This window comes from Ostrea edulis, chromosome 9 (genome assembly GCF_947568905.1).
Source record: "Ostrea edulis chromosome 9, xbOstEdul1.1, whole genome shotgun sequence".
In the NCBI taxonomy this organism is placed as follows: Eukaryota; Metazoa; Mollusca; class Bivalvia; order Ostreida; family Ostreidae; genus Ostrea; species Ostrea edulis.
The window spans coordinates 52,743,420-52,810,919 of record NC_079172.1 but is presented as its reverse complement, the minus strand read 5'-3'; the positions used below and the strand labels follow the sequence as shown (position 1 = coordinate 52,810,919).

Genomic DNA, 67,500 nt, shown 5'->3' with positions numbered 1-67,500 from the left:
AATATAGATTGACAAACAGATGAATGGTACATGTACATGTGGACACTTTGTGAGATGTCTAATGAATTTTTTTAAAAAGTGAAATTGATAAGAGTTTAGTAAAGTTCAATTTAATCAATAAAAAAATTGTATTTGAGAGAGAGAGAGAGAGAGAGAGAGAGAGAGAGAGAGAGAGAGAGAATACACCCTTTTCTTTATCAAAAGTATTTTTGAAAGAAAAATATAATCAAATTTGATTTTGTTCCAAATTTATTGATTTAAAAACACTTGAAATAATGTTTCAAATGAGAGAGAGAGAGAGAGAGAGTGCACCTTTAATTAAACATGTTAAAGTAATCAAATGTATATCTGAGAGAGAAATATATTCAATCTGATTTAATTGATGTTCACTTTGAAAAAAAATCCTAGGGAAATAGCTGCAAAAGATACTGAAATCAACTCAGATTTACCTGTAAAAGCAATCTACGCTTGAGTAACTTTGTGACCTAAATTCAGACCAAATGTGATTCTTGGCTGACCAAACTGTAAAGTCTATTGATCAATCCAGCAGGCAATTGAAAACTCAACCGGTCTTTTGTAATTCGCTGTAATTAACCCTATAACAGTGAATTACTTGCAGAACTGTCAGAAACCTCTCTTAAAAGTGCAGTTTTAACTTCATGGACAGGAGTAGTTTGTGTATGGCTCATATATCATTTTGTTATTCTGATATGTTACTTGTTTTGTGGGTGTTTGTTTTCCAGGTCTTGAATATGTCCATTGTTTTTTCAAATTTGTTTAGAGTCTTGGTTGCCATGATTTTACTCGCAATGACCAATGTAACATGCATGTATTATGCAACTGAAACTTGGTAGCATTGTTGTTGTTCTAAAACATTATTTGTATAAACTCAACACAATTTCATGTTCAATGATGTTGGTCAAACGATTTCTGATACATTAAATCCGTGCTCCGTGGTACCTCGAATTACCGAAATGCCCATTAGAACTAACGAAATTCCCCTTTGAATCAATTTTTTAAAGTTAAATAATTAAATTGAAAGATTAGGAATTGATTTAATGTGTAAAATACCGTCTCTGAAGAAAAAATAACATAATTTTTTTTAATAAAAAAAGTCTTGTTTTATTAGAATTTGTGTTAATCTAAGGAAGGTAACTCATGTTATTTTTCTTTCATTTAGAAGAATGTCTTCAACCATTATTTCCTAAATAATCATTATATATATACATTGCTTAAGTTGAATTAAGGAAAGTCAGTGGTTTTACATATCCGGTTTTAAATTTTAAACACTGACTAGAAAGTTCCAGTTATAACTTCTTTGTCTGATGTTTGTAGTTTACGAGAACTGTACGAGTCAAATTTAGCATTCAAATGTGAATCTTCAGATATATTTACCATGAATTATCATAGTGTCAAGTCCTCACTAGCTCCAATGGTATAAAGCCATGTAATATCTACATTGATCTCTAAAAGGCTCATAGCTTGCAATCTAAGCTCGAACAAGTTAAAAATCATACATAGGCGTGACCTTCACAGTGGAATTCAAACTGTTTTTAGTGAGTTTGTGTTTGGTTCAAAGAAACCCAGAATTATAAATCCTCAGAAAATCATCAGCAAAGTTGTTGAATATTTGAACTCTTCTTCACAAGTACTTTCAATAAACAAAATTATTTGTACATGAGCTGTAGTTGCTAGAATATACATATATGTTACACTATATTTATTTTTTCTATAAGTATGAGATAGCATGTATGTATTTTTATGTATGATATGATTGATAGCCAAAAAAAGAATAACACACACACACCAAAAAAATTGTAAAAAAAAAAGGAAAGGGTGGGGGTGCCCCACATCACCCCCACCCCCACCACCACCACTCCTCGTGTTCTAATTGTCTGGTAGGACAAAAATTTCAGTATGTTTTACACATATATATATTGTCATATTCTGTTAATCTTGATTTTAAGACTGTATTTGCTGTTACAATTTACTTTTTTCAAAATGTGCAAAGAATAATTGTAAAACTTAAATTTAAAAATGGGGGTTTACGTATTCAAGAGACCATTTTGCAAAATATCTCTGGTCAACTATGGTAAAACATGTTTTTCTGTTAACCTTAGATATAATTCTAAATATTTTTAAAGAAAAACTGGCATGTAAACAATCTAGATTTAGAGAATTTTTCAAAATTGCGATATTCTGTGATTTTTTTCTGAAGGATGTGAGCAGATTAAACAGCAATTGTGTATGTTTTCAATTGAATATCTTTAAAAATTCTCTCAGTAAATGAATAGCTATTGGTTTTTATATATTATAGCTTAATATGATGTGCTTTGGTGCATATTTTAATAAAACATGAGATCATGCATTATTGTGTTAAAATTTGGCTTTTGCATTTGGGGGTATATGTGCTCTGTAGCACATAGTATAAAAATAAACCCACAAAGGTATGCCTAATATGAGTTTTTTAGTTTATGAGTTGTTAAAGTTATTTAAATGAAAAAAAAATTTGATTGACAGAAATTTCTAATAGTATTTACCTACCTTAAATCAACATTCATATATATTTTGCAATTCAAACAAATATTGTATAGGGGAAAAAATCTCATGCTGCCCCTTGAGGGCCCTTGATTGGAAAATAAAAATGTTATATATAAATTTTGCTAGTTATCTTTCTTTGAAACATCGTGAATGCGAGAAATGAACACAAATGAATTCCCTAAATTTACAATCACAAATTTAAAAACGTTTTATCATAAAAGATTAACATATATAAACTTAATATGCATTAATGTATATAATTAGAGGGGAATTTCGATACTTTTAGGTGGTATTTCGAAAACTAATTCCTGGGGGCATTTCGGTAAATTGCGGGCATTTCCAAATATTTGGGGTACCCATTTACATTTTCATCGGACACAGTTGCTGTTTGTGTCCATAATTATCGAATGATGCCTCGTCGGATAGATAAAATTCTACCAGTATGCCATGTGCCGAATCGATCATTTGAGCGCTTAAAATAGTGGCGATTTACAAAACGCCACAAAGAACAAAACTAAAAAAACAAAACACATCTTCACAAGTCAAGGGCTATTGATTAGTTACCTCGTTACAAAATAAAAACAACATGCAATGTTCTTGATGTTAAGAAAAGTACCCCACAAAGACCATTGTTTACTTTCTGCTTTTGCTCTTTCCAAACTTGCATCATAAACGAGGAATCTCATTGAATGATTTAATCTTATCTTATTGCATCATCCCCTGTCCCAAACCTGTGTTTTGAATGGTGACTGATGCGAGCATGGTGCGAGGTAATGAATCAATAACCGTTGACTTGTGAAGATGAACCAAACGCGGATAGGAACTTGAAAGAAAAACAGAAGTCGGAAAATTGAGTGGGAAAAAAGAGCATGGCCGAAATTATGTCATTAAAAACTTTCCAGTCAGGGGGTTAAAAATGGGTCGGTCACGCGATGGCAAACAAACTCCTTTTTAATTCTGGCCCCATGGCAGGATTTTGCACCTTTTATTGCAGAGCTTCTTGGGGCCTAGGCGGACCCCAGACCTATTGGGAGTAATATTTAAATCGGTTTTATTATTCAAAAACAGATCTGAGTATAGTGATAACAATGACTAGAACGTGGGAAACAAGTAGTAAATAACACAAAGCATTTCCATGTATAAACTGTATTAAGATCTCCCTTAGATGTTATGCAAACAAACAAAAGTGTAAATGGGGTGGGAGTGGAGATTGTGAAAAGTACCCAAAATATCGAGTGCTAGTCCCCCCCCCCCCCCCCCAAAAAAAAATCCTGGATCCGCCTATATATGCACAGGCTCAGCGTGATCAAAAATGCAGAGGCGAGTGACAAAAAAGGTTGATCATCTTCACTTTCCCAAGCAACAGTAAAATGAAACTAAGACAGGCAGTACCTGTACTTGTAGGGATGTGATCTCCTGTAGAATAAATAATCTACTTTCACAACCCACCGATGGGCAAAATATCATTCATATGAACACAGGACAGCCCAAATTCTATGTCATACGACTTTACAAATACATGAACCAGAGGAAGAGTTTTGTTTATACCTGACCCTCTTGTCTTTGTTGGAGGTCTTGCGAATTTGACAACACCAAACACGTTGACAATTTTGTTTGCCTGTATTTCATCGAGGTTTGTGTACTTGTATTCTGTTGTCTTGCTCGTTTTATCCACCATCGTTCAGGAACTGTGTCTTCTTGACAAGTAACAGGAACAGTTATTTAGTTTTGTCTGAGCAGGAACTATCCGAAACGTAGATTGTTTATCTGTTGTGCAGACTAATTCTAACTCGCTGAAACTGCTTTAGCTACTTCTATTCTTTTTCAGTTTCTTGATTTGTCAAATGGCGGGTAACAGTTTCATCAACGTCAATTTGACGCTTGGATAGTAATTCGTACCAGAAATATTTCTACTGTGTAGCGGTGCGACAAGCGCCCCACGCGCCACAACGCTCGCCTGATACAAAACTTGGCCCTGTCCTTTAGAAGATCTTTAAAAGATCTTTACCATCTTTAAGGACATTTGCTGAAAAAAATGGATGCATTATATAAAATCTAATTTCTGATTTTAGCTCCACCATAACCACAGGGTCCAAATAAACAGATGTAAACAATAACCATCAGCATATTGATAAGATTTGGAGTGGTTCTGCCACAGGCACTTGTTTCTGTAAATAACTAATATGACCTCTGTATACTAATGATAACTAATGTTATCATTAGTAATTACAGAGGTCATAAGTTATTTACAGAAACAAGTGCCAAGTTGGGCTCTGCGCATTAATCTTATTGATGTGCTGTACAGAGCAATAATCAGTGGCGGATTTAGGGGGGGGGGGGGGGCACAGCCGGCGCGTGCGCCCCCCCCCCCCCCCCTAAAATTTTCAAATTTAGGTAAATCTTGGTATCTTGTTTAGATAAATGTACTAAACGATAAAAGAAGCTATAGTCCACTCCCGGAGAAATAAATGACAAAATCTTCTGATTTCTTAAATGTACTAATTGGGATAACTTAATTTTTTCCAAAAACCCTTAAAATTTGCATCATTTCATTAAATTCGCTTTATCAAAATTGATCAAAAATAGTACAATTAATTACTTAAATAGGAGACATATTCCAAGCCCTATAAAATCTGTAAAATCCAGGAGCTTCGCCCCCTGGGCCTCCACCAAGGCTTCGCCCTGGACCCACTGGGGGCCTCAAGGCGGCCCCCAGTCCCCCTGCCTCATAAAGTGCCCCCCCCCTAACCGCAATTCCTGGATCCGCCCCTAATAATTCAATCATTGCGAACATCAATTCGATTAAGGAAGTTGTAAATAAATAATGATAATTATAATTAATAATTTTAATTTTTAAAGTCGGACTTATACATAATCAACAAATAACATTAGCTATATACTAGTTATTTTACTGACTTGCACGGATGTTTGCGCTACCTAGGGGGCCAGAAGTTATTATAGTTCCTGGGCTTTTGAGTACAACTATGCGGGATGCTTACAACTATTTACTGATTCAATACTGATCCCATTGATGCAAACATATTACACATATATTACTAGACCCTATCCAGTTGAAAAAAAATGTATCAATTCTTCTGAAAGGTTTTTGCAAGGAATATATCTTGTGGCGGAAGGATTGATTAATCAAAAAGTTCTAAATCTGCATGATATTAGTTTCTGTTTCATCCAATATATTTTCTGTTTTTATACTCCTATACATGTATTTCAGTTTTAAAATTTATGACACAAGTAGTTGAGACTTGGAACTAGTTCACAAAACACCGATTCTTTAGAAAGTTTAAACTAATTTACTCAAAATTTTGTACAAAAATTCAGTATTTTCGCTAATAATCTAAAAATTTGGTCTATAACCCCCACTTTAATTTCTAGTTCCATTTTAAATTATAAGACAAAACCTTGAAAATTATGTGAAATTTTAGAAATTGACAATTCTAATATGCCCTTTTAAACTCTCAGATATCATGACTTGAATTTTTTCATATAACAAGTGCAAAAGGTCATCATTTATTTCCATTACTAGTATTAATTTTTCTTTTATCTGTAGTGTTAGAAGACATGATTATGTATCTACCTATTAACATGTTCAATACTAAATAAACAGTATGAAAAACGGTTCATTCCTAGATACTATTGGTATGAAACACGACCCAGTCACAGATTGTATTTGTAAATTACATCATTATAACAACCACATAATTTGTGGAATGCTGACTTTGAACGAGACTGTTAAAACCCCTGTAACATCAACTTATTTTGTCAGTAACCAAATGCCTCAATTTCAAAAACTGATCATACTCGGAACATGACCTTGCATATCGAATCAGTTGAGAGACATAAACACCATATGCAGGTGATAATGGAATATTGTTACATAAATTATATGCTAAGATCATGATGCCTATTTACGTGGGGCAATAATTTGTATATATATGCTTGTCCTGAAAAACCTACAAGTTAGAAAACTTATTCCGATTTTGACAGATTTGGTCAGTTTGCATAGGAAATTTAATCAATTGCTGCATTAAACTATTTGAAGATAGGCTTTCTAAAGTAACTGATTATAAAGACTACCAAAACTGCTGGCTCAGATTTTACCTATGATCACCATTGCACATTTGCATCTTAATATTACCACTTGCTAATTGTATCCAAGTATCTCAAAGTCAATAAAATTTTCCAAATAGATGACAAAAGTACAATTCCTTAAGCACTCTGCTAGAATTGTATGCCCCATTAGCGGCACTTGTTACAAACATGCACCTTTTTAAAAATTAATGAAAATGAAAACCATAAATTCAAGTCCAGAACAATAAGTAATTTGTACAGCGTTACCGGTATATAGAAGGAGGGGGGTTAATATATTCCAACTCTAGAACGTCATACAAAATTTAAGAGTCCCTCATTTTTAAGAATTTTATATCTGTATTTATTACACCCAAACTAAATCCAAAACATATACATGTATATAACAACACATGCATCCCTTTATTTGTATCAATTAAGTATCAAGTGTCTTTAGGCCTTCAACAACATCACTTTCATTTGAATCCAATCTGAATCAGCTTATTAATTCAGCATCTGAATTAATACCAGTATTGCCTTACACATGTAGGTATAATCCTTTCTTTTTCTTAATTTCTCCTGTGCTGACATGTAGTGTTTCAATTCATACTCTCATGTATTTTCAAAAACAAAATTTATTTCTTAAATATTATGAATATAAACAACATATACACATGCATTGTACGCATCTAAGAAAACCCCAGATACTAGTAGTATGTACAGCTATCACACTTTTTGAAATTCATACACAAGTTTCTCATACAAAATCTTATATAAATCTTGTAAAGTAAAATTTCCATCTCCAGGAAATATATGCCCTAACACATAGTACAAATAAGCATCTAATAAAACAATAGTCAACCACCGTCAAAATGCCCTTTTAATGTATTTAGTGTATTAAAAAAATCTCATTTCTGACTTGAGCTCTTTAAGTTTATGGCAGTGGAGTCAGATTAATTAAGCAAACCATCATTTCAGTTTTGTCTACAAGGTTATAATTCTGCAAATTTCTATGTATTGAAAATAATTATTTTCGACAAAGCATAAAAATGTGTCTGGATTAGAATGCATTAGTTAATGTACAGTTATTTGTACAGTAAATTGTACAGTTATTTGATCAAGTGCCATAATAGCGAGCTCTAAATTTAGATTAATAGGACATACTATAAAATTCAAGTCTACATAAATGTCCAATGAATTTTCGCCGTTAAAAATCCTCAAATAATCCTAATGACCGTTCCTTTTGATCACTCAGATGAGATTCTGAATTCTTTTATGTATACCTGTAGGTACCTGTGCTCACCCACACGGTAGCACCATCAACATATCTAGTTATCTAGAATTAAGACATATTTAGCCAAGTACTGAATTCATCCCATTGAGTGCCCCTACCCCTATAAGCACCCCCAGAACTTGTTTTAACTCTCAAAAATTAAGAACCCCCCTCTCCATTTAAATACAGTGTGACTTGCCAGTAATACCTATTATATTTTTGTGAATTTACTACCTTGTTTTGAAAATTTAAAATAATAAATCGATGAATAAGACTTAAGTGTATTAAACTGTCAAATAGAAAAATATAACAATAACTCATTTACAATTTAATATTTATATCAACATTTGTCAAAGACAAAATTTCACTGGAAAGATTGCAACACAATTGACTAAATAAGTGCCCCTCCCCCGTATTCCTAGTGCCCGGGATGCTCAATATGATGAATACAGTATCTATATTAAATCATTAGATGGCTAAATCAAACTCCACGTAAATAAGAGTTCCAGCTCTCAATGCATTAGTCTCTAACTGAGGTGTTTCCTCTTTCTCTCTGCTTCCTTCATTCATCACATCAGTGTAAAATACCTGCAACATACATTATAAACCATTAATCTAATTCATTAATCTAATTCATCTGAAATGACATCAATTACTGCACTAAAAAATTTCAAAGGAAAAAAAAAATTACCTTCTGATTAATAATTTCATTTAAATATCTGTGTAAGCTTTCACAAGTTCTTATACTTATCTGTTGGTCTAACTGATCATAATCCTAATATCCATAAGCATAATCCTGATATTTGTTGATGTAGCCAATCACAACCCTGTTAGCCTTTGGTATAATTCTGATACTTGTTTTCTAGCCAATCATAACACTGGTATTTGTTGGGCTACTCATTTCTTATCTAAATACCTAACAAATTATAATCCTGATATTTGTTGGACTTAAATGAGCCTTTCGTTAATCTAAATATCTGTTGATCTAACTAATCATGATCTTGATATACTAATTATATCTTGCATATATACAAAGCTACATGGATACTTGGCTTAGCTGCAGAGATTTCTATAGCTCTCTGGGAAATATATTGGAACAGGCTTCCCCATTATTTTCCCAGAGAGCTGCAGATCGGCGTTGACATTGCTTTACCAAGATATCTTACTTAGGAACTCTTTTCCTTGACTTCCGTTGCTCTTACCAAACATGTATAATTGTACTGATCTATAAGCTGTACTAATACTGCACATATGACTTTTAGTTGGATATCTGTTAATCTTGTCATTGCTCTTAATTGGTTTCACCACTCTATATACTTACTCCATTCACTCCTTATCTAATTTATATCCGTCATTCCAATCTCTTCTCACCTACATATCAGTCACTATAACACTCACTCCTTACTTAGATATCTGTTAGTTACCGTGATATCTGTTGGTCTATCTATTCCTTACATAGATATCTATTAGATACCTTGATATCTGTTGGTCTATCTACTCCTGTCTTAGATATCTATTAGTTACCTTGATATCTGTTGGTCTATCCACTCCTTACTTAAATATCTGTTATTTACCTTGATCTCTGTTGGTCTATCTAGTACTGTCTTAGATATCTGCTAGTTACCTTGATATCTGTTGGTCTAACCATTCCTTGTGTAATAACGTATCCCTCCATGACGAGGGGATGGCCTCTAATCCAAGCTTACAAGCCAACAGGGCACCCGCTACACAGGCGTTAGTATCTGCATCACCTCCCTTCAAAACCAAGTCCATGATATACATGTAGATCTATACTTCTAACACAGTATAGGTTTTAGGGAAGTGAATTGCTGTGTGTATATTGATCATAACTATTTCCTACAGACAGGAAGATTTAAGTGGAATCAAACCCTTCATTACTACAAACTACCAAATCCATGCATGTACCATTGAATGTTATGATTCAACACGTCTCAGGAAAATTTATCAAAAGACTCCATCAAACTTCATGAATCTTAAGTGTTTAAAATATAAACCAGTTTTAACATTAATTGATAATTATGTCTCCCCTTCCCAGAGGGGGGACATATTGTTTTAGTGTGAATTCTTCTTCTTTCGCTTCTTAAAGTTTGTTCAGGCCATAACTTTTTGTCTTTTTTACATCGGTATTTGATTTTTGGTATGTTGATATACCATGATAAGACAGTGTGTCGCGTGCCATTTTTCATGGCCTTTGGCCTTGATCTTTTTTAGTTTAAGGTCAAATAATAGAATATTTGGGACAGACCACAACTTTTTTGTCTTTTGACATAGGCCTTTGATATTTGGTACGTTGATAAGATTAATTTACTATCATATGTTCACAACACTTACATTCCTTGTTTGAAGGACATATACAATTATACTTATAGGCAAATGTTATGTACCATACATGTAAGTCTTAATTTTCCACTTTAAAGATGATCCCTAAAAATGTTCAGAAAACTATGGAAAATGGAAGGGGAGACAAAAATTTAGTGTGCTGAAACAATTCTTCCAAGTTATTCATATTTTCATGCAAGTGACATTGCAAAGGTATGGCTTACAGAATTCATTTATCATACATGTGAATCACAGTGCCATTACATGAAAAAGGTGACCTCTCTTCATACCTCCATTACAATTTTGGTGATTGCTTTGCGGAAATCATTTTGTTTCAGTGCCCAGAAACCAGAGCCAAGTGATTTGAATGTGTAGCCGATTTTTCCTGCTTCTGCAAGCTTGAGCCATTTGATGTCAGAACACTTCATATAGGTCAGCAGCTCTTGTTTCTACAGAGAAAAACACATTACAAGATGAGTAAAAGAAAGCTATTGCATACACTTTATCATTCATTTCCTCCTGTTCAATGGCTCCAGGTAAAATAAATTATTTCTCTTTTACGAATTGCAGAATGGGGTGTGTGTATATATATATATATATATCATCTTAATTTCAAAATACTTGCAGTATTGTATGAAATTGACCTGAAGTTCTGGAGAAGGTGAAAATGGTATGCAAGACAGATGACAAATTCTCTAAAAAGAAGAGCATACTTGTTCCTCTTTGACGATGTATCTGACAGCAATGTCATAAGCCTCCTGAATTAGAAGGTTGATGTGGTAATGTCCTTTCCGGTCAAGATGTCTCTTATTTCTCTGTAACATCATAGCTATGGTAACAGAAACAGCAACTGCAGAAGCCTGACATCTGAAATGAAACAATAGGTGAATATTGTAATAAATGGATTTATAAATCTTGTATTTTAACATTCTCTGTTATAACATCACATTTGTTTAACAGTCTGGTATTTAAAAAACAATCTACAAAACAAGAAACACCAGCAGACACAGAAACCAAGCAGAAAGGTCAGACAAACCAATAACCTATGATCATGATGTGTTATCCTTGCAATATCAGAAGCGTTTTTGGCCACCTGTTCCAAGTCCTCGAACTGATGTACCCCCACGACGCTGGTTCTCATCACAGCGCCATTCGGTGCTATGTTACACTGACTCTCTCTCCATACGTACTCTGAAGTCTGAAACAGTCATCAAAATTATGTAGCACTTGCAAGGCTGATCAGAAGTGCAGAAAGTAACTAATATTTCCAGAATGAAGTTTAACTTGGGATATTTACATGGAAGACGTGAAGATAATGAACAGTGAATCTAGTTCTTGATATCAATTTATGCCTTAATACTCCTACTGAAAACCCAATCAGCAGCTAAGTCAACTAGAAGCTATGGTAGAGAGTGAAGTTTCCTTAAAATGAAATTTGACATTCATCACTCCTACAAGATCAGAATTAAAACCACATACTCCATGTGGATCCTCCAGGTAATTCTTGTGGTGTAGGACAGTGTGTGTGGTTCGACCGATTCCCAGCCCCCCAGAGTCCCCCAGCTCAGGAATGCCCTCCCTCATCCAATCCTTCAGACGACGAGCAACATCTTTATAAATCACCTGCAAACACAACATTTCTAGATCAAATGGTGACCATAATCATTCTGAGGTTCTGTATACATCTAATGAGGTTCCCAACCCTCTGGAACAAGTCGTAATTATATATATATATATATATATATATATACATGTATATATATTACAAATGAAATGTAAGTATATATATACTAAATAGTATAGTAAAAACTATATAGTAAATATAATTAATGATGATAGAAACAACAGTCAGCTGGATCAGGGACCTATACACTAGTTAGTATACACTAGTTAGTATACACTAGTCAGTATACACTAGTTAGTATACACTAGTATATAGTTAGTATACACTAGTATATAGTTAGTATACACTAGTATATAGTTAGTATACACTAGTATATAGGTCCCTGGTTGGATCAACATTAATCTTGTGGCTTCTGATTCATTATAATACCGACATAAAATCCAGAATTCCAAAACATAAAATCACTCTGTTGTTGTCAGTGATTGAAAAAAAATCCCTGTCATTTGATACTTATACATTCCATCTGATATTTACATTCCATTTGATATTTATATTCCATTTGATATTTATATTACATTTCCTTGATACTTACATTTCATTTCATACTTACATTCTATTTCATACTTACATTCCATTTGATACTTACATTCCATTTGATATTTACATTCCATTTGATATTTATATTACATTTCATTTGATACTTACATTTCATTTGATACTTACATTCTATTTCATACTTACATTCCATTTGATATTTACATTCCATTTGATATTTACATTCCATTTGATATTTATATTACATTTCATTTGATACTTACATTTCATTTGATACTTACATTTCATTTCATACTTACATTCTATTTCATACTTACATTCCATTTGATATTTACATTCCATTTGATATTTACATTCCATTTGATATTTATATTACATTTCATTTGATACTTACATTTCATTTGATACTTACATTTCATTTGATATTTACCTTCCACTGTCAGTGAGTGATCACAAAGAGACAGACATTTGATACGTACCACTCCATTGTTGTCAGTGATTGACAGCAAGATGAGGAGCATTTGGTCTGAATCATCTGTCCAGTCTCCTTCCTTCCACCGATTTCGATGGAGGTCACATACAATGGCTTTGTGTTTGTACTCAAGGGTTTTCTTCACTGTTTTATAGTACTGAAAAACATGTTACAAAATTAAAAGGGAAGCTGTAGGGTCACTTCTCAAATACTCCACATACTTAGTTCGTTAGTTATAGTTATTTTCATTCCTTTGGGTACATAAAAATGAGGCAAGAAAAGTGACACAATATTTCTCAATTCTACCAGTTAAAATGCTGATTTTTGAAAATGTTTTTCTTTTAGAAAATATATTAAAAGCACATCTTTGGACAAACAAATTTTCACCAAAATAGTCATTTTATATAAAAATACAGAAAATCATTTTACAATACCATCGCCCTGAATCTACATCAATTTTAGCAAATTGAGAGCAAAAAATGAGTGTCATTGAAATTTTTGCTTGATCTAATTAAAATCGAATCTTTTCTAATTGCTCTAATATGGAAGCAATTAGAGTTTTTTTTAAAACAATACCAGAAATGTATAAACCTTCATTATGTATATATGTATGTATGTACATATATAAATACTTTACAGTATAGGGCGCTCCTTCAGATGAGACCACAAAATAAAAGGTCCCATGTCGCAGGAGGTGTGGCACGATAAAGATCCCTCCCTGCTCAAAGGCCATAAGCACCAAGCATAGGCCAAATTTGTCCAGCCCGTCACTGGTGACGTCTCCATATGAGTTAAACATTCTCAAGTGGGACATTAAACAATATAAAATCAATCAATTAACCTTTTCAAGCTTTCATTGAATATTAATCAAATAAATAAATTTTAAAAAAAACACCAATCTAAAGATTATTACACATAAATGATTTCTTGTACCTTTCATCCATTACAATTTTTTGAAGCATCCTGATACATAAAATGATGCTGACCAAAGGTCACACTTACTTTTTTAGCCTCTTCTTTGGTCAAGAATTCTGTCAATAGTCCAATGGCATCTCCCACACACTGTCCGTACAGTACAGCCCGAATACGACACTGTGTTTCAGGGCTCAGGGCCTAAAAGTATGCATTGCAGCAACTAACAAATTGAACATTGTGAATGAGGATATACATGTAGGACCACCACCCTTCTCCGCCCAAGATTTCCAACAATTCTAGAGTGGACATAAGGCTATTTTGGCAGGTGTTGATTTTGGCTATAGGTTTCAAATTGCCAAAACAAAAATCACTAAATCAAAGCCCCTTTACATTCATATAGTATCTAACCTACCAAATTTACAACTGTCAAAATTATGGTCATACTTTTTATCCCTTATCGATAAGTTTGCAAAATTTTACACTACCCAAAAAAATCCACTGTATGGTAAAACCCCTGCTTTCCTTTCCCACTATTTACTGTACAATAGAACCCCTACTGTCTTCTCCCACTATCCACTGTATGGTAAAACCTCTACTGTCTTCTCCCACTTTCCACTGTACGGTAAAACCTAACTGTCTTCTCCCACTATCCACTGTACAGTAAAACCCCTACTTTCCTCTCCTACTATCCACTGTACAGTAAAATACCTACTTTCCTCTCCAACTATCCACTGTACAGTAAAACCCCTACTTTCCTCTCCTACTATCCACTGTACAGTAAAATCTCTACTTTCCTCTCCTACTATCCACTGTACAGTAAAATCCCTACTTTCCTCTCCCACTATCCACTGTATGGTAAAACCTCTACTGTCTTCTCCCACTATCCACTGTACAGTAAAACCCCTACTTTCCTCTCCCACTATCCACTGTACAGTAAAACCCCTACTTTCCTCTCCCACTATCCACTGTACAGTAAAACCCCTACTTTCCTCTCCCACTATCCACTGTACAGTAAAACCCCTACTTTCCTCTCCCACTATCCACTGTACAGTAAAATCCCTACTTTCCTCTCCCACTATCCACTGTGCAGTAAGACCCCTGCTTTCCTCTCCCACTATTCACTGTGCAGTAAGACTCCTGCTTTCCTCTCCCACTATCCAGTCAACATAGGACTTCCAATCTTATGCAGAAAGGTGTACAGGACAATTTCGGGCTGATACCAATGTAATCATCACTAATGCTCACTTAGTTGATAGGGGTCTTATAGTGGACAGCAATCATTTTTAATACAAACTTTTAATCTGTTTAATTTGGGGTAAATTTTGCATATCATCATTACACGGTATCTACTTACTTGTATGTATAAATGAACAACTTCACCATGTTTACAATTTAAGTTTGATATCTCTACATCACAAGCTGTAAATATACTTTGGAAGCAAAATTCTATAGGTTGCAGAGATAGGACTGGTAAAAGTAAGAAGAGAGAAAATGCTACGGGATTCGAACCTGGGCCCCCTAATCTCAGTCAGTTGCGATATCACCCAAACGATATCTCGAGCCCGTGCGTTTGTTTTATAGTATGTATGCATATGCCTATAGCTTATCACACGCCCGTACATTGTGTATTCATGCATAAATTTAATCCCTTTAATCTTTATATATCTTGTGCACAGAGAGAGAGGGGAGAGAGAGAGAGAGAGAGAGAGAGAGAGAGAGAGAGACTTACTGTGGAGCGTTCAGCCATTGACATGAGTTTGCACCGGCAGTTTCGGGATAGTGACTGTCTCTCTATATATAATACACATATTTAGCCTACTAGGCTACGAAACTATTTTTATCAATGTTAAAAATAACTATTGCATCACTGATTAATATATTTTTAAAAATCTGTCATCTTACAGTAGATGCATTCTGTACATCTGTTTGCCATAAATTATTAATTTATGAATATCTTAATCCAACAGACTGGTTCTGCCTACGATATATAATTCACGTATATTTTAATCCAGATTCTAACGTTGTTTCGGCCTCCAACCTGTTTAGTCCTTGTCTGAATCTTATTTTTCCAATATCAGATATATGGTGATCAAAAATTAAATGCATGCCACGTCATTTAGGTAATAAATTCAGGGCCGTAAATTACATGGAGGCGAAGGAGGCATCTGCCTCCTCCAACTTTTGAGCCAAAAAAAATTAAAATTTAAAGTTCATTAGAATTTAGGCCTATGTTGTTTCCAATAACTAAGAACATGATACCTCTCTTAAAAAGCATTCCAAATCTTTCTTTTAGAATGAGTTAGTCAAGTAACATCTTAGAAGGCCCTAGAATCAAGGATTTTGCACGAAACGTGTTCAGTGTGCACAAAATGTGCTCAGCGTCTGGGGGCCTGCGCCCAGGCCCCCGCCTAATTTCCTGCCTCCTCCAAATTGAAGGTTAATTTACGGCCCTGAAATTTCATTTTTCAAATACATGAGGTATGAACTGCGACGATCCACACCTGCTTACACCGTGAAGCGTGTTATTTATAAAAATTAGTATGACCGTGAAGAGTGTTATTTATAAAAATTAGTATGACCGTGAAGCGTGTTATTTATAAAAATTAGTATGACCGTGAAGAGTGTTATTTATAAAAATTAGTATGACCGTGAAGAGTGTTATTTATAAAAATTAGTATGACCGTGAAGCGTGTTATTTATAAAAATTAGTATGACCATGAAGCGTGCACTGTGTTATTTATAAAAGTTACACCGGGAAGCGTGTTATTTATAAAAGTTACACGGTGAAGCGTATTATTTATAAAAGTTACACCGTGAAGCTTGTCATTTATAAAAGTTACACCGTGAAGCGTGTTACACCGTTTCAAAGCGTGTTATTTATAAAAGTATGACACCGGCGTGTTCAAGTGTTGCTTTTCATAACATTGTATTTTCAAATTCTACATGAAAGGTGAAGATAACGAGCAGTGATCAATCTTATAAATCCTATAAGCAATACAAAATAAATAGTTGGGCAAACACGGACCCCTGGACACATCGGAGGTGGGATCGGGTGCTGGAGGAGTAATCATCCCCTGTCGACTGGCCACATCCACCGTGAGTTGTATATCCTTTTCAGGTAAACGGATTTATTCGTAGTCAATATCAGTGTGCCAAGAACGGCTTAACAATCGGTATGAAATACGTCAGACATTTGACCCAATGATAGGTTGTATTGACGAACTAGATCGTTCATAACGACCATAGAATTTGCGAAATGCTTACTTCAATCGAGACTGTTGAAACCCCTGTACCATCAACTTGTTTGTCAGTAGCTTGCCTCGATTTAAAAACTGCCCATAAGCAGACCAAGCTCTAGATAGCGTATCGAATCGGCTGAGAAATATAAACACCATATGCAGGTGATAATGGAATATTGCTACATAAATATGGGAAGTTGACGACGGAGAAGCTGGAATCATCCCGTTTGTCATACAGTTGAGTTGTCAGTTTGACTTTAGTGTCTAATTTCAATAAAATATCTAAGTATGAAGCAGAAGTGGACGACTCTGTGGTGTCTTTTATTTCTAGCCCACAAGGATATATCGAATCGACATATGAATGAAATTATTATTGTTAATAGACAAAACGTTGAAGGCCACAGCAATACATGTATTTTCCTTTCTGTCGGAAAATTCTCAATCGTTAAAATAGTCGTACAATAGGCCTATTTATCAAGATCCATACACACATCTTTCACATATCATGAAGCTGTCATTTCAATTGGTCAAAGGTATCGAAGGGATTGATTGAATATTGTTTAACGCCCCCTTGAGAATATTTCATTCACATGGAGACGTCACCATTATATTAATTGTTGATGTCGTTGACAACTGTAGCCCCAAACCTAGCTGGGGAACTGTAGATCTCTGATCCGTCATGTGCAATATTTTTTTCCCAGAGCGCTATGTACAGTTCTGCAGCTACCCCAAAACAAGACATTGGAATGAGTAAGAAGTTTCCTAGCTGAAAGAACACAAGTCGTCGTCGATGGAGAAATATTACAACTAGCCAATGTTACATCAGGAGTACCCCAGGGCGCTGTCCTTGGGCCCCTATTATTACTAGCATACATTAACGATCTACCATCCAAAGTCACTTTGAACACCATCTAGAATAATTGCGAATGAGTGTATGCTATACGTACCATCAACACAGAGATAGACACAAGATCACTGCAAGAAGACCTGAACAAGTGGTAGGAATGGGAGAAGGACTGGATGATGAATTTCAACCCAGACAGATGTGAGGTCATCAGGATAACAAACAAAAGAAGGATTGTACCTGACCATGATGAGATTCATGGCCACATTCTACAAGAAACAGAACGAAATACCTTGGAGTGACAATTAATACTGACAGCAAGCTACCAAGGGGAACACATATGAATGATATGACTAAGAAGGCAAATAATACGACTACTTTCCTTAGCAGAAACATTGCCAGCTGCCCAGGGAAAATCAAGAAGCTGAGCTATGAGATCTTTGTTCGACCCCAAGTGGAATATGCTGCCGCATAGTGGGACAACTCCAACAAAACACAAAGAGGCTGTAGAAAGAGCTCAAAGAAGGGCAACCTGGTTCAGCATGAGTACTGGCCTATGTATTTATACTACATGGCTAACAGCACTTGCATGTGCTTTAGTGCCAATAAAAGAACTGAATATTTTTAATTACGCAGTTAGACACTTACATGAAATACAGAACCCCTTGAATGTGTCATTTCCTACAAGTACAGAGATATTCATTTTACTGCATCAGGTAACGCCTCGCTTGCTCAAGATAAATTGTACATTTTGAAGAAGGCAATTAAGACTGTTTTCAAATTACAAAAAGACAAAATTTCCATCTTTTTAAAAGATCTAACGTCAAAATTAAAATCAAGTGTGAGAATATGGTGTGAAATATACACTACAAACACTTCCATATTTTGCTTTTTTTCTTTTTTATAGAGAAATAACTCAAGCGCACTGAATATATTGACCATTTCTTGGGGGTTGGGTGTGCAACAGATCAAATAGAATACCCGAGAATAATATTTACATTTCCTATGTTTGTCTTGTCCATGCCGCATTATAGGCCTATAATGACAGTCATTTCCTCATTAATGCGATGCAGTTGTTAACAATACGCGTATGGATCTTGATAAATATGTAATACGTCTACTTCAATGGATGGGAATTCCAAAATGAAATTTAGAATTTTAGAATCATATTCTTAATAAATTTATCTTTTTTATCTATAAGTCTCTTGATAAAGATCTAAAATGACTCAGAGCGAACCGACATGGGACCGAACTAGCCTGGTACCCGAGGCCTTCCGATGTTCAAAGCTAGGGACCGAACTTGGCAAAGCGTTCAAATGTTGATCCCGAGGTAATAAGATAAAAATATGTAAATAAATGATTCCATGCAAATACGTGACATCCAGACTAAATTTTGGCAATATGAACTTTCCAATAAATTGATGAATAATCATGCTGATCCATTTTATTGCTTATATAAAAGAATAAACCGTTTCTGTTATGACATTTACCGTTTTTTTGTTGTTGTATAAACGCTATAATAAAGCCCGAGTGTTTCCGAGAAATAACAACAGAGCGTCTTTGACAACGTGCCCATGGAATGACCTAGGCACTATTAAAGGGTGGCCGACTTCAATTTCGAGGCAAAGATGTGAACAGAAAGTCCCACAGTACTAAGGTATTTGAAATATTTGCCTCGCTTCTTTCAATTTCACAAATAGATATATTAAACAGAGCAAAGCAAATGAAGATCGTTAGGGATCACCTCAGAGGGATCCAGAACTTCTGTTTGGATGAACGAGACAGCGGATCCAAGATTTTATGATGTGTGGTTTAAATTTTTCTCTCCATATACAATACCTAAACTTTTAATGAACCATTGATGTCGATACCTGTATTTTAATATTTATGTATCAAACTGAAAAATCTTAATAATCATTATCTGTTTTTGGTTTTTAAATCAACGTGCATTAATTAGACTATAGTTAAATGCAGATCTATCTATGTAACAGGTGCGAAATCAGTATATAATGTCATGTGCATGGATTGGCCTACGACATACAAGGCGAAATAGAAACTGTGATGATTTTTCAGAGTACAAGTTAATATCCACATTCACTATATATATAGGAAGATTTCATTATTACCATCAAGCTTTATATTACATGCAGTTTTTATTTGTCCTGGTTTATGACATCAAGAATATTCAGTTTTAAAACGTTTCTCAATGCATCACTTTAATTTGCCACTAATTGAAATAATTCCGTTCCCTTGGTTTTCAAATTTTATTTGAATTATTCCTTTATTCTAGACTTTTTTACTTGATTGCAATTCAAATTTATTGTTTAAGTACGGTATTTCCATAATGTTTATACGTACACATTCGAATATACTGTTGTTATGTATAAAATTGAATTTGTGGTCTACTTTTCATGGTTTTGGAATGTAAATAATCAGCTTTATACTGTTTTGATAGCAGAGAGAGAGAGAGGGGGGGGGGGGAGGGAGGGAGGGAGAGAGAGATTCAGTTGAAAGGTTCACATTAATTCCTAAACGATTCCAGTGAAGAGCCATCGTAAGGTGAAAGCACTTCAGAATAAATGTGAAAGTGCGATGGTTTGTTGTCATTACGAACGTCAAAGTGCGAGGGTCCCTCTCTTATAGAAACACGCTACGCCAAAGTGCGATGGTCCGCGTCATCAACACAGTCTACTGAGGGAGATCCGAGGGTCGATCGGCCACGGATGAAGAATAGCAAGCTCTCTTCAAGAAGTCCTTCCCCCGACTATGCTGATCGACTCTAAGAAGAGATGGACCCATCCACCACCTTTTGAAGGACCTAACCATCCCCGGGGTGTATCGCACTTTGGCGTGCCACACTATCGGTGTTTAACGCAGACCATCGCATTTTGGAGTTGGATTCTTACAAATATGCATATAGTATACTCCATCGGCTTTCTGGTATTATATATATATTCCAGTGGTTATATTCTTGTCACAACAACAGATCACAACATGATTTACACCTCCCTATACTTATAACTTACGATATGTATATTTTTTTCCAGATCTACCATGCCTTAAACGTAAAGATATCAGGGAGAACATTTGTGTTTAATGTAACAATGGCGTCGGATGCCATAAAGAACATAGGATTATCATCCCCAGGTGTGGAGAGAGAGAAACTAAACAAACTACTTAAGATTTTTGAGGATAAAGGATTTAACTTCGAAGACTCTAAAGTAGGTTGAATCAGTGTTGTTGGATATTGAAGTATAGTAGAATGTTTATTGAATTAAATAATTAATATTCAGAAATATCATGTAGGCCCCTCTTCTATCCCACACCAGCTTGGGAAAACATTAACAACATCCCCCATATCATAAACTTCTATCATATCTTAGAGTCCTGTGGAATTCGGATATTTTGTCTTGATATTGGACTGCTGTGCCAATTTGTCTTCAATACTTTCATCCATAAAGCATACGGACTGGAACATACCGTAGTCAGGGGCATAGTATATTTCACAAATACATCTTTATGCTTGTTTATTTTATTTTTTTTAAAAATTAAAAATAGTTTATTCCGTCTATATTGATCTTTTATTTTTACCTTAATTAAGTTTACATTTCTTTCAAGTTTGTTTGAAGGATAGTTTAAAAATACATTATCTTGCTTTGAATTTATATGTTTCTAAACAACAAATATATTATTCCTTCCAAGATTTGAATACAATTTTTAGTTTTAGAAAATATAAAGGATGTTCCGTATGGTTTGTGTGTATTTATAATGACATTTATTAGTTGATGATGATAAAAATTGAATTCAGTGTTAAAAAAATTTGTTGCAAAGTGTTTGCATTTTCATATCTTAGGCTAACCAAGTATTTAAAACAAACCCATGTGTATATGTCACTGCAGTTGTATAATGTTTACAGCCCCCGCAAGATCTGAAGTGTGTATGTATACTAGTTATCCATAATGGATTTTTACAGACTTGTTCTATTTCTACATCACATGCTTAATAAAATATTTTCAATTTAATGAATCTGTTAAACTCTTCATTTAACCGATCACTGATTGTTTGTTATCACAACTTGTGTTTAGTTTCGTAGGGATTTCTTCAAAAGGTTTCACTGCATTTGATAAAGTTGTTTTGGTCACTGCACTCCCTATGCAATTGGTTGTCGTCCGTCGTCGTGCCTTAACAATTGAACATTTTTAGCTTCTTCTTGATAACTACTATACCAATTCTTTTCAAATTTGGTATGAAGAATATTTTTGGATAAGGGGGCATAAATTGTGAATTTCAGAACTTCCGCACTCCTTGGGCCTCAGGGGCGGGACAAAAACTGACAAAAATTAACTAATTTTTGAAAATCTTCTTCTCTACAACCGCACATGTGTAAGACAAACTAAATGCATAGTGATGTTGAGCGGAAAGGCGTCTACCAAATTTGTAAATTTTATGATTCCCGGGGTAGGGGTTCTGACTCCAGGGCGAGGCCAAAGTTAGTAGATAGTTTTTACGTGTAAAACATTTGAATAACATCTTTAGTGCTATTGGTACTAAATTGAAACTAAATGTATTTAGAAAGAGCAGGTAGTCCTCTACTAAAATTGTAAATTTGATGACCACAGGGGTAGGGGTTTGGTTTCAGGGTGGTGCCAATATTATTTTAATGATTTGAAGGACTTCTTTAAGTTTGCTGATGCCATATAAAATCTAAATACATATTTAGGAATAGCAGAAAAGGATGTAGAAAAAATCGTGAATTTTGCAATCCCAGGGATTTGACTCTAGGATGGGTCCAAATTAGTCATATCGCTTAATGTTAATACATATGTTATATTATGTAAAGCCTTTCATCAGTGTATGCACTTTTGAGGGCATTGAAATTTTAAGAACACATCTTGTTTTATACTGTTGCTGAATATTAGAATTTAGCTTATACATTCAGAACAGGCAATTTTTTTTTCTAGATTTCATTGCCCTTGGGACTAGTGATACTTTTAACTAGTATTCAGGTGACCGATATGGCTCGTGGGCCTCTTGTTTTTCAATAGCAGTGAAATTTTATTACAACGAAAAACTACGCTGTCTTTATAGCGTTTAAAAATTAACGTGTGCCGCTTTTCCTTCATCACTTTACTCATTGTCTAACTTCGACAAATTAATGAATTATTCGTGTTCTGTTTTGTTTTTGTTTTTTAGTAAAACAAAATATGAACATTTGCTTGTTGTAGACATTTAATAGACACAATTGATATTAATTATTCCAATATCTTGTAGTATTGATTGAAAATGTTGGACAATAAAAATTGCCTTGTATTTCTCGCTGGAAGATTAAATGGTAATAAACTGCAGTATCACTTATATCAAGAGACCTGGCTGGATTTTATTTCAGCTTTTGTAGGAATAGCTTGATATTACCCGAGTCAAGAGTGCTCCACAAACGGATGATGGCAAAAAAATCAATCTCCTTAAACTAAAATCGCAGAAGTGTCGATTTTCGCCCCAACCAGCGAACAACCAAAAAAAAATCAATATACGGTGTCGTGATTTGACTTAGTAAATAGATCTAATTCCACCAACAACAAAAAATACAGTGCATAAGTTTGTGTTAATGAGCTGATTTATCAATTTCAAATTAATATTTTATAATTAATTTGCAATGCCTATTTTATACTAACCTCTATATTTATCTTAAATTCTTTACTTTTCTTTTAACACTTGAGTATATTACTGTACTAGTTGTAAAGAGATTTGAAAGGCATTGTGAGAGGTATATATATACATAAGAAGACAACTACATATACTTTGACAAAAGTTATTAACTCACTTTTAAATTTGTCTTTGGTTGTCATTTTGCAGTGATTAAATACCAAAAGCAAAATCAGTGGCGTAGCTTCCATTGAGGCAACCGAGGCAGCTGCCTCGGTAAAAAAAACACCTTTTACGTTGTTAAAATGTCGATAGCTTCTGTACATGTAGTAAAATTCATACCAGTAATTTGGACATTGCATCACTTGCTGTGGTCCACGTTCTGAGTATATGGACATGGACATGAATTTTTTTTTTTTTTTTTTTTTTTTTTTTTTTTTACATGTAATTGAATAGGAATTCATTCAATTGAATCCATCAGGTTGGGGGGGGGGTGTTGTTGTTAAAAAAAAAAGACGCACATTGTCCCGGATCTATTTTTCGAACTTCAGGCATTGGGACACGCTTTAGATTAATGAATGAATAATTGTCGAGAAGAATGAGAGATTAGTAACTGCATTTGCGCAGCAGTCAACTGTACTAAAAAGAGTAACTTGAAGTGATGATAAGCGAGACGTTTCGGTACTGTAATCAATATACAAATACAATGTGGTGTGAATATATTTATGCTTAGAACAGGATACATTGCAGGTATACAATCATCGTTCGATAAATTGAAAGGAAAATAAACAATGACTCAGTGTATCAAATATTATCTATATTAATATAATTGTTATTTATTTATTTATTTATGACGATGGGGACAGATTGCTGTTAAAGCCCACTGGTAATATTTCATTTTCATTCAATAGAGGCGCGTTCGTTTCAACAGCTCAGCAGACGACAGTGAAAAGTCAACAAAACTTACACAAAGAGTGAACACTTTTTACGTTGATTCATGGCCAGAAGTCCAGCTCAACAAAGGTAATTGAGAGAGAGAGAGAGAGAGAGAGAGAGAGAGAGAGAGAGAGAGATTCTCCCAGTCTCTATCCGCCTTTTTCTAAGAAACTCTTTAATATGTTGTCTGAATTTGTTTCTGCTGTATATAATGATATATGCCAGATCATCTGCTACTACCCCCACCCCCACCCCCCAGTTTTACCTTGTTCATCCTTTGTGCGCGCATTAATTCTAATTGGAGGGAAATTTTCAAGTCGAAGCGCCCCCCCCCCCCCCCCATTCACAAGGACACATAACATCACCCCGGAATATTATTCAATTCATCCACCCTTAATACAATTTCATAGAGAGTGATCATTTATACACTCATTGTTGCATGCGCTTGGCTGCATACATTTTAATGAGCGTTATAAATATTTTACCACCGGAAACATATAACTGAATTTCCATTAGGCCTATGTTTTCTCATTTCTTAACCTAATATTTTATTTAAAAGGACATTTGAGACCAAGGAAAATAATAAGTACAAATATAAAATTCCTTTTAAAAAATAAAAAATAGGACTTGTAAATTTTCTATTTTGTTCAAAAGCTACCTATATAACTTAATAAAGATTCCCCCGCTGTTTTGGGCTTAATTCAGAAATCATGGGAATAAATTACATTCCATTGATGAATTCCATTCATTTTACTTATAAAAACATAAATCTAGTATTCATTTTCATCATCTTTGAAAAAAGTTTGTTAGTACCTAGTATCTTTTGAAAATCAAAATTAACAGTGGTTGTTCACAAAAGATGAGAAATAAACGATTTGGTCCATTTCTATATTGCATGCGCATTAGGTAGTCTAGCATGTGTGAACGGAACCGGCAAAAACCTGTACAGTATAATGAACCAATTGTCAATAGCAAATGGCTCGTGTAAAAATATCAATATTTTGATACCTTGTAATTCTAATACCTCGTAAAAGTACCATTTGAGCTTATTGACAGAATTGATGAATTGCAATTGTGCTTTTCCCCGCTCTCCCACTTAATTTGTGCTGGATCCTCTCAGTGTTGGGGAAATATCAGGAATGAGATTTCATGACCCGCAAAAATGGGTAAATCCGTTTGCGTGCAATTGACGTGTGGCTCTCCATTTTCCAGGACAAAAAAAAATGGACTTTTGAATAAAATATCTGATTCAATGATTTGCATCCGGCTCGCTATAGTAATTTTCTCATTGAAATGTATCGGAATTTGTGATAGTGGTCAATTATTCTAATTGAAATTTATAGATTGACTTTAAAGATGGTGCACAGTAGCGTCATTTCGTTTCTTACCTTGTGTACATTTGATATATTTGTGTTTGGATTTTTAAAATGACAGAGATTTCGTTGATTCTTCCTTCAGATGGAACTTTGGTTCGTCCTAGATCAGGAAGAACTCTAGGAGGGACACCTATTACAATTCACACAGCCACGGTGAGACTTATGTTTGTCAGCAAAAGTTTTGGCAAAAGCGTTAAATTACATACTTCTACATGGCTAGGGAATGACCAGGAAACAGAAATAGACTCAAGTTAATTAATTTAACTTAAAAATTTCAATAAATTGAAGCATAAAGTTTGTTATTCACAGCACTCTGGTGATTTGATCTTACAAAACATTCTATCACTAACTGTATATATTGAACTGTACGATGTAAGCGCGGTGTACATTGGACTGTTTGACTGTACGATGTTAGCGCGATGCACATTGGACTGTTTGACTGTACGATGTTAGTGCGGTGTACATTGGACTGTTTATTAACTGTACGATGTTAGCGCGGTGTATATTGGACTGTTTATTAACTGTTTGACTGTACGATGTTAGCGCGGTGTACATTGGACTGTTTGACTGTACGATGTTAGCGCGGTGTACATTGGACTGTATATTAACTGTACGATGTTAGCGAGGTGTACATTGGACTGTTTATTAACTGTTTGACTGTACGATGTTAGCGCGGTGTACATTGGACTGTATATTAACTGTTCGATGTTAGCGCGATGTACATTGGACTGTTTGACTGTATGATGTTAGCGCGATGTACACTGGACTGTTTATTAACTGTACGATGTTAGTGCGGTGTACATTGGACTGTTTATTAACTGTACGATGTTAGCGCGGTGTACATTGGATTGTTTGAATGTACGATGTAAGCGCGGTGTACATTGGACTGTTTGACTGTACGATGTTAGCGCGGTGTACATTGGACTGTTTAGCTGTATGATGTTAGCATGGTGTACATTGGACTGTTTACTAACTGTACGATGTTAGCGCGGTGTACATTGGACTGTTTGACTGTACGATGTTAGCGCGGTGTACATTGGACTGTTTATTAACTGTACGATGTTAGCGCGGTGTACATTGGACTGTTTATTAACTGTACGATGTTAACGCAGTGTACACTGGACTGTTTGACTGTACGATGTTAGCGCGGTGTACATTGGACTGTTTGACTGTATGATGTTAGCGCGATGTACATTGGACTGTTTATTAACTGTACGATGTTAGTGCGGTGTACATTGGACTGTTTATTAACTGTACGATGTTAGCGCGGTGTACATTGGATTGTTTGAATGTACGATGTAAGCGCGGTGTACATTGGACTGTTTAGCTGTATGATGTTAGCACGGTGTACATTGGACTGTTTACTAACTGTACGATGTTAGCGCGGTGTACATTGGACTGTTTGACTGTACGATGTTAGCGCGGTGTACATTGGACTGTTTATTAACTGTACGATGTTAGCGCGGTGTACATTGGACTGTTTATTAACTGTACGATGTTAACGCAGTGTACACTGGACTGTTTGACTGTACGATGTTAGCGCGGTGTACATTGGACTGTTTGACTGTACGATGTTAGCGCGATGTACATTGGACTGTATATTAACTGTTCGATGTTAGCGCTATGTACATTGGACTGTTTGACTGTATGATGTTAGCGCGGTGTACATTGGACTGTTTACTAACTGTACGATGTTAGCGCGGTGTACATTGGACTGTTTAGCTGTATGATGTTAGCGCGGTGTACATTGGACTGTTTACTAACTGTATGATGTTAGCGCGGTATACATGTATATTGGAATGTTTGACTAACTTTACAATGAACATTGTATTTTGTAGAAATCATTGAGAATATTAGGTCTGACGTACCATGTTGATCGAAAAAAAAGTTGAAATAAGATTTAGCATTTTTAGCTCACATGAGCTGAAAGCTCTCGAGAGTTATTCTGATCACCTTTTGTCTGTCCGTAAATTTTCCTCATTTTCATCTTCTCCAGAACCACTGAGCCAATTTCAAACTTGGTGCAAATCATCCTAGGGTGAAGGGGATTTAAGTTTGTTCAAATGAAGGGTCATGCCCCTTCAAAGGGGAGATAATCACGAAAATCCAAAAACAAGGTGGGGTCATTTAAAAATCTTCTCAAGAAACGCTGGACCAGGAAACTTCAAATTTACATGAAAGTTTCCTGACAGGAGTGAGTGTGTGTGTGTGGGGGGGGGGGGGGGGGGGGTGTAGGTTGGGGCCACAATAGGGGATCAAAGTTTTACATACAAATATAAAGGGAAAATCTTTAAGAATCTTCTTCTCAAGAACCAATGAGCCAGAAAAGTTTACGTTTACATGAAAGTTTCCTGACATAGTGCATATTCAAGTCTGTTCAAATCATGGCCTCCAAGCGTGGGCCACAATTGGGGATCAAAGTTTTACATGGAAATGTATAGGGAAAATCTTTAAAAATCTTTTTTTCAAAAATCACAGGGCCAGAAAAGTGGGAATTTATATGAAAGCTTCCTGACATAGAGTAGATCCAAGTTTGAGCAATTCATAGTCCCCAAGGGTAGGGTGGGACCATAATAGGGGATCAAAGTGTTATATGCTGATATATAGGGGAAAATCTCTAAAATATCTCTTGAACTATTTAAACTAGGGCTGTCATATTTTGTACATACATTCCTCCTTACAGAAAGACCTTTCTGATGATGCAATGGTGCGTTATCTTTGTGACCTTGACCTGAACGGTTGACCTTCTTTTAATAAAAATCTTCTCTGTATATGTTTGCATTTGATTTTTTTTTTATAAACATGCAGTCTTTTAAAACATCTGTACTAGATAAATATTAAGATATAAGTAATCAAAAATTTGACTTAATTCTATTCTCAGTTTATGGTATTGGATTCTGTTCAATTATATATCCTGAAGGTAGATCTTTCATATTTTGTACCGGTATGTATATTTCTTATGGCACAACAGTTAATTTCATATCATGACATTTGACCTTGTGGCCTTGAACTCGGAGTTTGGCATACTTTCAAGAAAACACCACCTATCAAATTTGTCCGGAGCTATTGGGTCTGTCATTTTTGTGTGTACATTTTTTATGGCAAGACCTTATTTTGTGAAGTTTAACCTTTTGATCTTAACCTGTGAGTTGAACCTACTTTAGAAAAAACTGACCTATTCAATATCTCGTGTCAGAACAATTTAGGATAGATCTTTCATATTTTGTACATTAACTTCTTATGACAACACCTTTTATTTCATACTTTAACCTTTGACCTTATGACCTTGAGATTTGACCTATTTTAAAGAAAATGTAACATGTTAAATATTTTTAGTAGTATTCAAGGTAGGGCTTCATCATTGTAGATAGATTCTTTATGACAAGACAAACTTGTGGCACAATCATTTTTGATCTTGTGATCTTGACCTACTTTCTTAAAACCTGACCTAATCAATATCTCCTGAACCATGTAAGGTAAAGTTTTTATATTTTGTGTATAAAATTTTATAACAAGACCTTGATTTATTTCAATGTTTGACCTTGTGACCTTGACCTGGAAGTTTACTCTACTTTTAATAAAGATCTTACCTATTCAATATTTCAACTATTTAAGATAGAGATTTCATATTTTGTAAGTAGATTTCTTATTGCAAGGTCTTTCGTATCATCCCATGATCTATGACCTTGTGACATTGGTCTCATCCAGAACAGCAAGATCATGTTAGTTGTATTGGTGTTGAGGCAATTCTGTGTTATGTGAATTCAATTCATTTTCAGTTATGTTGTAATCTTTCGGGGCTAGGTTTGGACCACAATATGGGATCAAAAATTTTCATGGGAATAAAGATTGATAAAGAAATCTTTTAAAAATCACAACTGCTGAATAATGGCAGTAGCAAGGTGATTCAGGTGAGCGATGTGGCCCGTGGGACTCTAGTACCATCCTCTTACCACCATTCTTTCTCTAAAGTCGTGCTATTATTTTACAGTTGGTTAGAGAAATCGTTCACGGTTCCTCGGTCCACTCCTTCTGTCGAGAATGGAAAAAGTCCTCGTTCATATTTCAGGACCATTCCAGTCCCTACCCATGGGGATTACAAACCCAGAGGGTAAGGCACTTCTCTTCTTCCCTAAAGTTTCAATGACTCGACGTGTGTATTTGTTTACTGGCTTTCTTCCAATTCACTCTTTCAGAAAACTTCGACACACGTAAGGAAAATAAAGTTGATGTTGGGCGGGGCGATGCATGTATACAATTAGTAAATGTAGGAAAGTTGATGTTGGGCGGGGCGATGTATGTATACAATTAGTAAATGTAGGGAAGTTGATGTTGGGCGGGGCGATGCATGTATACAATTAGTAAATGTAGGGAAGTTGATGTTGGGCGGGGCGATGTATGTATACAATTAGTAAATGTAGGGAAGTTGATGTTGGGCGGGGCGATGTATGTATACAATTAGTAAATGTAGGGAAGTTGATGTTGGGCGGGGCGATGCATGTATACAATTAGTAAATGTAGGGAAGTTGATGTTGGGCGGGGCGATGTATGTATACAATTAGTAAATGTAGGGAAGTTGATGTTGGGCGGGGCGATGTATGTATACAATTAGTAAATTTCGGGAAACTAGTCTTTACATTTTATAAACAGGATGAAAACTCATCATTGATATTGAGAAAACGCTGCTTTATCATTCGTTTGGTCTTCACAATTATGTTCTCTATATATACACTGCACAGTATGAAATATCTATTACAAAATCCTGAACAGAGGGAATAAAAATGCCGTAAACGTTTTTATTCATGGAAATTTAATCACAGCTAAATATGATTCCTATTTTCATCTATAATTTGTGCTGGGAACTTATAATTTGTTAAACACGCGATACGTTGAAGGAATGATACCCCAGCATTTTACGGTCAGTAAATTGCTTTCGGTCTTTTTTGGTTTCTCTGTTTGAGCACATGTATTAACGTCCCACTATAGATTAACTACGTCAGAGGCTCAATTGGCTAGTTACAAACTGTGAAATATCTAGAAAAGAGTAAATTATATTACAACAAAATGAAATTATAACAACAATAACAATAATTGTATACGTTTTTCTAAATAAAATGCCATGAAATGAAGTAGTTATGACACAGATGAGACACCACACGTAGGGGATTATCTTATCACGGAAGTTTTCTTTGTGAATGGTTTGTATCAATATTCAAGGAATTAGCCATGTATCCCCAAACATGGTTAATTACACTGTACAAAGCAGCTATGTTTGTTTCAAATTGCTGACTGACAAGCATGGAGAAATTTAGAAAATGGAGTATAACACCTAAAGTATATAGATGTTTATCTGTAACATCAATGGTGTGCAGACAAAAGAAGAAGAAAAAAACACAACTTTTTTTGGTCTTGCTCTTAATATCATATATAAGTTTCATTTAAACATATATTAAGTTTTTCTTATTTATGAATTAAGAGTATTCTACTACTGAAGTAATTTTTGCTTCCTGGAGAAAAAAAAAATACACGAGCTAATTTGCTTAATTAGAATTCTGTGACCTCACTTGAACAGTACACTGCATACATAAACGGAACGTTACTTCCGGCTGCTTATGCCGGGTGTCACAAAAGTGTAATTAAGGGAATAAAGTTTTAAAAACACAATGATATTATTTATTAGACAGTGTTTTGTATCTTGCATTTTAGCATCTTAAACAAATTGTTGACTTGTTCATACATTAACTGCACAGCAGTCCATCCCTTAGTAATCTTCGACTATCTCCGGAATCAACAACTGAGGAGAAAAAGGCGAAAGTTAATGGGGTCGAGGATCGTTTCCAATTACGTTTTCTAAAAGCAATTAAACAATATATATCGTAAAATTTGTGCTTTAATAACATGCGTTACACATTCATTTTAAGGTATAGAAGACAATGTACATTTATTGCATGATAGTAAGGGAGATATAAAGATCTATTCACCCATGAGAAGTCTTGATTGCCGTCATTATGCCAGTATTTAGTAGCATTGTAAGATTAGCGATCATGGCTTCTCGAACATTTAGCAAGGGGTCAGTCGCTGTTTGTCAGTCATGGAACTTGCATGTATTTCCCCTTTGATTTACTTATTTAGAGTAAGTATGTGTTCATTTGGTACCGGAAAATAATGCCTCATATAGCAGATTATCATATTGTATGACAAACGGGATGATTTCAGCTTCTCCATCGTCAACTTCCCATATTTATGTAGCAATATTCCATTATCACCTGCATATGGTGTTTATATATCTCAACTGATTCGATATGCAAGAGCTTGTTTTGCGTATAGTCGGTTTTTAAATCGAGGTAAGCTACTGACAAACAAGTTTATGGTACAGGGGTTTCAACAGTCTCGATTGAAGTAAGCATTTCGCAAATTCTATGGTCGTTATAACGATCTAGTTCGTCAATACAATCTATCATTGGGTCAAATGCTATCTAATGTGTTTCATACCGATTGTTAAGCCGTTCTTGGCACACTGATTTTGACTGCGGATAACTCTGTTTACCTGATCGGGATATAGAGCTCACGGCGGGTGTGACCGGTCGACAGGGGATGCTTACTCCTCCTAGGCACCTGATCCCACCTCTGGTGTGTCCAGGAGTCCGTGTTTGCCCAACTATCTATTTCGTATTGCTTATAGGAGTTATGAGATTGATCGCTGTTCGTTATCTTCACCTTTATAGGAGTTATGAGATTGATCGCTGTTCGTTATCTTCACCTTTATAGGAGTTATGAGATTGATCGCTGTTCGTTATCTTCACCTTTATAGGAGTTATGAGATTGATCGCTGTTCGTTATCTTCACCTTTATAGGAGTTATGAGATTGATCGCTGTTCGTTATCTTCACCTTGCATTATAGTGTAGTAGACAGTGAAGTAAAATCAACTATTTAACATAAAATAGCTTCAATTTCCAATGAAGTTTTGGGGAGGTCAAAGGTCATAGACGCCCTGTCATAGACATCCTGTTCATACAGTGTACATATGTACCATATATACTGTATCAGATAAAAACCATGAACAGGATCTAACAATAATTTATCACTAGTTCAGAAGGGAGGATAGTCAGTATTTTTGCAATAACATATCCACAGAAACACAATAAGCTTGCTCTGCGTATGATCAGTTTTTAAATCGAGGCAGGCTACTGACAAACAAGTTTCACAAATTCTATGGTCGTTATGATGATCTACTTTGCCAATGAAACCTGTCATTGGGTCAAATGTTGTCTGACGTGTTTAAAGCAATACAAGATGTAACTGACGGTATTTTTTCAATTATCCAATTATGCACCAGGTAACACCTCTCATTATAACTATTTTAATCCCCAAGATCTGAAGAAAATTCAGCGAAATAAACAAGGGAATATTGTTTGAGAGCATACTTACAATGAGAGTTTTGTATAAACCCTACTGACGTGGGAATGATGATTGCCGAACATAATCATTTTCGACTAGGCCTTGCGCTCAAGTTGTAAACAAAAATAACAGACCAAGTATCGTTTGGTAGGCTCTAGTAACTAGTTTCATTGTTTCAAATTATTCAATCATATAATAAAACAGTTACATGTGTATTGGAATTTTCTCGTTTAGTACGATGCTTTATTCCGGGCTCGGTGAATATACTGTACTTCTCAGATAGTATGATATCATCCTCAACAAAAACCAGTAATTGTATAGCTTTCAGGGTCATTCTCAGCATAGGTCAAGGTTACAAACAGCGTTGAAGTGTTGATGTTAGCATGAAAATAAATTATACTTTTTACGAAATGTTCTTCTAAAATGTATACATACTCCATCTTTTCATGTAATATAAATTGAATAGAGAGGTTTTTTGTTTTAAAAATGCACAAAAATTCGAAGTGTAAGTTTTTAAAATACTAGAAATTATCTGAAACATGTTTTCTACCTAATTATTAGATTGATTAAAATGACGATAAAGAGCTCTCATTGCTACGGCCCTGAGCGCTAAGCATAGGTCTAAATTTGTGGTACTTCACTTACACCTGGTGACGTCTCAATATGAGTGAAAAGTTTTCGACGAGACGTAAAAACAAACAATCAATCAATCAATCAATCGTGAGACGTCTTTCCCCGCAGAAAATCTGTTACTTGAAAAGTTAAAGTTGTAGGATTTTTCGCATCTCAGAAGACTACAGCCTTAAAGAATTCAACGACAGTGTGTATCTTGGTGACAGTGTAAAGTCCTTACTTAACAACAGCAATTTACTGTTCCAAGATACAGTACAGGGTCCACCTTTTACCACATCACAAAAGGCTTTGTCCCTTGGTCTAAACTATTGCATGCGAATACATCATATTTTCTTCTTTCCAGTGTGGATCACGTGGTTTAATATTGGCGGTCCAGGCTTACGTCATCAAACAGCTACTCTTTGACAGAGAATACGTCTCTAACATTCTTGCACAGAGGTATACATGAGCTTAATGGTCCCTTGCAAAATTCAATTTTATATTGCATGTAATGCGCATATACATCAGTTGACATAATAGATTTTAAGAAGAAAGATATAAGTCCCTCAACACACATCGAAACTCACATACTTAGCACTAGTATACAGTTATTTTATGCGTACTCGGGAGACATTAAAAAATTGATTGGGTTCGAGGACACAGTCTATAACTGATTTTTAGGATGTTTTACTAGATGCACATGGTTTGTTGACTTCGAACGTTTAACATGACAGAGGAATTGTATACATTTATCAACGCATCCACTAGTTTAAAAGACCTACGTAATATCCTAATTAATAATCAATAATTATATTTTTCGTATTTCTGTTCTGCGTTCCATCTAATAAATTCTGTATTGTCTTAAGTCAATTCAGTGAACTTCGCTATAACGTAAACAAAGCAGCAGACCGAGAACCACGTGACTTACATAGCCAATAGAAATAAAGCAGAGTATGGTCAATAGACCACGAGTGTGAGAATTGGTTTAAAAGTAAAAATGTTACTTCTAAATCGTATTAGTTTTATATAAGAAATCTTTTTAGGTGTATAATACTATTGCCCCTCGGCAGTGGCGTAGACCAGGGGAACTGTTGTCTAGCTCGGCCTACAAAACATTTTTCTCGGGACAATAGTTTTGATTGTTTGATATACACCTTCATTTTTTATATATAAAACCAATACAATTTAAAAACAACATTTTAACTCTTAAGTCAACTCTCATACCCGTGGTCTATTGACCGGTCAACAGTTTACGAATTGTTGACCGGGCATTGGTAGGCAATAGTCTGCTCCATTTCTAATGGCTACGCAAGTCACGTGATTTTCGGTCCGCTGTTGTTGTTTTTTTTTTTTTTTTTTTTTTTTTTTTTTTGAAATGGTGAGGCACACTGATTTGACAAATGATAAAATACAAAATTAATTAGATGTGACGCAGAACAGAAACACGAAAAGTATGATTAATGTTTACATGTATTAATTAGGATATTGAATTGTTAAAAGTTCAAAGTCAACAAACAACCTAAAAATAGACTGCGTCCTCAAACAACAGCTGTTTTGTTTGACCCTCGAACGGATCTGTTGCCCACAACCCAACAGATCCCTTATCGGGTGAAACAAAATAACTGTTTTCCTCGGATGCAATCAATAACTGTATCCTATTTCCCTAGTAGGCCTGAAATAATTGTTATATTACCAAATCTGCTAATCGGGTAAAAGTTTCTAAAGTGACCGAGAAACAGTTCGTCACGTGATCGGGTAATAGTAAGTCACGTGGTGAACTGTTTTACCCCTGCTCATTTTCTTCTGCTGATTAACGTTTGAAAACAGAAAAAGTATGCAATATCAATTTATATAGTAGATTGGGTAATAATACGGTATGGTATGAATATCAACTTCTTACCTGTGTTGAAATACCATTAAAAAAAAAAGATTCTAATAGCACGTCTGCTTAATCCACCGATAGTTTTTTAACTACACATAACATTTTTGCAAATTTTCTTTATTATTTAGTGCCTTGAGGCCGACTGAGTTTGAGCGAAAGCGATCTCTCATTAGTGCCCTGTGTGAAATCTTGTGGAAAGTAGGCGAGGGTAAGCGGTGCTGTGTCTGTCTGCTCCAAGACAAGAGAAGTTACCAACAGGACTACAGAGTTAGGGACGACAACGTTACTGAGCACGTGAGCAATGTTACAGGAATAAAGAATGATTTATCTAGACATCCCGTGTATGTCTGATCATCAATGTCTGCATAGAAATGATGAAATGATGTATCACTATACACCCAATTTATTGAAGCTTGCTCCTTATAGAAATGTTACATGCACAATACAAAATATGTTCAAGAACTGGATATTGATGTATATATGTAGTTCACGCCACTGTCTTTTCCAGCACTTGCATGCCTTTTGTTGTAGATTGTCTTGTTTGAGTTCAAAAAATTCACAGATGTCACCACGTTCATAAGAAGGAACATTGAAGAGGTACAGGGTTTTCATGTTTTGATATAGTCAGGTGATATATGGTTTTGACAGTTGCTTGTGTATGATGTTATTACGGCTGCTCACGTATGATTCATGTGTTTGCCGACCATAATCGACAATAATGTAATTTTTACAAAATTAAGTGTATTTTGTGCAAGCATCCCGATGCCACTCGACTGCTTGTTAATCTCAATCTAATCAAAATGACTTAGAACATTTTCAGGCAGTTTTTCTTCTAAAAAAAACATCGGGCGCAGTAAATCTTCAGATTTATCTTTTCAGTACTCAATGTGACATATGTGATAGTAAAATACGTTTACAAAAATAACATTTTAACTGATTTCGAATCAAATATACAACTGCCGTCAGATTTAACTATAATTGTGAAATTATATTGGACACCATCTTTTGTATGTAAAATAAAAGATTTAATCTCTCTTCCGAACATTAAAATTAGGAATTTTACGGGGCCCAGAAAAGCCGTTATCACACATAGTCCCTTTGCTAAGAAAAACCACCGCACCATAATGTTGAGAATTTTTCACTCAGTTTGAGACGTTACCAGCTGTAGGTGAAGTGGCACAACTTTAGACCTATGCTTAGCGCTCAGGGCCGTAGCAGTGATGGTTCTTTATCGTGCCAACCCCTGCCGCGACACAGGACCTTCGTTCTTAAGGTCATATCCGAAAGAACTGTGATTCTCTCATTTAAATGCCGAGCCTTTGGCGAAGGCGCAATCACTAACTATTTTAACGTCCTATGTTTGACGCGGCCATGGCACAAGCGGGGCTCGAACTCACGACCTCCTGGTTATGAAGCGAACACTCTACCACTGAACTACCAAGACCGGTTCATAATTAATAAAAAATGAAAAAAAAAAAACAAAAACAAAAAACAAAAAAAAAAAACCAGTAACACAACTCAACGAAATAAAACATAAACATCATGCAAACTGCATAGGAATTACTATTTTCCTATATTCTTTACGGCCGTTAATGAAATAATGAATTGTAGATTTGTACGCGCATCACTTAATTTTCCTATAATGCTGGCGTCCGCACCTCCATCAATACGTCCTTTGGGATCCGAATTAGAATGGGTTCTCAGTACTCCTTGCTTATCGAAAGAGTCGACTAAATGGGGTGGTCCTTCGGATGAGACCGCATAAACCGGGGCCCCATACCACAGCAGGTGTGGCACGATAAAGATCTCCCTGCTTAAAGGTCGAAAGCGCCAAGTATAGGCCCAAACTTTGCAGCCCGGTGACTTCTCTATAGGAGTCAAAAAATTTTGATCGGGACGTAAACAATAAAGGTATAACCAACCAACCTCCATCAGTACTGGTAACAAAACCAAACTTCATTGTATATTTTTACATCAACTGAACTGAGTATAACACGCGTTTTGGTTTATAGTATACGAATTTACAAGCATGTTACGTTAAGTAAAAACGTTAAGTGGTCTCAATAAGTATTAAATTTTAAACCCTATACAGTATTTATTTTTCTTGTGAAAGTTTGCCCTGTGATATGTATCCCGATCCCATTCACTTTGTGAATAAAATATAGTTTAAATTAAACGTCAAGTGGAACAGCAAAACAGGTGGAACATACTCTGTAATTTTATGAGTGGCTGAAAAGTGCAAAGTTTCTTCTGGTTTTTAAAAAAGATTTAAAGTTAGCTTTTATGTTTGTTTATATTTTTGCTCAAAACGACAAATGAATATCTTACATCAAGGAAATTTAGCACCTGAAGAGATCAAAGAAATGCCGCGGCCATTAATCTGCAATACACCGATTACGTCATCAAAAGATTATCAGAACAGTGATACATACCACAGGGCAAACTTTCACAAGAAAAATAAATATATGGGTTTAAAATGTAATACTTATTGAGACCATATCATATCGGTTTCATGTCTTACACGTGATTAAACATTGTGTAAGAATGAAATACGGGATATAGGAACTAAAAATGATTAAAACTCTTCAGGAATAGAAGTTACGAAAATTATGTATCAATTGGAACACTCTTGTACAAAAATTAGGACCAGTGGTGGTTAAAGACGATTCATTTTATTTAAACACAAATATCTGCCTGATTTGAAGATTATTTTTCTGAATGTCACAAGTGCCAAAAACGAGTCATAGGATAAAAAATTTCCTGATGTTTAGTAGCGGAAAACAAGGCAAAACAAATCACTACCTCATTTATATCCTCTACCGTATGTGGATATTTACTCAGTTATTGAGATTTTCTCGAGTCATAACAACCGACCGCTATAAAATGATATCATGAATAATCACATTGAATCAATCTCTTGTCACGTTCATGTAGCAAAGCCCTCACTTTTGCCTCCTTTTCCTTGAAACGTAGTGTACTTTTTGCGTTATCGTCACATACAGTTTTAAATGCAAAGCTGATGCCAGGACGATCTCTCAGGTCTCAATTTTTATTTTTCAAAACAATATTTCTCGATCTCTGAGGTTATCCTGCAACATCCACGAAAACGTGTACTTTATTTCTAAATCTATACAATATAACAGGTACACATGATGTGTTCAAACGCCATCTATACTTGTACATTTTGGACAAACATCAATTTCTATATTACAGCAAGCTTAGACATCTGAATATTTTTTTTATTATAGGAGCATGTTACTAACGTATAGAATACAACCACAGACCTAGTGTTTTTGCAAACTTATTCATTTTTGTAAACCATAGTATTTCATTTGTTGTTGTTGGGGTAGAATTTCAATAGTGAATGATGTCCCCCTTCCCGTCTTTTGTGGTGGAAGTTTTGAAGTATTATTGTATCATTTTTCTTTCAGTTTACGTCGGAAAAAAGCCCCGGATGTATTCTGTTTTTGTACAGTTTGGTTTTATCAGCATCCATCTGCAAGTACGTATTTATTCAAGAGACTTCCACGTGTCGGGTACAGAAAAAATAATAGTTTTCATTAGGATGGATTTGTTGACGCTCAAGATATTTGCTTAAACTTTATTTTATTGATTTATATTTTAGTCATTCTGGAATTTAAGTGACTCTAAGATGTGATATTATCTTTGTGCATGAAGTATTAAAAATTAATTAATTTCCTTATTATAAATCAATTTCTCAATAGGTTGAAAGAGGAGATGTTGATCACAAATGAAACAAATTACAAACTTCTGAGTGACCGAGAAGAATGTACGCAGGCGCTTATCAGCTTGATAATCACTGGGCATGCGTGTCACTATCTCCACAACGGGAACCTAGTGTATAGTCAAAGTGGCAATCTTCTGGTACGATCAAATATATTTGAATGCTTTTGCCAGTTTAATGTTGTATGGTAATTCTATTGGCAGTTAGGATATGGAGATTAATAGAAACCTTCATTTAGTATAAATGTGGGTTCGGGGAAATTCCAAACAGGGAACAAAATTCGCAGTCTAGGACGAGGCATCGTTGAGTCCTGGACAGCAAATCTTGTTCTAGAGGTGGGATTTTCTTATCACACATGAGTAAATAATGAAGAATTATTTTTCTCACATTTTATCCATAATTTATTTCATTAAGTCACGGGTGCTTGTGGACAGTACTTCCGGCAACGCCTCGTTATATTTCCGTACGTACGGTATATTGGTGTATATTTTTCACATTATATCTAACTGAAGAGTGTTTTCATTTTAATGAAATACTAGTAAAGAATTTCTTACAGAACCCATTTTTATAAATATCATATCAGAAAAGGGTTCACAGCTTAGTCTGCTGCCATTTTTAAAAGAAAATATAACTGGCTCCTCACTGGGAAATCTCATCTGCATGTACTAGGAAGAATGACCACTTTAAATGAATGGGTGATTTATAGATTTAATTCGATGAACAATTGAATAACAGCACAATTTCTGCGTTTTACACTTGAGACTTTTCTTATCCAACCATAATGAACGAAAGTTGTTAACTACAGTATTTTGTAAAAATAAAAAATACACTAAATACCCGAGACATTGAACATTGAAAATATACAAGGAGTGGGGTAGCGGAAGTTTTCTCCATAAGCACCTGTGTATTACAGAAGATTTGAGAAAATTCCAAATTTTCGTTTGCGCTTTAAATACAAAAACTAATTATAATTAGACAGTCGGAAAGAGCATACCCAAAATGAAAACTAAATAATTGAAGATGTCCCTTAAAAAGCCCTATATTAATCGGAATTGGAAGAAAACTACATTTTTACCACCTATTGTGGATCCTAGAAAAGCAAGACGTCATAATCAATGGCGTGTAAGATAGAAAAATCTCATATTGATTATGTCGGTCTTACACTGGTGATAATGTGAGAAAATCATGTCTATGTTAGTGGAGCACGATCTTATAAATGATTGGAAACTTGCTTACAATTAAACTTTAATATTGCATCTAAAAAAAAAAATAGAAAACTAACGAATTGAAATTTGCCGTGTATATAGTTTTAATTGTGGGCATACTTGTCATGTCAGGACGACGTAGATCCGGAAGAGTCTGTAAGTATGCATTTGACAAGGAATACATGTACAAGACTGTCACATTAATCGAGAGTGTAGCTTATCTGTTAATTTGAGTAGTAATAATTCACAGTGTGACATACTGTTTGTAGATTGTTAGTATTTCTGTGTGTTGGCTTCTCTCGTATAATAAACCACAATGTATCATTCATGTAAGAAGTGCTTTAACTGGTAAAACGGCTTTTGAACAGCAAACGGCTTGCACATACACGTATTGAAGGGAATACGCAATACCTGTGACTAGTTTCTGCTTTTCAAATGGTGTCGGTCCAAACCAGCAATTTTGATTGATACATGTAGAATAAATGATTGAAGCAATTTTAATGAGTATATGTACAAAACATTGCAACACTTTCTTTATATAAATTCAGATGGTTGATGTATATGTGTGTGTATATATATATATATATATATATATATATATATATATATATATATATATAGCACGATATATAGCATATATATAACACGAAAATCCAACAACACCCTACTTTCTTAAAGTGTCGGATCTGAGAAGATACAAGGCCAGTAAAGAAATTTATAAAAGCACTGAAAAGGCCACGACACTGTTGGTTATTTAAAACTCAAATTTTCGACGCAACGCGCGTCTTTATCAAGAGACTTATATTACATAAACAAATAACACACACCACGAAAAACGACAAGTATCAATAAACTACATTGGTAACAATATTTATATATATATATATATATATATATATATATATATATATAATATAATATAATATAATTGGATTTTTTTTTTCAGAATTAAACTCAATTGTTTATATTTTGAAGGGGGGGGGGTTACACCTCCCCGTGACATCTAAAGACATTGGTTAACATTTCATGCTGCATGTTAATGGGAATCATTAAAACAGAAATCAATTTCTGTAACGTTACAGACCTCTTATCATAGCTTTTCTTGAACTAACAATATTCAGTCATATCTGATTTTTTTGCAGTGGTTTACAAGGGTAAGCCTGTTATTATGGAGGTAAAAACTAATATCAATCCCTAGATAATATCTGCTGCAACCTCTGTCTGTCGCAAACTTTCGGTGACCATTGTGTAACATTTATATAACAACGGAACAATACAGTACATGTATAACAGTAGTTCATATTCTGTTCCTTAAACTCTTTCTTCATGTAATGACCTAATAATTTGGTTTACTTATTGTTTTACATCATTTCCAAATCATCGTCGTTTCCTGTGTACCCATGCTTAACGACCGATGGCTTAGTGGTTAGAGCGTTTCCTACGTAACCGGAAGGTCACGAGTTCAAATCCCGCTCGTACCATGGCCGCGTCAAACCGAAGACGTTAACATAGATAGTGAGGGCTCCTAGACGTTAACATAGATAGTGAGGGCTCCTAGACGTTAACATAGATAGTGAAGGCTCCTAGACGTTAACATAGATAGTGAGGGCTCCTAGACGTTAACATAGATAGTGAGGGCTCCTTTGCCAAACGCTCAGCAATTAGAAGTGAAAAACACGGGTCTTTCCGGTATAACCTTAAAAACTGAGGTTCCTTGTCGCGGTAGGCATAGTACGATCAAGAAATCTCTATGCTAAGGGCTTCATTAACAATTGGTAACGTCTCAAATGAGGGGAAATATCTATGGAGCGTAAAACAAACAAACAAAATCACTCCCAGTGTTTTCTACATATATATGTAATTAAGGACATTAACGAGTCAAGCGAATTTACGATGAAATTTGATTAAAAGCTTACACAGACATAAACAACAAAAAGAACTTTTTCTACAGAATCATTAATAACTTCCGTTTCTAGTTCCTGACCAACACCTGTTTACACTTAGCGATGATTTACACATTGGAATTAGCTGATTGTTCACTAATGAGCTCAGCAAGGACACCTTTAGTCAATCACTATTGATTTGTAAATTAATAGCCTAAATGACAATGACAGTCATCAGGAATTCAAACAAATGGTATTTGTGATAAAACATTTTGGCCTGAAAACCTTTTTCTCTATGACATCTTGCCTTGTCAATGCTTTTAAATCGACATCGTATTTCAATTTTGGAATTGTAAACGTTATACGATACAGAAATCTGTTCTAATATATATTAATCGAAGTGCATTTTGTTTGTTTTAAAAACCCCAACTACCTATTAACTATAGTTACCTATGCATGTATTAGACCCTTGTGCGAATCTGTATCTCCCTTTTCAAGACCGATACAATACTCAGAAAATATTGGAAATCGAAGTCCAAGAAACTATTACTAAATGTGTAAAACCCAACAGTTCTATAACATCTTTTTCTATCTCAACAAACAAAACGGAGATTTTTATGTAATAACACGTTTACAAAGAGCATGTAAAAACTAGAATTTAAATATCTAATATAAAGAAATTTGGACTTGTGATTTTTCTTGATTTGTTAGTTGAAAAGTTAGTTTTTTGTTGAAAAGATTCGCAACATTTGCTCCAGTTTTATAGTGACACGATGTCTCTTTGTGCAGGCAACTCCGCTGAAGGGGATCCAAGAGAGAAGCGAGATCGGCTTCCTGTTCTGGGACAAGGGAGAGAATGATGACAATAGGACTGACGTATGTGGTTTCTATCGCCAATAATGTTTGATAACACCGAACACATATTGCCTGATAAACGTGCTCTTGTGTCATTCCACTAATTATGTGTATCATATCACGTAAAACAAACTTTCATAAGCTAAGGACAAAAAATGCCGATGTAACAAAATTTAACGTAAAAGACGCAATTTTTAAATGCACGTTTATTTTTTATTCAGGTTAGTAGTATGCATACTTTTTTTTCAGGTTGGAAGTATGCTGAAGACGCCCAAGAAACCAATATGGCTGACGTCCGTAAATGGACAACCTGGCCTGCTGTTCAGTACAAACCTGGACCTTGTCAGCGATTGGAGAGTGGAGACCAGATTTATACTTCATTACTTCACAGGGCTTCCCGGAATCCCTGCCTGTCCACTGCATATAGGTTGTTCAAGTGGCTGTATTTAAGAATTTTAATATTGATTTACAACTTCAGCTACTGCACACTTACATTTATAATACATGTACTTTTTAGTTCACTTAAGCCAAAGGCTCAAGTGAACTTTTTTGATCGATATGTATTCGTTGTCTGTCGTCGTCATACACTTTTTACAATTTCATCTTCTTCAGAACCATTGGGCCAATTTAAACCGAACTTGGCACAGTTTAGGTGAAGGGGATTCAAATTTGTTCAAATGAAGGACAATTCCCTGTTCGAAGGGAAAATATTCCAGAAAAAGCAAACAATAGGGTTGGGTCATTTAAAGATCTCGATAACCACTGGGTAAGAAATGATGAAACTTGTGTAAAACCTTCCTGACTTACTGAAGATTCAAGTTTGTCCAAATCATGGCTCCCCGGAGTAGGAAGGAAGTTACAGTGGGTGATTAAAGTTTTAAATGGGGATAAGGTCACCTGAGTATTAGTGAAAAAGATCACTAGCTCCAAGGGTTATGGGATTCATAATAATTATTCTGTTCTGCATACTAGTCTAATATTCAGCAGCAATATGAAACAAGATGTGTTCTTAAAACACAAATACCATCAAAGTGCCCACACTGATGAAAGACTTTACATATATAACACTATATGACTATTTTGGACCTGCCCTAGAGTCAGAACCCTGGGTTGCAAAATTCACAATTTTGGTACATTCCTTTCCACTTTTTCTAACTATGCATTTAGGTTTGATTGAGTATCAGCAAACTTTCAAATGATAAATCCAATAATCACTATGATAATTTTGGCTCCATCCTGGAATAAAAATCCCTAACCTTGGGACCATGAAATTTACAATTTTGGTAAGGACTACTCAGTGACTTCGTTTCAATTTAGTATCAATAGCATTAAAGATGATGCTATCTAAACGTTTTACACATAAACACCATGTGTCAAGTTTGGTCCCTCCCTGGAGTTAGAACCTCTATCCCAGGGATCACGATTCACAATTTTGGTAGAACTTAAAGAGACACTATAGCTCATTATGCGCAAAAATCATGAAATGACAATTTTCCCAGTGCTTTCTTAATTTTTGTTGCATAGTTGAATGTATGAACTTTGCGAAAATAACGCTTATCTAAAGTTTTTTTTTTAACGTAAAAAATTATACTTTTTGACGGCCTATACAAAAAATATCGAGTTTCCTCCTTTTGGTCTTCAGACGCATGCGCATAGACAATAAACAGTGCAGCATGTCGTCCAGTGAGAGAAAGTGTAGTGGACAGATCCAGAATTTTGACAGATTCTGTGAGAAAAGAGGTAAAAATAGATTGAGATAAAACTCGTACGGAAACTAAAGTTTACTTTGGGATCAGTATAAACGTTGGAAAACAAAGAGCTAGGAGAAACGCATGCAGGACTCAGTGGCGGATCTAGGATTTCGGAAAGGGAGTGTGAAAGTCAAATATTGGCCAAAGTAATCAGCCATTCTTGGTGCCAAATCTGGAGTTATACACACAATTTGGGGCGAAAAAAGTTGGACCCCTCTAAATCTGCCATTGGGACTGGCCGCGAAGACACTGCTCTATCTGAACACAACACGTGTTAGTTGTAAAAACATTGGTCAATAGGAACATGGAAGGCTTTCTGTTAAAACAGTGATTTGCAATTTCCTATTATAAGGAGCAGGGAATAATCTCATACTTGAAAGGTGAGTGTGGACCCCGTTGCTGTCATTCAAAATCACGTGATGTAAATATTCATTCAAAAGTCTGAGTCAGCATGAAGATACCTTTGAATTCTGGACGCTCTTCAAACCGCAGTTGAGAGCAAATTGATGCATCCAAATTGTTAAAAAATGTCAATATCGATATGATTTTTATCATTTTATCGATCTGTGTTTAAAAAAACCCATTAAAATGTGGGAAATGAGCTATAGTATCTCATTAGTGAACATCCTGCTGTAGTGTCTCTTTAGTTAACATCCTGCTGTAGTGTCTCTTTAGTTAACATGCTGCTGTACATGAATATGCACTTAGTTTTTCTTACAGAGATTTTTGAAAACTGGTCAATTCTTTGTCAGTTTTTGCTCTGCCCTTAAAGCCCAGGGATGTAGAAGTCCTGAAATTAAAAATTTATGCCCCTTCCAAAGATTTTAAAAGAATTGAAATGGTAGTTATTAAGAAGTTAAAAATGTCCAATTGTTTACGCATGATGCCGGATGCAGACCAATAGCAATAGGACACCTTAAAATCTTTTTTCAAGAACAACGGAGTCATGATTAGTCATATTACAGTACAAGCATCTTCAGGTAATTAAAATTTAAGTTCGTTCAAATCATGACTACGTGAGGTAGGGTGGTACCACAATCCAGGATTAATTTTTGTATAAGGCAATACATGGGTTGGTTGGTTGTACATGTATATTGTTTAACGTCCCACTCGAGAATCTTTCACTGGAGACGTCACCATTGCCGATGAAGGACTGCAAAATTAAGGTCTATACTCGGCGCTTACAGCCTTTGAGCAGGGAGGGGTCTTTATCGTGCCACACCTGCTGTGACATGGAGCCTCGGTTTTCCCAGTCTCATCTGAACGACCGCCCCATTTATTTACCTCTTACGACAAGCAAGGGGGTACTGAAGACATATTCTAACCCGGATCTCTATGGGATAGAGTTATATGAAAAATCTTTTAAAAAGTTATATTCTCAAGAGCAGCAAAGATTAGTAATATTAATCTGCGAGCTTTCTCCGATAGTGCAAATTCATGGTTGTTCAAATGAATGCCCCGGGGGTAGTTTTGGACCACAATACGTTTTACAAGTTCATTTGAAAAGATCGGGAGAAATTTAAAAACCTTCTCAGAACAACAATATACTAGTAATCTTTAAAACTCTTTTCAAGTAACTCTGGCCATAATTAGTCATATTAATGTGTAAGAATTCTAATGTAACGCAGATTCATCAAACCATGGCCCTGGGCCTAGGGTGGAGCTAAATTAGAGATTCATAGTTTTACACAAGATTAATATTATACATGTATTTTCAAATTTAATATGGGGCTACAATCAGGGATAAGATTTTACATAATACGTGAATATCTAAGGAAATTCTTTTCAAAGTCTTCTTTTCCAGAACAAAAGGCTATGTTAGTAATATTGATGCTGAGGCATCCCTATGTTGTATGGATGAAAGTCTGGTTAAATAATCACCCCGTTAGGCTAGGATGGGGTGATAATATAAGGTCAAAAATTTTCGGGGGAATAAAGAGGGTAAAAATCTTTTTAAAACTTCTGAAGAACAACAGGACCAAAGTGAAATCTCACATCATGATTTGTTTTGATAATGCAAGAACGGTCACAAAATAAAAATAGCATAATGCCCAAGAATATCAGTAGTAAACATAATATTCCTTTCATAGCCATTATATATATGGAATCTCAGATTATCAGTATGGTGTTGCCTGATGCTTCCAATTGCTTAATGTATTTTATTAGTTAACCCTTACAAACTATCAGTTAGACATTACATGATGTGTACTTCAATTACTGTAAACCAAGTTTTATTCGCGGCGACCTTATTTCACAATTTACCAGTGATGAGCTGGTTCGCGGCGACTAATATTCGCGACCGAAACATGCTCATTGATTTCACCGAGAATCACAATACAACGAAATTGACCATGTTTATTAGTGACAAAACATCAGCTAATGTATTTAACATGTTTATTAGTGACAAAACATCAGCTAATGTAGTTAACATGCTTATTAGTGACAAAACATCAGCTAATGTAGTTAAGATGTAAACGAAGTGCTTGCTTTATGTCTTCAGAAACAAGATTTGGTAGGAATGCGCTGGGCAGAACAAAACTCCACAGACGACAACAGGAGGAGTCGATACCACAACTAGAGAGATGCATCATGACCAAGTAAGTCAAACGTAGTATCTGCTTCAATGTAAAAATACCATTCAGATTGTTCAAAATTAATATTTAATTAGGTATTTCTGGATAAGGTTAATACATGTATGTTTTTTAAAAATAAATATGCAAGGTAAAAAAGGGATAATTCTTCAGTAATTTCTTTTAGGTGGTACGGCGCAGCGATAGATTGGCCGGATATATTGCCATTCTACTAGCAAACCATTGAATTATCATCTATGCAACTATTCACTACAAAAGTATTACCTGGAAATAAATAGCAGAAGAGATTCACTTAAAAACTTCACAATCAAATGTATATACTTTGTGTGCTATGTAGTATACAAGACAATCATCTTCTACTGCTTTGTTTGTGGAGTACTTCATGCAGTTCTGCAATGCACTATTTCTTTAGGACGTTGACACGTTATAATCAGAGTGGTGCAATTCTACAATATTCAACTGAACTTCATTAGTTTATCCATACACAACTTATTCTATATACCTTGAATGGAGTTGTATTTGTGCATCAGATCTGACATTGTTCACAAGCTGTTGCATACAATATCTTAAATAGAAGTATATTTAGAGGATATACAATTGACAATTGTCTCTTTCTCTTCGAGTTTACATTTTCATGAGAATCTAGTCATACACTGTCACAATTAATCCGAAGCGTTTTATTCATATCTGCTTCGTTAATAAGCATTTATTTGTGTGGTTTTAAGTTAAACTATTGTCTTCTGTATTACGGACACTTACGGGTGATTCTGTTGATGAAGTCTTTGTTAATGCAAACCTCTCTCTGTAAAGTGCATTTAGTGAATTTTGATGAACATATTTAAGCATCACGTGATACAATCAAATTGAAGACAGACCTTGTGTACCATTTCGCTAAGACGTTCGTCATCATCATATCATCCATACACGTCATCGTTCAACTAAAGACGATTTTTGATCGATACTATAGCTTTTATGTAAAAGTCACTTTTTATCTATGCGTGTACACAATATATTTTATATCGTTAGGAAGTTTCAAAGATTTTTACTTCAAATTTTGGAACAATCAAAGTTTTATGACTCGGGGTAATAGATCCGAGAATAAGCAGATCCTCCGATGAGGAGTCTATTCCTTTTCTACACCATTTGGTAGCCCCAAGAGAAGGTTTACTATTGACATTGTCCGATTTATCTTATTTACACATGTTCATTTTGTAACTTCAAGAAGTGTTTACCAAATAGATACAAATACATGTATTAGATTAAAAATTGTCCTTTCATAAAAATTACAGATTTGCAAATTGCATTCCTTTTAAAGGACACATCTCATGTTTTCAAAGTATACAAGATTACATGCATGTTGTCTTCTTTATGCTTATAGTAATTAATTCTAATAGTTCGTTCGCCGAAATTTTGCGATATTTAACCACAATACAGACTTAAATCTAAGTCCCGATTTCAAAAAGTCAAGTTAATTAGGTAGGTAGTCACGTGGTACAGTGACGTCACATGCGCCCTTCGGATTGTGAAAGTACTGCGAGATATTATTAAAAACTCAACTTTTAGGGGCCTAATTAATTTACCATGGGCAACATTTAAATCGATGTTGATAAATTGTCCGAGTTTTATATGTGTTCGCCACCAGTGCACACATATAACGATGTAAATACCCAAATATAGCGAGTAAAGCGTGTATGAAATCGGCAAAATTGTGAGTAAATAATGTTTATATGGGCCGCTGTCTACAAACTGTTTGGGGATGTTATTCCTTTATACATCTGTAATTGGCGCTGTTTTTCTAAAATAAACAGTGCAATCATTATTTATTTTTGGATTAGACAAATTATGATACGTTAAATTGTTGACAACTAGGCCCTATGCCAAGTACTTAATTTTAGAACTTGCCGCCCATACTACATGTATATCAATATCTCAGTTTGTTCATGCTAGTAAATTGAAATTCCATGTGTTTGTATTGCTGGTGAATTTGTTTGACATTTTTATTGTTACTTATTAAAGGGTATCAAGTGTGTTTGTGGTATTGGTTTGACTATATCCCGATCAGGTAAACGGAGGTAATCCGCAGTTAAAACCAGTGTGCCAAGAACGGCCCAACAATCGGTATGAAACACGTCAGACAGCATTTGACCCAATGATAGGTTGTATTGACGAACTAGATCGTTATAACGACCATAGAATTTGCGAAATGCTGACTTCAATCGAGATTGTTGAAACCCCTGTACCATCAACTTGTTTGTCAGTAGCTTGCCTCGATTTAAAAACCGACTATACGCAGAACAAGCTCTTGCGTATCGAATCAGTTGAGATATATAAACGCCATATGCAGGTGATAATGGAATATTGATACATAAATATGGGAAGTTGACGATGGAGAAGCTGAAATCATCCCGTTTGTCATATAGTTGAGTTGTCAGTTTGCTGTTAATGTCTTTCAATAAAATATCTAAGTATGAAGCAGAAGGGGGCGACTCTGTGGTGTCTTTTATTTCGAGCTCACAGGGATATATCGAATCGACATATGAATGAAAGTTAGTATTGTTAATGGACAAAAAGTCGTCGATATACATGTATCTAAATGTCGAAATGAAGGCCACAGCTGAAGAGATTTTTTCTTCTCACGTAGAAGTTTTTGAATAAATTCTGCTTCATGTGAATATAGAAACAGGTCAGCTAACAAAGGAGAACAATTCGTGCCCAGGGGATTTCCAACAGACCTGATCACCAAAGAACACGAAGATATTGTCAATGAGGAGCTCTAGCATATTTTTTATTTCAACTTCAGAGTATTTGTGCGTGGAATCAGAGTGGTGATTAACAAAGTAAGTTTTTGGGTGACTGATCACTAGATATGAATATTTTCCATTTTTGTTGAAGAAGCAACTGTCTTATGATGTCAAAAAGTCTAACCTTTAATTTATCGTGAGGAATGGTCGTGTATAGTGTTGAAAAGTCATAGGTTTTGATGTTATTGATTTGGGGAAATTTTGCGATTTCAAGTTTACTAAAAGTTCTTTAGAATTCTTTAGAATCCACATTTGATTAACACCACTTCTGGCACATGTAGTCGTACAGTAAGTTTGAAGTTTCTCCTTCACAGCTGTTAATATTTCCGTGAGGAGCAAAAATAGGGGCTTGGTAGAGCACTTACTGGATCCAGCAATGTATCTTTGTAAGGGTTTTTATCTAGTTTAGAAATCCAGTATAGGTAGGGTAACTCGTATTCATTCGACCCATTGATATTAAATGTGTCTAAAACTGAAGCATGGTTTTAAAGAATTTCATTTTTTGAAAGGGCAGTTGGAGTATAAGTACGATTACCAAAAGTGGAATTAATGCCAAGTTCGTTTAAAAATACAGTTATAATAATGAGCCTTACAAACAAAGACAATATTGTTACAAGCTTTGTCAGCTGGAACCAAAACATATTCCTCATGTAACCTATCTAATTCTTTTATCACTTCTGGTTTACTAAACACAGATGGATAGATGGTACGTACTTTTGTTTTAATATGTCTAATGCGGGATTTGAATATTCCTCTTATGTGTTTAACCCATTCTGACAGTGTATCAAGTTCTTCTTTTTCATATTTAGCCCATCATCCGGCATAATCTTCAACAAAATTCATTATAGAGATGAAGTTCTGTCGCCAATTAAAAGACTGAGGTTCTCTGTATTTAGGATCTTTCTTAATTATCATTTCATCCTTGTATCGGCACAAGTCATATCAAACAGCCGCCGTTGCGCAGTTGGAAGAGCGCTGAGTGAAGGTCATGAATTCAGGCCCTGGCTGGAATGTTGAAATACAGTAAATAACGATAAAGAACTGACCTGAGTGGATACAATAGGTCTAAATGTAGTACAAGTGAAGATGTAATCTCCCTTACGTTTCAACATCAGTCAAAGAGAAGTTCCCTTTGAGATAAAATGAAAAATGATATAGTGCTTGCTATTGGAGTAAAATAATCGGTTATAATTAATAAACAGTATTTGCTCTAAGATATCGACACATTTTAATCATATATAATCGAAGAAAAATCTTGCAGATGATTTAAAGTATTACTGTATTATTCATTTTTGGTTAGGATTCATCCCCGATTATACTTTAAAAATAGAACCCCTATATTTCTGTTGTCATTTTTAAAAACCTTAAATTCTTTAATTAGCATGTCCATCACGATATCACAACGTTAAATCTTATCTAACATCCGTTCACGTGTGTCACAAAAACACAGGAAGCTTTGCCATCCAATCAGAAGTGCTCATAATGAAGAGCCGACTTCTCAGAATTCTATACAAATCGAATCTTAAAAAATAATGTTATTGATGATAAGATTAATTTCACTTAGGTTAAGGATGACATATCCGTCGAAGTAATCCAGTTTCTGAAAAAATGTGATATGCGCATTTGATCCATTTGGTATTTCCGTTAAAGCATTTCCTTATGTCCCAAGCAGAACAAAATGAACGCAAGAAGTTTAAAACTATGGGAATTAAAAACAGTAATAGAGCATAATAAATTTGTATATCTTGAGCTTTCGACCCCTCTGGACACCAATTTACATGTCCTACTCCTAAGGATTGTCCCGTGAGGATCCGGGTTGGAATAGGTCCTCAGTGCCCCTTGCTTGTCGTAAGATGTGACTAAATGGGGTGGTTCTTCGTACGAGACCGCAAAAACCGAGGTCCCGTGTCACATCAGGTGTGGCACGATAAATATTCCTCCCAACTCAAAGGCCGTAAAAGCGCCAAGCATAAGTCTAAATTTTGCAGCCCTTCACCGTCATATGAGTGAAAAATTCTCAAGGAACGTTAAACAAAATTTATTCAATTTTAAGGGGAAAACATGAATAAAATAGTTTTTCTCTTTTTTTATATGACCCGGTACGCTTACTTTATTCAGTGTCATTATGTATCTTATTACATCAGTGTTATTATAAAAGCTTTCAAGAAATCTAAGCAGTAGAAGTATGACAGAGATAATGACCAATGTGCAAGAATCTGAAAATATCAATTGGACGTATTTGCTATCATCGACGCGATCTCACAGAAAAGAGCTCCACAACTGCATTTCTACATACCAGTAATCAACATTTCAAAATGCATGTTAACTCGCAACAATAATAAATGTAACCGAGTTGAGCTCGGTTGGTAAGTAATTATTTACAATGTGAAATGATATTTTTCATTAACATGTATTTACATTCCATGATTTTCCCCTTATGGAGTTAACTCTGTTGTACAGTTCCACATTAATAAGTAAATGATGCGTAAAATAGCTGTACTTGGCTCCATGCTAAACCATCAACCGCGGTGGCTCTGTGGTTAAAACGTTCGAATTGTGATCATGAGGTCATGGATTCGAGTCCCGCTCTTGCCTTGGCCGCGTCAATCTTAATTTAAGGTAGTTCCACCCTTATGTGACTTATAAATAGCAATGGTTGAAAGTGGAAATACTATCAATTTCCACTTAATATAGTTTAATTCAATTAATAACCAAAGAAAATGTGTATGCTGCAACCTTTTCTAAGATGTCAGACATACAAAAACAAGTATATGTCATAATCAGAAAACCACACATTTCAGTAAAACAGAACAATAAAAATAGATAAAAACTTGTTGAAATGACATTAAGGAAAACATTGTATAATAGAGGAAATACCAGCATACGGGTTATTGCCCTTAGCAACATTTTTTCAATATAAATAATTGATTTATTGAATATTGTTTAACGTTCCGCTCGAGAATTTTTCACTCATGGAGACGTCACCATTGTCGGCTGCAAAATTTAGGTCTGTGCTCGGCGCTTACGGCCTTTGAGCAGGGAGGGATATTTATCGTACCACACCTGCTGTGACACAGGGCCCGGATCCGAAGGACCGTCCAATTTAGTCGCCTCTTACAACAAGCAAGGGGTACTGAGGACCTATTCTCACCCGGATCCCCACGAAATTATTGATTATCTATGGAAAATATAAACTTTTTCACTATAAATAGTTTTCCAAATTTTTTATATTTTATCCAGTGAATAAAATTCCTCTAAAAGATATATTTCTATCGTGTGCACAGTTTAATTTAAGGATGAATGCTACACCAGAAAAAAATTATATGGATGAAAAGTGGAGGATGTGTACAACAATAGTTTGAAAATGAAAACTTTCAAATTTTACTTTATTTTGTCAAAAAATGCAGTTTAAGTAGAAAGCAATCTGAAAAAACAATTAAAACCCCTGCTGGACTAGAACCCGTGATCTATACAGTTCAGCAGTCGACGTGCTAACCTAGTGAGCTACTCAGCTTGGCATTGGTCTTTGAAAGGTATAGACACATATTGCTGATATTTATATTTTCATCTATGCTTTAAAAGAAATTCAGCCATTATGACGATGTAGAGTACCTCCTTAATAAGGATTTTTGCGCTAAACGATCAGCATTAAAAGCGAAATCGCGAGTCTTTCAGATGAGACCTTTAAAACCGAGTCCGATATAGGCGTTGAGATGATAAACAACACCGAGTGGTATAGATTTTTAATTTGTGGTACTTGACCTTCAGCTGGTGACCTCGACATAAGCGAAACATTCTTCAAGAGACGTGAAACAAAAGAGACAAGAAATGTATGTCCCCTGTGGTGCAAAATTAAAATGGGTTATATACATGCATCATTTAGTTGATAGTAGCGCCAAAACAATTCAAGATATTCAGTGGATAATATCTTCTGAAGTCCAGAGTGGATTGACCCTTGGCCTTTGAGCATGTGATCTAAAAATCACTAGAGGTCATCTACTTCTTAGGTTATACCAGTGTACCAAGTTTGGTGTAAAACAAGCAAACGAACCTTAATATAGGAGTCAATATTATATATATTACTATGTCCAGTTTGACTCTTGACCTTTGATCATGTCAACCCAAATAGGGATCATCTACTCCTTAGGGTGTAACAGTTTACCAAGTTTGATGAATTTCAAGTAAAGGAATCTCAAGATATTGAGCGGACAGTCAGTTTGACCCTTGACCTCAAAATCAATATGGATCATCTACGACTTACAATGTACCAAGCTGGGTGTCCAGTTTGACCCTTGATCAAGTGAACCCTAACCAATAGAGTTTATTTACTCCTTATGATGTACATATACCAGTGTATCATGTTTGATGTCTGTCAAGCAAAGATTTCTGAAGATATTGAGTAGACAATATTTCCTATGTCTAGAGTGCATTGACCTTGACCTCAAAATCAATAGGGGTTATCTACTCCTTAGGATGTACCAGTGTACCAAGTTTGATGTCTGTCAAGCAAAGGGTTCTCAAGATATTGAGCAGAGAGAATCTTCCTATAACCAGTTTGACTCTTGACCTTTCATCATGTGACCTAAAATCAATAGAGGTCCATGAGTTCTCAACATATTGAACGGACAGTACATTTCTATGTTCAGTTTGACCCTTGACCATGACCTCAAAATCGATAGGGGTCATCTACTCCTTACAATGTACCAACTTTGATGTCTTGTCAAGGAAAGGGCTCTCAAGATATTGAGTGGACAATATCTTCCAATGTCCAGAGTGGATTGACCCTTGACCTTTTGACCTGAAAATTAATAGGGGTCCTCTTCTACTCATTACCAACCCACATATGAAATATCATTACGATCAAGTAAATGGTTCTGAAGATATTGAGCGGACAACTTGAGGTCTACCGAGATGCAATCTGATTAAAATCACATCTTTGATCCACTCATTTAATGTTATGTCGCTGCACAAAGCGACATAACAATCTGATTTTAATCAGAATGCGACAGATGCAAAGCAATATGCCCCTCTTCTATGATTGGGGGAGGGGGGGGGGCATAAAAATCTTTTCTGCCAGAAAAAAAATCATGCCACCACCTGCCTTTGTTTCATTTCGTGAAAACATGGTTGTAAATATATAAATCACAGACCATCAAACGCGTTCCGCAATCATTTGAGATGGAGGTTGATGTGTTTGTTGTCATTATTGGTGGGTATTGAAGGAAACTTTGCATGATCAACCAATAAGGACGACAAAACCACACTTCATCGTTTGAATAACTTCAATAAAAGCTCTGTCACTGTGGTGAAAATCCATGACACTGCAAAGAGGGAACAGTATAGATTGTCACTGTGTACAGATAAGTTCTTTTCTGAGCGTTGTTCCTATTGGCAAAATAAATTCTACTTGTAGAATCACTTACTATCGTGAGGTCAAATCTTCCACGTTTCAAATAAAAATGCATACATTTTCGAATTCATGGTTTTAGTATTTCAAATTTTTTACGATTTGAGTTTTAGTGTCGTGGTATATGGCAGTACAATTTCTGTCTGTACAATATAAATTCGTGGATATAAATGTATCATGAAGCTAGACCACCGCTTAAATGAGGGTATTTACACTATTTCCGAATAGAACAGGGTTTCATCAGAACAATGATCGTTAGAAAATATATTTTGTAATCTCATCTTTCATTACAGTCAGAACTATTACATGTCAGTAAAATGATCCTCAGTTGCGATTCTTCGAATTATTTATTTCCAAGGTTCAGTATCATTTTTTTTAATGTCTAAATACAATCAAGTTGACTAAAATTTCATTTCCTTTACATTCACTCGTGGTCTAGGAACTTAATATATCAAAGCACCATTTTCTCTACATGTAGAAAATGGGATATATATGACAAACCTCCGTATAAAAGCCTCCACCAGCAATCGCACTAACTCACTTCAAATACTATGAAATCATTATTTTTCGTAGTATTTCAATAATCATGGATTTCGTAAATACATTAGTAAACCTCAAACTTACAGTCCCGACTAATGGTCATGCAACAATAAGTATAGTAAAATCTACTACGTTTATGCGAATTTTCCCACGGAAATTTTGTCGATTAGAAAAACTTATCCCCACGAAAAATACTCGATTCCATAGTATTCGTGTAATTTGTTTGCTTAACCAAAAGAACTCCTCAACAGTTTCGTATTTAATCCTTTAATCGTTTTGGAAAATAATATACATGTATGCAGGTAAACAATGCACTGTTAATTATTGTTATTCCCTGGGCTGTAACTTGCGCAAATTTTGTATCGTTCAAATTTTTCCTTGACTTTTTCTTGAAAATCTTTCGTACGAAGAACGTAAATCAACGGGTTAAGAAAAGAATTCGAAAATCCCATTAGCAGAAGATGGGTTCCTACAATGTCCTTAAGGATGCACATATCTTGCCTCACTGTGATTTGTACAAAGGACGCAACAACAAAAGGGCTCCATGTAATCAAAACACAACCAAAGACATAAATCATAGTTTTTAAAGATCTCCAACTTCGATTCGACAAACGTAAAATTCCCACATTCCCTCGAGTCCTTTCAACAACCATGATATTTTCCAGTGCTTCAATGCGTTTGATATGGAGTCTAGCATTTCTGTACAGTTTGATGTAGATTATAAACATAACGCTAAAAGGTACGAGTGCTCCAAACACGGTGATAAATATTATGTAATTGGCTGGCAGTACGTACAGATATGAACAATACTGTTGGTAATGGTCATTTCTCCACCCCATCAAAGGAAGAAATCCTACTGCCACCGAAATAATCCAAATGGCAGCAATAGTCAAGGTGACCCTGTTCCTAGACACTACAGACTTGTACTTCAAAGAGTATGTTATTGCAATGAACCTTTCCAATGCAATGCACATTAAGCTGAGAATGGACGCTACACAAGTTGAAATAGTGAAACCGATTCGTATCAAGCATTTCTCGTATGTTTTCTCATTCGCCTTCGTAATTAATGTTCCAACAGACACAACACCAACGAAGAGATCCGCCACACCAAGTGTAGAAATGAAGGCCACTTTCGGATTATGGAATCTCTTGTCAATTATCACAAGAAATAGAATCCCTACGTTTATCCCGATAATCAAAATTGTTAAAGGAATAAGAATTCCTTCCTTAATTTTTTCATGAATATTGTCAGCTTTCGCAACGCATTCCACTATCGTGACATCATTTTTGGCAACAGGTTGTAAAATTTCTAGCCATGGAACTGTTGCAAAAGTTGTCATTTCTACGATAATGTTGGCAGACTTTCGCTGTCCCATCTGTTAATGATCTCCTTGCAGACGTGGTGCGAACACTAAATGAAAACACGGAAGAAATATTATTTGAAAAGTTCATGTTGGCAATACTTCCCTAAATGTGCATTGACTACTTAACCACTAAGCTATAATATAAAAGAATGCCTAATAAATTTGAATTTAGATCCAATTTACTTTTAACTATTTTTGATTGAAATAGCAAATTGATACCAAACATCGTAGAATGGAAGAAATATCCCCTACAGAAAGTATGCGAGCCTCCCGTGCGTTAGTTGTAAAAGTTGTTTAGAAACTGTTTTCCACAAAATGGCTCATGATTTCTCAAAATGTAAACTAGGGTGAATCGCGAACAAGAAATCGTCATAAATCCAGTCGGACCAGAACTACGGTAAGCGGAGACCTAACGATAGCGGAAACTTGGTCAAGATGCATGTAAATGCGTCAGCCGCATGCTGATCAAACGAAAATCTTACACATCTCAAGCACCTTTAATCTGAACCTTCAGCGTCCTTCAGAGGCAAAGCATGCACGTAGTATCAATTGATGTCCATTAAATATAGGAATATCCAGCACACATCTTTTAAAGTTCTGATATCGTTCATTGGAAAAAGGTACCATTTACACCAATGCATATATACCTTATTATAGAACTTAATAAAAAATGTCAATAGATTTGATAAATGATGTTGCGATATGAGGTCACCCAAGGTGCAGGGATCGGTCTTCTGAAATTATATTCATGTATCTCTGCATAAATAGCAATAGCGGATACGGACATTTAGGTCAGGTCTCTTCAGATGAACGAGATTGCGCGAGATAATTAATAGTTTACATCTGTCAAACTTGAACAGCAAAGATTGGAATCTTGGATAGCGATTAATTTCTCTGGAAAGTTTTCTATATAAAAAAGAGAATATTAGATCCTTCTATCCGTTTTCCTTCCTCCAAGATGTAATTCCTTAAAATGTATCTTTATATAATTATACAGATCTATTTACTCAACCTTTTCCCCCATCTTCGCGAGCCACGGGTGACGCTCCACCCTTGGCTCGCGAAGATGTCTTTCCTTTTATCTAGATCAAAAACTATTCTAAGAATCTAGAAACATTCCATGCAACATGTTGACGGTGCCGGGGGTTGGGGGTTGAGGGGGGGGGGGGTTCAAACCTATACTATGGACTAATACTTAGTATTTTGCAACTAAAAGGGCGATTATTTTCTACCAAGCTCTATTTGGGTGCCTGACATAGCCTCTACCAAAGGAATGAAGATGCTTAATTCGAGAAAAAATCTCTGTAGTGTAATGAAAGTGATTGATTGTATATTGTTTAACGTCCCGCTCGAGAATCTTTCCCTCATATGGAGACGTCACCATTACCGGTGAAGGGCTGCAGAATTTAGGCTTATGCTGGGCACTTACGGCCTTTGAGCAGGGAGGGGTCTTTATCGTGCCACACTTGCTGTGAAACGGGGCCTCTGTTTTTGCGGTCTCATCCGAAGGATTGCACCATTTAGTCGCCTCTTACGAAAAACAAATGGTACTGAGGACCTATTCTAACCCGGGTACCCACGAGATTAGTGTAATGAAAATCGCAATGTTAAATAAATAGAGACCCAAAGGCCTTATCGGTCACCTGAGTACTAGTTAAAAGTATCACTAGTCCCAAGGGTTAAAAATCGAGAAAAAATGTCCTGTTCTGAATATCTAAGCTAGATTATAATATTCAGCAACAGCATAAAACAAGAAGTGTTCTTAAAACTTCAATGCCCTTACAAGTGCATATACTGATGAAAGGCTTTACATAATATGATATATACAATATCACTAATTTGAACCCACCCTAAAATCAAAACCCCGAGGTTGTTGTATAAGTACACTTACAAAGTCCTTCAAATGATAAAGACAATCACTATAATAATATTGGCTCCACCTTGAAACCAAACCCTTACCCCCTAAGATCATGAAATTTACAATTTTGATACAGGACCACCTACTCCTTCTAAATATCCATTTAGTTTCAATTTAGTATTGATAGCATTAAAGCAAATATCATTTACATGTTTTGCACATGTATACACTATACCAAGTTTGACCTCGCCCTTGAGTCAGAACCTCTACCCTGGGGATCGTGAAATTTACAATTTTGGTAGAGGCCTTTCTGCTTCATATCATTATGCATTTAGTTTTTCTTAAAGAAGTGCAGTTGTAGAGAAAACTTTTAAAAATTGGTATATTTTTGGCAGTTTTGTCCTGCCCCTAAGGCCTCAGGAGTCCTGAAATTTACAATTTATGTCCTTGTCCTAAAGATGCTTCATACCAAATTTGAAAGGAATTTATCCCCTATTGTGGCCCCAACTTGCCCCTGGGGGCTATGATTTTAACAAACTTTAATCTGCACTATGTCAGGAAGCTTTCATGTGAATGTAAGCTTTTCTGGCCCAGTGATTCTTCTTTAGATTTTTTAATAATTTCCCCTTGATATTTGTATGCAAAACTTTTATCCTCTATTGTGGCCCCAACCTACCCATGGGGGCCATAATTTAAACAAACTTGAATCTGTGAATCTGCACTACATCAGGAAGCTTTCATTTAAATGTAAACTTTTCTGCCCCAGTGGTTCTTGAGAAGATTTTTAAAGAATTTTCCTATAAAATTGTATGTAAAAATCTGATCCCCTATTGTGGCCTCATCCTACACCGGGTGGGGGGTTCATGATTTTAACAAAATTGAATCTGTACTATTTCAGGAGGCTTTCATGTAAATTTCTTTTTTCCTGACCCAGTGGTTCTTGAGAAGATTTTCAAAGATTTTCCCTATATATTTGTAATATGTAAAACTTTGATCCTCTATTGTTGCCTCATCCTACCCCCGCAGGCCATGATTTGAACAAATTTTAATCTGCACTATGTCAGAAAGCTTTAATGTAAATTTGTAATTTCCTAGCCTAGTGGTTTTTGAGAAGACGATTTTTAAAGATTTTCTCTATATATTCGTATGTAAAACTTTGATCCCCTATTGTGGCCCCAACCTACCTCCAGGGGTCATGATTTTAACAAACTTGAATCTCCACTATGTCAGAAAGTTTTCATGTAAATGTCAGCTCTTCTGGCCCCGTGGTTCTTGAGAAGATTTCTAAATTATCCCACCCTATTTTTGTGATTATCTCCCCTTTGAAGGGGCATGATCCTTCATTTGAACAAACTTTAAAGCCCTTCACCCAAGGATGCGTTTGCCAAGTTTGGTTGAAATTGGCGCAGTGGTTCTGAAGAAGAAGTTGAAAATGTGAAAAGTTTACAGACAGACGGACGGACAACAGGCGATCAGAAAAGCTCACCTGAGCTGAAAGCTAAAAATGAATGTGTTAAATAGTTTAATGTGATCCAAGCACACCTCCTACAAACAATTCCCATCTCTAGAGCTCAATATTTCTGATTTGTCGTGTCTGTGATAACTTGAACACTAACCTAAAACAAAGAATCAAATATGCTGCTGAAGAAACCTTGTTTAGATGTGCCATCAGCATGTGATCTGAAAGAGGAAGACATACCAAGGTATTACTATAATTAAGGAGAATATTAACTGTCAGATATTTTTCTATTAAGTTGCATTAGAACTTGTAAAATTCAGAAATTTACCCGTTACTTGATAACTGCTTTACTGAGGGTGTACAGCTGCCCACCTGAAACAATGAACATAACTACTGTACATGTATATCTATTCAAATTATGTCATATATATTGTCAGTTTGAGTAATCTGAGTCTTCTTCTTTAGAGGATGCGACTATTTTCAATTGGTACCTTGGTTGTTTGTTGGTTCCCAAAGTGTTCACTTTTTGGTAGATTACTTGTTGATTCTTTATTGACCTGACTACGACAGCATTTGCTTATAGCTGTCATTTCATTATCATTGTACAAGGTCCTGCTCTCCTTGGTATGCACTGGGAAATGGCCAGTCGATCCAAACAAAAACTGTTTCATTTCCTGCTCAGCATTCATAAGCTTCTTGGACTTCTTACAACACACTGATGTAGGCAAAATTGAAAAACAACCGTTGTCTTCTTGTGCAGAATCTGTTGCTTCATCCAGCGAACTCAAAGAGTAATTATCTATTGGATCAGTGTCATCAATAATTACAAGATCGCTGTCGCTACCACTCCAGTCCCCAGCTCCCTCAGTGCTCTTGGATGCAAAGGTAGATTCAGGTTGCAGTGTCTTTCGAATACTTAGAAAGTTTTTACTGTTTGAATGCTCTGTATGAAGAGCGTTTGTTTGGGAATGGGGCTTTAGTCTGTTTGCGTAACCGTTCTCTCTGTCCTTTGTGTTCATACCCCAATTTCCATTCCGTTCAGCAACATTGCAGTCCATATTTGGAACTGTCTTTTGATTCTCCTTGTCATCACACCAAACCTCCTCCTGATTTGTGTCTTCCATATTATTATTCTTGTCTGCATTTAAAAGTGAATTTAGAGTGGATTGCTTTTGACCCCTTATGTCTTTATTTCTTCTCTGCCCATTCATGTTTTCGTACGCTGGCCTGATATGCTCTGTACTATTACTATTACTCCAGGCGACAACTTGACCATATCTGTAGCAAACAAAATGAAAATTTATTCAAATTAAATCATTCACCTGTGTGGAACTTCATTTAAGAAATAAGATTTCATTTTTGAATGTTGTTGGGATATGACATGAAGTTGGTCACGTGATCAAATCCTACAACGCCTGAAGGGCGTTATAGTAGATTTGATCCCAATAACATTCAAAAATGATATTTTATTTCTTAAATTTATATTTTCTATTTTGATTTGTGTTCTTACCGAGCTTCCATGATTATGTAGCAGATGACCAAAATAACGATCGTAGAACACAAAATATAGTTCATAAGAATTTTATCGAATAAAAAATTAGGAACAATATCAAAGAGAATATAAGATATAGAAATTTAATTGAAAATGTTAAAAAAGACGAAACATGTGTAAAAATAAAGGTAATTTAGAGCATAAAGTTAACTGAAATGATGACAAGAAGAACGGAGTAAACTACATCCGTGGTGTGATTTGGTCGCGATCAGCGATGGAGAAACTGGCGTCAGTCTAGCTTACTAAGTTGAAAACGCAATTGTTTATCACAGATTTCGACAGAAATTCAAAGGATCCGAGAGAATTGATGGTGGATATGATGGGTCAAGTTAACGTTAAGCTCTTAGTCAGGTTTTTGGAAAGAAACAACGGTATGTTCATCGTTAGGACTCGTGGTTGTAGCCATGCAGGAGACGATTCAAGACAGTAGGACAGATTTAGACCAAGTGCAGGTAGGTTGTGTCTTTTATTTACCTTCAGTGTGTGTAAAATAAAATAAAAACGAACTGACGGAGTTTTTGTTCACTTGAGAGATTTCTGTTGTAGGATTTTAATGAATCGACTGGCACCGGTACCCAGTGACATGAACATGTAAATTTTTTGAGCCTCGAAACCTGAGCCTCGCTTATGATTATGCCGAGTCATAGCCGTGATGAAAGTTGCCAGGAAACAACAGGTTAACTTATCATCATGAAGTAAATACATGTAGGCTTATAACTCTGCCCACATGTTTTCGCTTCCAATATCATAGAACTTTATTTTATAATTTCGCCATGCAGAAGTTGCAGAAGGTATTTAAAACTGTATAAAATGAAACAACAGAACGATAAATGTTTAATGTTTCTCTTTTATAAATTGATGAAATTCTTGTTTGTTTACAAAATAAACTGTATAAATATCCTGCTGCGTTTATTTCTGTTACGATGTCATTGCAGTGGCGGATCCAGGGTTTACGTAAGGGTATGTGTGAAAGTCAAGTATTAGCCAAAATGCTTAGCCATTTTGGGTGCCCATCTGGAATTTTACTCACACTATTTCTATTATTTAAATTTGTGGCGAGAGGGAGGGGGGGGGGTCTAAATCCCCCACTGCATTGCATAAGCAAGAATTTAAGCCAGGTGAAAAAACAGGAACTGACTTTTGAAGCGGTGATTGTATTCATACGTAAGAACAAATTGATCACATGACCAAATTCATGTCACACAAAATTGAACATCAATTTCAATAGTACTGTCACATAAGGAAGTGCATTGGCAAATGTAAATATTTATCAATAATCAAAGTTCAATTAAAATATTTTTGTTAACAATGCCCCTAGTATGAAATATAAAATACATCATTTCTACAAAATCTAGAAAAAAAGACAAGTGATAAAAACTAGATGTGTCAGCACAACACGAATGCCCCCGACTGGAGTAAAGTCAAATGAAGGAAATCCATCAAAGTATAGCATTGTGTGTTACATACATTTAATACAATGAAGAGCTTACATGTAACAACAATCCTTTATAGGCTTTAAAGCTGTATGATACGATGTTCATATATTATTTTTGTACATGATAACTTTAAAGCAGATAATTAGTTTTTAAAGTTATCAACTTTCCCTTAATTACATGCATAAAAACATTTGCATGTAAGGGCTGTTCCAGAAATGATCAAATGGGGGGGGTCGGGCGGCAAACGATATTTTTTTGTGTGGGTGGTCGTAGTTTTTCATATTTTAATTGGTCCGTGGTTGGACTGTTAAAAAAATATTTATTATGGGTAGTGGGTAGTTTCTATTGTTTTATTTTGTGCCACGTGGGTGTTGAGTTTTCAGAATATTTTTATTGTCGCTCTTGTCATGTTGGTTACAAAACGTCGGAGGGAAAATTGAAAACGTGCTTTCGAAATGCTGCTTTCGAAATCGGAAATCGGAAGTAACATAGAACTATTTGAGTTGTCGCTCTTTGCAGCGCATAATTTCCCATTACGGCACTCTTCAAATTAGAGGCGCGTTTAGTAGGGTCCCTTTGGACGTGATGGCGGCGAACTCTGTTCTGTAGATTATTACAGTTTACAGTGCATCGATTTTGGGAATATTTTGAAACCAATAGGTACTCCGTTTTCTAATAAAAATAGGCAAACCTTAGTTGATTTATATGAGGGTACCGATGCGTTATATTTATCAGTCGGTGTGATGGTGATATAGAGGCCTCCGGTCGCGGGCTCCATTAGAAGACGAACTATTCGTGGAAAAACATATCCATACCCATTTCATGATAATAGCATCGTTTGGACTCCCAATCTTTCCAACATTCCCGCCATAGATGCCTTTGATTGTTGATGTGACATCGTTTCTTCAGAACTACTGTGATACAATGTCGCACAGGCATTACCGCGTCATTGACTAGAATGTTTGTCTTGAAAACCTCGCGAGATTTGTACCGTTTTCATTTTTAAAAATATTTTTGTGGTGGGTCTGGTTAGTTTTTTTTTTTATTTATTAGATGGGTCATTGTAAAATGAGTTTATTAATTTGATGGGTCATGGGGTAATTTTTTATTTTTTTTTATGGGTGCTTGGTATATACAAAAGGTGCCTCCCCCCCCCCCCCCCCCCCCCCCACCCCCCCATGTATTTATTTCTGGAATAGCCCTAATAGAAAACAGTGAAAAGATTATTTGAAAAGTAAATTAGTAGCAGGAACGCAGAAATTTGCGTCTATAAATAGCCCCACACAGGTCACCGTCAGGGGAATCCCAACATGAGGTATATAAAAATCAAAGGCACTATCTAACTTTAAGGGGCGAAATCAAAAGATTGTTGTCGGATAAATACTAAATTCAAATAGTTAGGGGGAGGGGAGATAAATTCTCCAGTAGTTTCTGTCGTCCGACATCCATTACACTTTAGTGGGAAAAGAAAAATGACAAGCGACTTTTAAAAACCACATATCAATAATATTACATTTTAATGAACATTTAATAGTTTTAATTTGTTAATAATCAGTAGAAAGGGTATACATAGTGTTATTTATAATCATGTGTTGTACTTATTAATGGATTAGTTTTAACATTCATCATGTTTAGTTTTAAAGGGGGGGGGGGGGGGGGTGAAAACTATGTGAATTTAGTTTTTTGTCCTACATTGAACTTTTGATCTCGTCCCTAAGGCTAAAAGAGCGTAAAGCAACGAATTACTATTAGGTATTTAATTATTTTTATACATCTTAAACTTATGGCACGAGTATACAGTACTGTTGTAACCAAATACACAGCTTTACACGCAGATAAGATCACCAATGATTTGAAAGTCATAACTGGTCACGTGACTGACTTCAAATGGCCGAGTGACAGTTGTTTGTAAACACCAATTTAAAATCAACTAATTCAGGTTAAAACAGGTAAAGTAACGTATGATATGCAGTACAGCCTCATAAATATGTACATGCGATGATTCAACAGCAATTTTACAAGGCAGAAAATTTTTTCGAAATTCGGACCATACAAATTTAACAAGCATTTATAAAACAAATACATCAAAAATCAACGAACTGGAACAAAACTCAAACACAATCTGTAATTCATCAATATATACATCCTGTATACAAAAAAAATCAGTTCAATATCTCAAGGTGATTAGGAAAAAAAGTCAGGAAAACTGATCGTAATAGTAATTTTTTCTATGTTAAAGGAGCACAACTTCATCAAAAATCAATGAACCAGAACAAAATCAACCTCAATATGTAACTGATCAATATACACCTGCCTACAAAAAATCAATCCAATACCTCAAGATGTTTAGAAAGAGTCCGGAAAATTAGTCAAAACAATAATTTTTCTATGTTAAAGGGGCACAACTCCATCAAAAATCAACGAACCAGAACAGAACTCAAATTATTCGATCTGTAATAACTCATCAATATACACCTGCATTCAAAAAATCAATTCAATATCTCAAGATGTTTAGAAATAAAGTCTGTAATACTGGGAAGGACAGACAAAGGTAAAACTATATGCCCCAATCACTTTGTGGCGGTGGAATAAAAATACCCGGTACTTGATAGATACTTAATGATAATAGAATATGTTAATCTTGAAAGCTAATATACATGTACATACCGTGGTGTTGCAGGGGCAAAAGGCACAGATTCACAGTATCCGTAAGTGTCAGTTCTCTGTACTCCATAACTTCCAAAATCTGTTTCATTTTCTCTGCAATATAAAAATTTACTGTAGCAGTCATGACCATTGTTTTCATAATATTTTGTCAACAAACTAAACAAGAGGCCCACAGGCCTTATTGGTCACCTGAGTACTAGTTAAAAGTATCACTAGTCCCAAGATTTCATCAATCTAAAAAAAAATTCCTGTTCTGAATATATCTAAGCTAAATTCTAATATTCAGCAACAGTATAAAACAAGATGTGTTCTTAAATTTCAATGCCTTCAAAAGTGCATATACCAATGAAAGGCTTTACATAATATAATACATGTATTAACATTAAACGATATGATTAATTTGGACCCATCCAAGAGTCAAAACCCTGGGGTTGCGAAATTCACTAGTTTTTGTACATCTGTACTGCTATTCCTGAATGTGAATTTAGATTTTATATGATATCAGCAAACTTAAAGAATTAAGTCCTTCAAATCCTGAAACCAAACCCTTACTTCCTAGGATCATGAAATTTACAATTTTTGTAAAGGACTAACTACTCTTTCTGAATATACATTTAGTTTCAATTCATCATCAATAGCATTAAGGGTGAGA

General features: G+C 35.4%; 4 protein-coding genes across 9 annotated transcripts in view; 1 reads left to right on the top strand and 3 right to left on the bottom strand.

The window, feature by feature from the left end:
* The window catches only part of LOC125658769 (protection of telomeres protein 1-like), a 51,066-nt gene extending 46,627 nt beyond the window's left edge, over positions 1–4,439 (bottom strand). Inside the window, exon 1 of the mRNA XM_056149558.1 lies at positions 4,090–4,439. Coding sequence (XP_056005533.1) covers positions 4,090–4,219 — 130 coding nt within the window. The 5' untranslated portion in view covers positions 4,220–4,439. The remainder of the gene's footprint in view (positions 1–4,089) is intronic.
* Positions 4,440–7,241: 2,802 nt separating this feature from the next.
* On the bottom strand, positions 7,242–15,881 carry LOC125660066 (ADP-ribosyl-[dinitrogen reductase] glycohydrolase-like). Of its 3 annotated transcripts, none has more exons than XM_056149555.1 (10): positions 15,533–15,786; positions 13,891–14,001; positions 13,526–13,688; positions 12,896–13,045; positions 11,717–11,860; positions 11,281–11,435; positions 10,951–11,104; positions 10,528–10,686; positions 9,522–9,652; positions 7,242–8,485 (listed from the first exon to the last, which is right to left on the bottom strand). In XM_056149555.1, exons 3-10 carry the CDS (start codon positions 13,685–13,687, stop codon positions 8,467–8,469), a joined length of 1,074 nt encoding a protein of 357 aa, XP_056005530.1. In that variant the 5' UTR covers position 13,688; positions 13,891–14,001; positions 15,533–15,786; the 3' UTR covers positions 7,242–8,466. The 3 variants fall into 3 exon arrangements, with proteins under 3 accessions (XP_056005530.1, XP_056005532.1, XP_056005531.1); XM_056149557.1 differs by lacking the exon at positions 13,526–13,688 and having other exon boundaries at positions 15,533–15,594; positions 15,706–15,785; XM_056149556.1 differs by lacking the exon at positions 13,526–13,688 and having other exon boundaries at positions 15,533–15,881.
* A 3,512-nt stretch (positions 15,882–19,393) lies between these two features.
* On the top strand, positions 19,394–49,793 carry LOC125659256 (inactive ubiquitin carboxyl-terminal hydrolase MINDY-4B-like). Of its 3 annotated transcripts, XM_048890860.2 has the most exons (16): positions 19,394–19,543; positions 20,934–21,107; positions 21,803–21,823; positions 24,441–24,552; positions 25,924–25,994; positions 29,833–29,952; positions 34,217–34,311; positions 35,863–36,028; positions 36,266–36,331; positions 39,166–39,236; positions 39,460–39,619; positions 40,817–40,840; positions 43,357–43,443; positions 43,672–43,849; positions 47,674–47,770; positions 47,931–49,793. In XM_048890860.2, exons 2-16 carry the CDS (start codon positions 20,991–20,993, stop codon positions 47,977–47,979), a joined length of 1,434 nt encoding a protein of 477 aa, XP_048746817.1. In that variant the 5' UTR covers positions 19,394–19,543; positions 20,934–20,990; the 3' UTR covers positions 47,980–49,793. The 3 variants fall into 3 exon arrangements, with proteins under 3 accessions (XP_048746817.1, XP_048746819.1, XP_048746818.1); XM_048890862.2 differs by lacking the exon at positions 40,817–40,840; XM_048890861.2 differs by lacking the exon at positions 21,803–21,823 and having other exon boundaries at positions 19,395–19,543.
* Positions 49,794–56,759: 6,966 nt separating this feature from the next.
* The window catches only part of LOC125658431 (probable ATP-dependent DNA helicase HFM1), a 53,358-nt gene continuing 42,617 nt past the window's right edge, over positions 56,760–67,500 (bottom strand). For both annotated transcript variants that reach the window (XM_056149554.1, XM_048889698.2), the window contains 5 exons: positions 66,849–66,941; positions 61,685–62,471; positions 61,522–61,565; positions 61,351–61,414; positions 56,760–57,923 (listed from right to left, as the gene is read on the bottom strand). In XM_056149554.1, the coding sequence (XP_056005529.1) occupies positions 61,351–61,414; positions 61,522–61,565; positions 61,685–62,471; positions 66,849–66,941 (988 nt within the window). In that variant the 3' untranslated portion in view covers positions 56,760–57,923. The remainder of the gene's footprint in view (positions 57,924–61,350; positions 61,415–61,521; positions 61,566–61,684; positions 62,472–66,848; positions 66,942–67,500) is intronic.

Coding starts and splice junctions, on each gene's coding strand:
- LOC125660066 (XM_056149555.1), bottom strand. CDS start 13,687: ATGTTTAACTCATATGGAGACGTCACCAGTGACGGGCTGGACAAATTT. Junction 11,105..11,280: donor ATAACACATCATGATCATAG/GTTATTGGTTTG, acceptor GTTTCATTTCAG/ATGTCAGGCTTCTGCAGTTG. Junction 9,653..10,527: donor TCACCAAAATTGTAATGGAG/GTATGAAGAGAG, acceptor TTGGTTTTGAAG/GGAGGTGATGCAGATACTAA.
- LOC125659256 (XM_048890860.2), top strand. CDS start 20,991: ATGGCGTCGGATGCCATAAAGAACATAGGATTATCATCCCCAGGTGTG. Junction 25,995..29,832: donor TTACAATTCACACAGCCACG/GTGAGACTTATG, acceptor ATTATTTTACAG/TTGGTTAGAGAAATCGTTCA. Junction 36,029..36,265: donor ACGACAACGTTACTGAGCAC/GTGAGCAATGTT, acceptor CTTTTGTTGTAG/ATTGTCTTGTTTGAGTTCAA.